Raw genomic sequence first — 61250 nt, forward strand, 5'->3', positions numbered from 1 at the left:
TTCCAATAGGGGTCTCAAACCTGCGGCCCGCGGGCCAATTGCGGCCCGTAAGACGTTATTGTGCGGCCCCCACCTTAATATGAATGTTTAATGTTTGTGCGGCCCGCAAGTTTTATATGAATGGTGCTTGACAGCGCTGTGTGCGGAGCTGAAGCCAACCCTCCCCATTTTGTCTACAATATTGAGGAATTTTAAAGAATTTATTTGTAAATTATGGTGGAAAATAAGTATTTGGTCAATAACAAAAAATCAACTCAATACTTTGTAATACAACCTTTGTTGTCAATAACAGAGGTCAAACGATTACTATAGGTCTTTACCAGTTTTGCACACACAGTAGCTGGTATTTTGGCCCATTCCTCCATGCAGATCTTCTCGAGACTATATATATATATATATATATATATATATATATATATATATATATATATATATATATATATATATATATATATATATATATGTATGTATGTATGTATGTATATATATATAATATATATATATATATATATATATATATATATATATATATATATATATATATATATATATATATATATATATATATACATACATACATACATACATATATATATATATATACATACATACATACATATATATATATATATATATATATATATATATATATATATATATATATATATATATATATATATATATATACATACATATATATATATATATATATATATATATATATATATATATATATATATATATATATATATATATATATATATATATGTATGTATGTATGTATGTATATATATATATATATATATATATATATATATATGTATGTATGTATGTATGTATGTATATATATATATATATATATATATATATATATATATATATATATATATATATATATATATATATATATATATATATATATATATATATATATATATATATATGTTCTGCCTTTGAACAGTCAGAGGCCAGGACTTCCTTAAAAAAATTGACAAAATTAATTTAGCCAAGGTCACAGGCAAAGTCAGGCCTTGTCTACATTAAGCCGGATAACTCCTTAAAGGCCTACTGAAATGCGATTTTCTTATTTAAACACGGATAGCAGGTCCATTCTATGTGTCATACTTGATCATTTTGCGATATTGCCATAATTTTGCTGAAAGGATTTAGTAGAAAACATCGACGATAAAGTTTGCAACTTTTGGTTGCTGATAAAAAAAGCCATGCCTGTACCGGAAGTAGCAGACGATATGCGCGTGACGTCACAAGTTGTGGAGCTCCTCACATCCGCACATTGTTTACAATCATGGCCACCAGCAGCAAGAGCGATTCGGACCGAGAAAGCGACGATTTCCCCATTAATTTGAGCGAGGATGAAAGATTTGTGGATGAGGAAAGTGAAAGTGAAGGACTGGAGGGCAGTGGAAGCGATTCAGATAGGGAAGATGCTGTGAGAGGTGGGTGGGACCTGATATTCAGCTGGGAATGACTAAAACAGTAAATAAACACAAGACATATATATACTCTATTAGCCACAACACAACCAGGCTTATATTTAATATGCCACATAACAAACACCTCCCCCCTCCCGTCCATATAACCCACCAATACAACTCCAACACCCGCACAACACACTCAATCCCACAGCCCAAAGTAGCGTTCACCTCCCCAAAGTTCATACAGCACATATATTTCCCCAAAGTTACGTACGTGACATGCACATAGCGGCACGCACGTACGGGCAAGCGATCAAATGTTTGGAAGCCGCAGTTGCGTACTCACGGTAGCGTGTATCCAACTCAAAGTCCTCCTGGTAAGAGTCCCTTTTGTCCCATCTCCACAAGCATGCGTATCCAACTCAAAGTCCTCCTTGTAAGAGTCTGTTGTCCCAGTTCTCCACAGGCCAATGGTAAAGCTTGACTGTCATCTTTCGGGAATGTAAACAATGAAACACCGGCTACGTGTTTGTGTTGCTGCAGCCGGCCGCTAATACACCGCTTCCCACCTACAGCTTTCTTCTTTGCTGTCTAGGGGGCAGTATAGCTCGGTTGGTAGAGCAGCCGTGCCAGCAACTTGAGGGTTGCAGGTTCGATCCCCGCTTCCGCCATCCTAGTCACTGCCGTTGTGTCCTTGGGCAAGACACTTTACCTACCTGCTCCCAGTGCCATCCACACTGGTTTAAATGTAACTTAGATATTGGGTTTCACTATGTAAAGCGCTTTGAGTCACTTGAGAAAAAGCGCTATATAAATGTAATTCACTTCACTAATTCACTGCTGTCTCCATTGTTCATTAAACAAATTGCAAAAGATTCACCAACACAGATGTCCAGAATACTGTGGCATTTTGCCATGAAAACAGACAACTTAATAGCTGGCCACAATGCTGTCCCAATATGTCCGCTACAATCTGTGAAGTCACGCGCAAACATCATCATACCGAGACTTTTTTCAGCAGAATATTTCGCGGGAAATTTAAAATTGCACTTTAGTAATCTAACCCGGCCGTATTGGCATGTGTTGCAATGTTAAGATGTCATCATTGATATATAAACTATCAGACTGTGTGGTCGCTAGTAGTGGCTTTCAGTAGGCCTTTAAACAAACAATTATTCAGCTTAAGCCCAGTGTCAGCCACACTAACCCATCGTTTAAGGTTCCCCTCCTTGGATAATTTTTTACACGGGTAAGTGCGTCGTGTATTTCTTGAATATCCACAACCTCACCCTGTCATATATTCATATCTTTGAAACTTTAAAAGTATTTGAAAACATGACGTCTTAGAAGGACATACTCTTTAATACTTTTTGAGGAGTTGCTGGTAGATGTGGAACATGTATAAGTAAGACCTATGCTGACCCACAGCATGTAGCAAATAAAGTAAAGGAATTGAATACAGTTATTTCTGTCAGGAGGTGGCATGCAGCTTAGTGACGTGACCCCAAGGATGCAGAGACGGGAGGCAGACGCTGAGTAAAATAATATTATTTAATACAAACAAAAGGTGCACTCACATGGAGGGAAGAAAAGAACAGAAAACTCAACCACAAAAGGAGTGGGGGAAAACAAAAGAAGGCGAGTGCAGAAGTAAATGCGCAAGAGACGGAACTCATTTTGTACCGGGAACAAGATGCGTACGCGAAGCAATGATCCGACGCTGTCTGGTTGACAATCTGGACTGAAATAGGAGATTGATTGGCAACATGGTACAGGTGTGTCCCGTTTGCATATCAGGCAGCTGGTGAACATCACAAGGAAGTGAAACATACCAAATATGGGCACAGGACAGGAACTTATATACCACATACAGATAACAAGCAAACTTAAAAGCCTACTGAAAGCCACTACTAGCGACCACGCAGTCTGATAGTTTATATATCAATGATGAAATCTTAACATTGCAACACATTAGGGATGTCCCGATCCGATATTTGGATCGGATCGGCCGCCGATATTTGCCCAAAAATGTGTATCGGCAAGGCATGGTAAAATGCCGATCCAGATCCAGTTTTTAAAAAAACTCCGGTCCGATTTAAATAATACATTCCACTTTTCTGCTGCTCCCTACATTCCATTCCGCATTTTCCAGCACACCTTCAACACATGCACAGGTCTGTGTCCTAACTGTTAAGAGTAGACGGCCATGTGAATTAAAAGTTACCGGTAAAAATGTCAACTGTCTCTGTGCGATATAGAAAATGACTGTATCGTGATATTGGAGTATACGTTCTCACGCAGTTGCTTTTAGCTGCTGGCATTACACGACAGGCTCTTCCCACTCCTTCTTGTGTCTGCTTCTCACAGACAGCAAGCGCACCTATAACATACATCACATACTGTAGCCGTGTGAGCGGTAATAATGAAGGAAGAATGAATTAATTCCCAAGAAAAACAGCAGGGGGTCCATCATCTGGCGGTGGTTTGGCTTCAAGTGGGAAGATGTCAAACAGACAACCGTAATTTGTCAAGTGTGGGGCAAAAGGGTTGCTATAAAAAGTAGCATTACTGCTAATATGTAGCATCATTTGAAAAGTCCCCTGCTAGAAAATGAAGAGTGTTTGAAACTCCGCATGTCAACATCTCCATTGTGTATTATTCAAACTCACCTAATTCAGCTGGCTAGTTGTTATCAAGAGTACTAAAACCCTTTTCAACATGAATCTGACAACTAAGTAGGCTAAATAACTTTAAACTTTAATACATGCTCGGCCAGTATTGGTATCGGATCCGAAGTGCAAAAACAACATCGGTATCGGATCGGAAGAGCAAAAACCTGGATAGGGACATCCCTACAACACATGCCAATACGGCCGGGTTAACTTATAAAGTGCAATTTTAAATTTCCGGCAAACTTCCGGCTGAAAACGTTTCGATATGATAACGTTTGCGCGTGACGTCAACAGTGGAAGTGGAAGTATTCGGAGCCCATTGAATTCAATACAAAAAGCTCTGTTTTCATTTCAAAATTCCACAGTATTCTGGACATCTGTGTTGGTGAATATTTTGCAATTTGTTTAATGAACAATGAAGACCTCAAAGAAGAAAGCTGTAGGTGCGATCGGTGTATTAGTGGCAGACTACAGCAACACAACCAGGAGCACTTTGAGGATAGCAGACGCGCTAGCCGAACGACCTCACCTTGACTTCCTCCGTCTCCGGGCCGCCAACCGCATTGGTGATCAGGTGAAGTCCTTCGTCGTACCGTCGATCGCTGGAACGCAGGTGAGCACGGGTCGTGATGAGCAGATGAGAGCTGGCGTAGGTGCAGAGCTAATGTTTTTAGCATAGCTCTGTCGAGGTTCCGTAGCTAAGTTAGCTTCAATGGCGTCGTTAGCAACAGCATTATTAAGCTTCGCCAAGCTGGAAAGCATTAACTGTTTATTTACATGTCCAGAGTTTGGTAGTATTGTTGATCTTCTGTCTATCCTTCCAGTCAGGGACTTATTTGTTTTGTTTCTATATGCAGTAAAGCCTGATGCTATCACGTTAGCTCAGTAGCTAAAGAGCTTCATCGATGTATTGTCGTGGAGATAAAAGTCACTGTGAATGTCCATTTCGCGTTCTCGACTCTCATTTTCAGGAGGATATAGTATCCCAGGTGGTTTAAAATACAAATCCGTAATCCACAATAGAAAAAGGAGAGAGTGTGGAATCCAATGAACCCTTGTACCTAAGTTACGGTCAGAGCGAAAAAAGATACGTTCTGCACTGCACTCTAGTCCTTCAGTTTCACGTTCCTCATCCACGAATCTTTCATCCTCGCTCAAATTAATGGGGTTATCGTTGCTTTCTCGGTCTGAATCTCTCTCGCTGCTGGTGTAAACAATGTGCAGATGTGAGGAGCCTTTCTTTTTTTTTTTTTTAATAATGTCCTGCCCAGCTTCTCGGGCAAATCATATAGTAGATGTAGATGCCCATATCGGCTGTTCAGATTGACTTTACAAAAGAGAAGTGTAGGATACTTCTCTTGTTGCCTTACTTGTATTTTGACTTTATTAAATGTATTTATATTATCATTTGGTGCAGCCGGGCCGGAGCAGGAGGGGATAGAAAGAGAGAAAAAGGAAGACAGAGGGGGGAATTGTGGGGACAAGAGGGGGATTAGACAGAGAGACAAAAACAACAACAACAACAACAACAACAACAACAGAGCAACATCAGCAAATAGGACATGTACAAATATGATGGTAAAAGTAATAGCAAATAAGCAGTTAGCGAAAATTAAAAAAAAAAAATACAGAAATGACAATGAGCATTATTACACTAAAAATGGAGCAATATGAATACCAATAGAAATAGTGCTATTGATAATAAACAATACCAGTACTTTACCTTTATTATCAACAATACAATTGTTCAAATGCAACAATACATATACGTAATGATAACTTGAGATACGAAAGAATGCAGAAAAATGGAGGGGAAGAAAGAGAAGCAACCTTAAGCTTGTAGATTGTTATAGTAACAATAGGTTAAGCTTTGTCAGTGTGCCATGTGTTATACCCAGTTTACCCTAGGGCAACAACGTTAATATATGTTTGATGAAACGTGATTATGTGCATGAGTGTATGTGTGCATATGTACTTGTATATGTACAGTATGTGTATGTGTGCTTGTACAGTGAATGTATATGTACAGTATGTGTATATGTGTGTACAGTGAATGTATATGTACAGAATGTGTATATGTGTGTTTGTACAGTGAATGTATATGTACAGTATGTGTATATGTGTGTTTGAACAGTGAATGTATATGTATAGAATGTGTATACAGTATGTGTGTTTGAACAGTGAATGTATATGTACAGTATGTGTATGTGTGTGTTTGTACAGTGAATGTATGTGTAGTATGTGTATGTGTGTGTTTGTACAGTGAATGTATATGTACAGTATGTGTATATGTGTGTTTGTACAGTGAATGTATATGTACAGTATGTGTATATGTGTGCTTGTACAGTGAATGTATATGTACAGTATGTGTATATGTGTGTACAGTGAATGTATATGTACAGTATGTGTATATGTGTGTTTGTACAGTGAATGTATGTGTAGTATGTGTAGTATGTGTGTGTTTGTACAGTGAATGTATATGTACAGTATGTGTATATGTATGTTTTTACAGTGAATGTATATGTACAGTATGTGTATACAGTATGTTTGTATAATGAATGTGCGTGTGGATGTACGAACTTTGAGTGTGTAAATATGTACTGTATTTATTTGTATATGTATGTGGGAGCGTAGGTACCTATGTATGTGTGTATGTATGTGTGTGAGTATATGTGAATTTGCATGTACAATACATTTGACTCCCAGTGTGTGCGGGAGCCAGAGTACGGCCCCAGCCTCCCCGAGAACCCATCCCACAAACAGTAGGTGTGGTGCCCAGGGAACCAGGGGCCACCGCCCCCACGCAGCCAAGCCGGACAGCGACAGGAACCCCAGAGCCTGGCCCACCGTGCCGCCCACAAAGGCCAGCAGCAGGCCGCAGACAGACGCACCCGGCAGAGGACAAGGCACGAGAAAAACAGGGGGAAGCCAGACCCCAAGCCAGCGAGAGACCACACCCCACACGGACAGAAAGGCGGGACGCCCCGCCCGAGGGGCCCGGAGACCCCCCGCAACCGGACGGGAAGACCGCCCCCGTCCCACCGGCAACAGGGCCCCAACGAGCCCCCCCCCCCCACCCCCGGAGAGCGCGGCGAGGCCAGCCCACGGCCACCTCACCCAAGCCGGCCGCCACAAGACCACCTAGCACGGGGCCACAGGAACCACCCACCCCACCCGCAGGGACCCCAACGATGGAGATGGAACAACCAGCAACCGCCCCGCCGAGTCCCCCCCCTGAGGTAGGGGAATAAATAAATAAAATAAATAAATACATAATAATAATAATAATAATATTAATAAAATATATTTTTTTTAAAAAGGGGGAAAAAATAAATAAATAAATAATTAAATCTATTTATTAAAAAATAAAAAATAAATAAATAAATAAATAAATAATTAAAAGAAGATCACAGACATGCTGACAAATACAAGGTCGCTACCCCAACAACTGGCCGACTCGCAGCACCTCGGAATACCCTGCAGCACCAAGCCACCACAGTAGACGCAGGGACCAGACCCAGCAGGCCCCAACCAAGACGGCCACCCGGAAGGGATGGACGGCGGGACCCAGGAGCTCCAGACACGCAGTCCGGATGCAGTAGCCTGAGGCGCCGACCCCCACCCGACAGGCAGGCCCAGAACGTACCCCCAGAAATATACATACATATATATATACATACACATAAACATACACATGTACACATACACACACATACACATGCATACACATACACATATATATACATACATACATACATACATACATACACACACACACATACATATACACAGTTTTTCAGCCCCGACAACCACCACGCGCGCGCGCTGCCACCAGTCACAACATCAGCCACCCCCTTGCACCAGACCCAGCAGCCACGGGCGCCCACACCACAAACAAACGGCAGCAGAAACAGCAGCCACAACACCCCCAGACAGCCAGCACCACCCAATCAGATCAAAGCGATCAAAAAAAAAACGCGACCGGCAACCACACGCCAACAGGATCACAGAGCCCAGCCAGCGCCAACAAGCCCAAACACCAACACCCCCCCCCCCCCCCCCCCCCGCCAAAAGACCCCACCACCCCAACCCAAACCCGCACAAACACACCACCGCCCAAACAACCGAGACACAGTATCCAGACCAGACACGGGCGCCGCGCCGCCACCACATCAAGTCGCCAACAGAGACCCCACAGCGCAAGGTCGGGCCACACGGGCACGGACCCCACCCAACAGGAAGCGAGACCCGCGCGACGCCACACACAAATAAATAATAAGATTAAACAAAAATAACAATAATTTTAAAAAATAAAATAAAAAATAATAATAAAATGAAATACAAATTAAATTAAAAATAACAAATACAAATAATTAAATTAAATAAAGTAAGTAAATAATAAAAATAATTTTTAAAAAAATAAAATAAAATAAAAATAAATAAATATATATATATACATATATACATACACATACATACATATACACATACACATACATACATACACACATACACACATATATATATATATATATATATATATATATATATATATATATATATATATATATATATATACATACATATATATACACATAAAAAAAAAATAAAAATAAAAAAAAAAAAATTAATAAAAGCCTGGCAGGCCACCAGAACGCAGTCCCCGGAATCCGCGCCGGCCGACGAGGCAATGAGGGGTGCGCCGAACCCCAACCCCCCCACATGCATGTGTACAAGGCCCCCAGAGTGTCTACTGTGTAGTTAAAATTAGGAGGTCAGCCATTACAGCCGACCTCCAGTCCCTATTGATGCGTGTACTGTAGCGTGAGTGAGATATGTATGCTTGTGGGAACTAATAATGCGATTAAAATTGGGGGACATCAAGGTCTTGGTGGGTCCCAACCAAGCCGAGCCCTCCAAATCCTAAATGTCTAATATGCAGCTAAGATTGAGGGATGGCCGAGCAGGGGACAAGACAGGAGGACCGGAGCCCCATAGGAGGCATCCTCAACCCCCCGCCATGCCTCCCCGCAGGACAATCCCCCAAAGTCCTGTATTTGTGTGACTGTGTGTGCTATAAGTAGGAGGAGTAGAGGGCCCGGACATCCCCCCCCCAGTCCATGCGGCCGACAACCAGGAACTACGGCCAGGAAGCCGCCCCCCCCCCCCACGGCCCGTGACCCACACCAGACCACTTTAGCGTGACGTCACGCGAGCCCACCCCCCCGCCAAACAAAGCCAGCCCCCGCCCGCCCCAACCCAACCCCGCAGAGCCCATACCAGCAACCAAACGCAGAAAAACTGCACAGCCCCATGCCCAATGCAAACACCGCATCCCGGCCATCCACACAGCAACGCACCCATACGAGTTCCGGCCAGGGGATGGTGCCCCCCAACCGGGGAAGAAGTCAATGCACCCCCGTCCGCACGCCAGCCCCCAAACCAGCCGTCAAGCCAACGCCAGCCAGCCCCCACAACCCCACAAGCGCACAGATACCAGCCACAGTCCCCCAACCACTCCAACCCAACACAGCGACGCCAACCGCCGGCAGTACCACAGCAACCATCACCACCACCGCCCGTCCGCAGTACAAACACCCGCGGCCGCCGAAACCTGAAACAAAAAAAAGCGACCTACCCCGTAAACCACAACAACGCACACCCCCAGCTACCACAGAGGCCGCCAACCCACCTACCCCAACTCATCCACATACAGGCCAATCGATCCACCGGACATCCACACCCATACACACACCTACACATACATACACACATACATACACACATACACATATACATACATATATGTATATACACATACATACACATACACACATGCATGCATATACACATACACACACATATATACACCTACATGCATATACATATGCACACATATACACACACATACATACACCAAAACAAAACATGTGAGGAGCCTTTCAACTGTGACGTCACGCTACTTCCGCTACAGGCAAGGCTTTTTTTATCAGCGACCAAAAGTTGCAAACTTTATCGTCGATGTTCTCTACTAAATCCTTTCAGCAAAAATATGGCAATATCGCGAAATGATCAAGTATGACACATAGAATGATCTGCTATTCCCGTTTAAATTAAAAAAAACATTTCAGTAGGCCTTTAAGTCCAAAACAGTTAGAAAGACGTAACAATTTCCTCACTTTGGACGAAGATATCAACCGCTATTCTCTCTGGTCGGTGGAACCAATCAGATGTTAGGACCCGCCCACTGACTTTAATGGCTGAGTTTGAAAGATAAAATACATTTATGTATTTAACTGACTGATTCTGAGTCAACATGCAAAACTTCACATGCACACACATGCACACACGCGCACACACACACACACACACACACCTGCACACACACACACGCACACACACTCACACCAATCAGAGGTACACAGTGTTCTCAGGTGCAGCCCACACCTATCAGAGTTTATGGTTTGTGGCTCAATTTGCCTTCATTTATTTTATTTTAATGTATTATTATTTAATATATTATTGTTTTAGTTGCTTAAGAGATATTCCTGACTCTGAATTTATTCATTGCTATTTTTATGTTTTTGTGCATTATTTGTTGCCGTCATCATTAAAGGAACATGTTACTCATCAGTTACTCAGTACTTGAGTAGTTTTTTCACAACATACTTTTTACTTTTATTCAAGTAAATATTTGGGTGACTACTCCTTACTTTTACTTGAGTAATAAAACTCTAAAGTAACGGAACTCTTACTTGAGTACAATTTCTGGCTACTCTGCCCACCTCTGCATAGGAGTTAGTAGGTGTCATGACATGCAGTTCAAGTGACTGTGGTACACAATGTGACCAGCAGATGGTGCTGGATAATGATGTTCAAGTAAACGTAAGGAAGAAGACACAAGCGCTGTTTCAACCATTGGCGTTGTTAGGCCTATTTTAGGGGGGCTCAAGCGGGGGGCAAGGTTTTTTTATCAGAGACCAAAAGTTGCGAACTTTATCGTCGATTTTCTCTACTAAATCCTTTCAGCAAAAATATGGCAATATCGCAAAATGATCAAGTATGACACATAGAATGGATCTGCTATCCCCGTTTAAATAAAAAAAAATCATTTCAGTAGGCCTTTAAGTTCGGTCTTGTTAACGCAAGATCCTTGACAAACAAAACATTTATCCTGAAGGATTTATCCGTCTCCCGCGGACTGGACTTCCTCTGTGTGACGGAGACATGGCTGAGAACTGGTGAGTTCGCTCCTCTAAATGTCACCGGAGTGCTCGTATTTTAATTCTCTGCGGTCGTCTGGCCGAAAAGGAGGAGGATTAGCAGTCGTTTTTAAAAATGACTTTAAATGCTGTCAGATCCGCCTGCAATCCTCCTTTTCAAGCTTGGAACTATGCATGTTTGAGCTGGCCGGTCTTTCTGATGTCGTCATGTGTGCCGACACCCAAGTACCACAAAGACTTCATAAATGACTTTTCTGAATTTCTGGCCGACATTCTGCCCAAATATGATCGTGTTCTTATTGTTGGTGACTTTAATATTTACACCTGCTGCCCAGATGAACCTCTATCCAGGAGCTTCCTGAATGTCATTGACTCTTTTAATTTGATACAGTCAGTATCTGGTTCCACACATGAACGTGGGCATACACTAGACCTCGTATTGTCTTATGGTTTTAATGTTGACAATGTCGTTGTTGGTGATGCTGTATTTTCTGATCATAGTCCTGTTATGTTTAATTTAAGTTTGGACCCTGATATGAAACCACTTGCCATGCGTCATGGCCGTGTAATTAGGTCTGACACCTTCTCCCCTTTATTCACTGTGTCCATGCAGAGTATATCACACTCTGCAGACACTCAACAATTGATGTGCTCTTTTCTTTCTATATGTTCTGAGGTTCTGGATAGTATAGCGCCCCTCAGAGCTTTATGCCCAAAGCCAAAACAGGAGCCTTGGCTCAATGAAACCACACGCACAGCTCGGCGAAGGGCGGAGCGCAAGTGGAAAGGGGATCACTTGGAGGTTTCTTATCAAATTTTAAAAGAAAACTGTCAGAACTATCAAAGTGTGGTTAAAGCTGAGAAAACAAAATATCTGTCAGACTTAATTTTAAATAGTATCAGCAAGCCACATGTTCTTTTTAATACTATTAGTTATGTTCTTAATCCCAATCCAGCCACTTTACTGGAGACGACAAGTGAAACTTGTGAAAAATTTCTCTCCTTTTTTAACGACAAAGTTGCTTCTATTCGGGCAAATCTTTCTCCTTCTCCATTGAGTTTGAATGTGGTCCCTCAGTGCTCGGCTGTGTTTAGTCACTTTGAGCCTGTGTCCATGCCTGAGCTTACAGGAATAGTCCACAAACTAAAACCCTCGTCCTGTCCCACAGACCCAGTCCCCCCTCGCTTTTTTAAAGAAGTCTGGGACACTATTGACTTGTCTGTTAGGGACATCATCAACAGCAGCTTGATTTCTGGCTGGGTCCCCTCTTTTTGTAAAAGAGCTGTTGTTGAGCCTTTGATTAAAAAAACAGGTCTAGATCCTACAAGTTTGTCAAATTATCGGCCCATTTCCAAATGACCTTTTGTGTCAAAAATTCTGGAGAAATGTGTTTTAGCGCAACTGCAGCCTTTTTTAGATGAAAATAGCACTTTAGATCCATTTCAGTCTGGATACAAAGCTTTGCACAGTACTGAATCTGCACTTTTAAAGGTTTTTAATGACTTGCTTTTAATGTCTGATTCTGGTAGCTCTGCCATTTTAGTGCTTTTAGATCTTACAGCTGCCTTTGACACAGTCCACCACACAATTCTTTTAGAGGGCCTGAGAGACTGTGTGGGTGTCAGGGGGACTGCATTAGAGTGGTTCAGATCCTAGAGAGGTCCTTCTCTGTCAGGCTGGGGGACGCCACCTCTTCTTCTGCTCCGCTTTACTGTGGTGTCCCCCAGGGATCCATTCTAGGCCCCATCCTGTTTTCCTTGTACATTCTCCCTCTTGGAGAGATTTTTAAGAAACATGGAGTGTCTAATCACTTTTATGCAGATGACTGCCAAATTTATATGCCAATTTGAAAAGGCCACGGCCCCCTGACACCCCTTCTCAACTGTCTATGCCACGTCAAGGCTTGGTTAGCCCAGAATTTTTTAATAATGAATGAGGGAAAAACGGAAATTTCAGTTTTTGGTCCGGCCCTCACTGACTTGGGACCATTGCAAAATGATGTGCGTCCCAAAGTCACCAGCCTTGGCGTCACTATAGGCAGCCATTTTAAATTTGACAAATAAGTCAATGGCGTTTTAAAATTGTGTTTTTATCATCTTCGTCTTTTAGTAAAGGTAAAACCATTTTTATCTTTTAACCTTTTTGAACAAGTCGTGCATGCTTTTATTTCAAGTGGCCTGGACTACTGCAATGCACTTTATGCTTTAGCCAAAAAGCTCTCTCCAGGTTGCAGTTAGTCCAGAACGCAGCAGCACGACTTTTAACAGGGGCCAGGAGACGTGAGCATATAACCCCAATTCTTCAGAGTTTGCACTGGCTCCCTGTTCATTTTACAATTGATTTTAAAACTTTGCTGTTTGTTTTTAAAGCTTTACATGGACTGGCACCTCAGTATATCTCGGACCTCATCCAAATGTACACTCCTGCGCGCGCTCTGAGGTCCGAGAGCCAGCTCCAGCTCCTGGTGCCCAGGACCAGACTTAAAACCAGGGGAGACAGGGAGGGCCTTCTCTGTGGTCGGCCCTAAGCTCTGGAACACTCTGCCCCTCCATGTTCAAACTGCTCCCACAGTGGACTGTTTTAAGTCTCATCTTAAGACCCACTTTTATTCTTTGGCTTTTAACACTACGTGAGTTGTGTGGTCTTCTGTCTTCTGTTGTCCTTTGTGTTTTTTTATACATTTTGATTTCTATTTTACTGTTTTAATTGGTTTTACCCTTTAAAATCGTTTTTAATCATATTTATTTTTTACATTGGTTTTCTATTCATTTATTTTTTGTTTTTATTCAGTCATTGGTGGAGCATAATATTGTTTTTAACATGGCTGTGCAGCACTTTGGAAACATTCTTGTTGTGTAAATGTGCTATATAAATAAAGTGGATTGGATTGGATTGGATTATTTTGTGTCTGTCAAAGTCCAGAAAGAGAGCGAGGTCGAAAAGCATTCAGGAGGACACGACAGTAGTGGAATGTCTGCTCGTTTCTCTTTTTTCTATTCTGAACCATTGGAAGAGCATATGTGGGTTAGAGTTGAACGAGTGGTCGGCCTGACCATTGTACAAAATGTTTTGATTGTTTATTATGACTAAGGGATTCAAGGATGTTGCAAAACAAACAGGTCCAAAACAACGGGACCTTGACACACAAGGGAAACACATAAATGGCCAAGTAGACCAAGTCTATGTGTGATTCGCATGATTCTCCATTCATCCAACGTCTGCGGAGACGTTGTCTGTTTGCATTGCAATTCAATCCAACCGTGTATTATGGGTAAATAAAACTTTTGTACTAAATTCACTTTTGTTGCTGTTTAAGATTGGGACATTCCACCACAGATGTGCAGACGCGGTACCGTGAGTACGCAGCTGCGGCTTCCAAACATTTGATGGCTTGCCCGTACGTGCATGCCGCTATGTGCATGTCACGTACGTAACTTTGGGGAAATATATGTGCTTTATTAACTTTGGGGAGGTGAACTGCACTTTGGGCTGTGGGATTTATGCAGTGTTTGAGTTATATTGGCGGGTTATATGGACGGGAGGGGGGACATGTTTGTTATGCAGGATTCATTTGTGGCATATTAAATATAAGCCTGGTTGTGTTGTGGCTAATAGTTACACATGTTTTGTGTTTATTTACTGTATTAATAATTCCCAGCTGAATATCAGGTCCCACCCATGACTCCTTAATTTGCAGCGACACCCGGAGAACTTGGGTGTGTTTGTTACCAAGTAAGTACAAAACAGCGCCAGGGGGTTGTAAATTCAAACCCTAACACTAACCCTACCGTTCACCCCAGAGTCATATAATGGTAAATGGGTTGTACTTATATAGCGCTTTTCTACCCCTTTTTAAGGAGCCCAAAGCGCTTTGACACTATTTCCACATTCACACACACATTCACACACTGATGGCGGGAGCTGCCATGCAAGGCGCTAACCAGAACCCATCAGGAGCAAGGGTGAAATGTCTTGCTCAAGGACACAACGGACGTGACTAGGATGGTAGAAGGTGGGGATTGAACCAGTAACCCTCAGATTACTGGCACGGCCACTCTCCCAACTTCGCCACGCCGTCCCCAAACGTATATAACTTGATACTTGACATATGCTAAGTGTTATTTTGCACTTTGCTGCTTCCTGTCCAGGATGTCTTTGAACAATACCTTTTTAATTGCATTAGGATTTTGTTCCACGTTAAATAAAAGTTACATTTAAAGAAAAAATCCAGTAAACCCCCAAAATATTCAACAATGTACTACAATTGTTTTGTTTTTTACTTCAGTAGCTTTTTTTTTTGCATCATCATCATCTCACTTTACTGATTGGCTGGGATAAACTAATTTTTTTTGTCTCTTAAAAGGAGTGAACGTTTAGGAATAATGTCCATCCTGTGATATAAATCCTAAAAAAACTAATAACCAACAGTTCAAAGATCAAAATAAACAAATTAAACACACACAAATTGCTTTTTTTGGTTGTATTTGTTTGTGCAACAGTAAATAAATGAAGATGCTGTCAGACTGTACAGTGCTGCCATTTAGCGACAGAACATAAACGACATTGTGCAAATAGCAACAAAGTCCATCATTAATAATTATTGAAGCTAAAATACAGTACATCTAAAATTATAATTATACAACACAATTATTTTAGAAATAATCAGTCGAATTGAAGGAAAACAACACTATTATACATGTAAATAGTTTTCGTTTTTTTACTGTACAGTGTCTACTGGATGATGACCACTAGATGGAGACATTGCTCTTTCTTCCTCTCCAAGAAAAAGGACGTTTGTTTGTTTATTTTTAATTTAACACTGAAACACGTGACTAAATCCAGTACATGTCACTCTTGAGGAGGAATTTGATGACAAGAAGATGATTGTATAAAAAGTGTGAAGGACGTGAGGGTTGTTTCATCTGAGACATTCAAAACAACACGGGATGTTTTTGAACAGCCTGTAATACTCCTCTTGAATCTGCAATACAAAACATATTATTCATATTATTACTATTTATCATTGTTAGAGCATGACAACAATACAAAATACATTGGTTAATACAAGGTTTTGCTAGTTGTGTCCGAATATTAATAATAATAATAATAATGCCAATGATGATGATGATAATGCTTGACCTTCCTGGAGAGCACGCAGAGGAAGATGAAGATGAACATGCCCTGGAAGGCGTTGGCGATGGTGAACAGGTACGCAGTCAGCGTCTTCTCATACAGGATGTGCAACACTCCAAAGGCCCAGGTGGCACCCAACACGAAGAGCAGCGCCATGGCACCGCGGGCGCACGACCTGCCATGCCAACCAATAATCAAGTCTTTAATATCTTCAAAAAAAACATGACTTCCATTCAAATAATGTACTCTCCAACAATATAATGACCTCATGAAATATTACTCTTCAAACTGTGGCCACAAATATGAAATATACTATACACTGAAACTCTCTGCCTTGTGTTTAATGAATACTTAGGTCTACTACACCACTGAATACATGTTGTCATTATGGTGGTACTTAATGAATACTTAGGTCTACTACACCACTGAATACATGTTGTCATTATGGTGGTACTTAATGAATACTTAGGTCTACTACACCACTGAATACATGTTGTCATTATGGTGGTACTTCTGTGCATAGGTGGATTAATGACCGGGCCTACCGGGCCCAGGCCCAGGGGGCCAGAGGCCCCAAGGGGCCAGGCCAACTTGGCCCCGCGGCCGCGACCCAAGCAAAACTACTTTTGCAAAAATAATAATCTTAAGCCCCAAGGGGCCAGGCCAACTTGGCCCCGCGGCCATGATCCACAGAGGGTAAGAGGCCCCAAGGGGCCAGGTCAACTTGGCCCCGCGGCCGCGACCCACAGAGGGCCAGAGGCCCCAAGGGGCCAGGCCAACATGGCCCCGCGGCCATGATCCATAGACGGTCAGAGGCCCCAAGGGGCCAGGCCAACTTGGCCCCGCGGCCACGATCCATAGAGGGTCAGAGGCCCCAGGGGGCCAGGTCAACTTGGCCCCGCGGCCACGATCCATAGACGGTCAGAGGCCCCAAGGGGCCAGGCCAACTTGGCCCCGCGGCCACGACCCACAGAAGGCCAGAGGCCCCAAAGGGCCAGGCCAACTTGGCCCCGCGGCCGCGAGCCACAGAAGGCCAGAGGCCCCAAGGGGCCAGGTCAACTTGGCCCCGCGGCCACGATCCATAGAGGGTAAGAGGCCCCAAGGGGCCAGGTCAACTTGGCCCCGCGGCCGCGACCCACAGAGGGCCTGAGGTCCTAAGGGGTCAGGCCAACTTGGCCCCGCGGCCATGATCCATAGAGGGCCAGAGGCCCCGAGGGGTCAGGCCAACTTGGCCCCGATCCATAGAGGGTCAGAGGCCCCAAGGGGCCAGGCCAACTTGGCCCCGCGGCCACGACCCACAGAGGCCCCAAGGGGCCAGGCAAAATTGGCCCCGCGGCCATGATCCACAGAGGGCCAGAGGCTCTCAATCATTATTATCAAAGCTAATTCTCAAATTGGATGGATCACACAACCTCACTCACATATTCTTTATCAATTATTAAAGGTTGTTTCTGAATTTTGATCACAGAACTTAATGCAAATATTCTTGATTGATTGACAAAGCTCATTCTCAAATTTTGATTACACAACCTTACTCTGACAAATTATCATTATCAAAAAGCTCTATCTCGAATTTGGATCACAGAATCTCACTCAAGTATTCTTAGCTGTGCCCCTCCCCCATCAAGTCTTTCATAAACCGGTCTGTTCTTTTAGAATCTCCTCATTTGGTATTTTGAACTCGTGAGAGACTGCTCAAAATTTGGTTTCCTTTCCCTCAGTTCAGACTCAGAGATAATTTGAAATCATTCAACAAGAAGTTTAACGCGCGCACACACACACACACACACACTTGAGTTGAGCATTACTTGGAAATTCTTATATTTTCCATTTTGCTGTTATTATCAGCATCTTCCCATTTTGTCCTTTTCTTTCGAGAAAGTTTACAGTCTGACATTTGTCACTGCTGTCAGTTAATAACTTTTTGGTCTTTGACCCATTTTGTCATTTTCTCGATTCGATCGTCACTGACCACTCTCTCCTGTCTGGCAGACATCGTTGCTGCCATCATAGCTAGCAAGCTGCCTGCAGCGGGTCATCCCTATGTTCCCCGTCCCTATGTTACCCGGGTCCTATGTTCCCCTCTACCGGGGAACTAAGGACCCTTTTTAAAAAAAAGGGTTCTATGTTCCCCGCTGCGGGGAACGTACAACACTTTTTCCAGAAAAGGGTTCTATGTTCCCCGCTGCTTCCAATGCGCGACTAAGTAAGACGCACGCAGACACGCATGACAGAGACGCGTTTAAGTTGTCGAAGGAAGGAAGTTCGCGTTTGAGTTGCTCTATCTGCTGCCGCACGCCCTGTGACAGGTTAGGTTTAGGGATGGTTTTGGTCAGGGCACAATTTCGCCAAAAAAGTGCTCCACAACGCCCTGTGACAGGTTAGGTTTAGGGATAGTTTTGGTCAGGGCACAATTTCGCCAAAAAAAAGTGCTCCACAACGCCCTGTGACAGGTTAGGTTTAGGGATGGTTTTGGTCAGGGCACAATTTCGCAATTTCGCCAGATACAATGCAGGGAACATAGGACCCTTTTTTAGAAAAAGGGTCCTAAGTTCCCCGGTCGCATACAAAGACCCAGGAACAACCGGGGAACATAGGACCCGGGGAACATAGGACCCGGGGAACATAGGCACGCTCCCGCCTGCAGATAGCAACATTTTGGTGTCCTTTGGGAAAATATTTAGAAAGAAGACAAAAGTACACACAGTTGTACAACTATTATCTTTATGATCTTTTTTTTGTTAGTTTCTCTGTTACTGTGTGTGGCCAATTAAGCGACTTTTGGCCATACCTGGCTGGTGACATTTAGCGACTTTCTGGTTGATGTTAAGATTAATAATAGCAACAGTTCTCTTCATCTTAATGCAATTTATTGTGTCTGTCTCTCCACATTTTGCCATTAGGTACTTTGAGCTCTTGTTGGTCAGTCACTCTAAGGTACATTGTTGCTGCCATCATAGCTAGCAAGCTGCCTGCAGATAGCGACATTTTGGTGTCCTTTGAGAAATATTAAGAAAGAAGACAAAAGTACAAGACATTGTACGATTACTATCTTTTTAAAATTATTTGTTTCACTGTGTGATTGACCGACTTTGCCGCTAGATTTCGCGTCTTTTGGCCATACCTGGCTAGCGACTAAAAACATCATTTAGCGACTTTTTGGTTGTGAAGATAAGTGGTAAAAGCAGATCTTCCTGTTGGTCTTCCCACATTTTGCCATTTGGTACTTTGCACTCTTCTTGGTCACTCCAAGGCATTTGTCCCTGCCTTCAGCTAGTCACTTGGCTCTTTTGGAATATATTTCACTGTAATTGGCTCTCTCTCTCTCTTTCTCCTCAGTACAAATCAGCCTGTTCCCTTGCCATTCATCACTGACCACTCTGCTCTCCTGTCTGTCAGACATTATTGCTGCTTGCAGATAGCTTGGAGTCCTTAGAGAAAATATCAGAAGAGAAAAGTACACAATTATCTTAATTATCTTTTTTATTCAGTCAGTCCTTCAGTGAGTCCCAGTGTGTTGGCGATTAAGCAACGTTGGCATTCAATTAGCGACTTTTGGCCATACATGGCTGGCGACTCAAAAAACTAGAAAAAAAGTACAAAAAGTTGTACAATTAATATCTTTATTATCCTTAATTCCCCTGAATCCTAGAGTGTGTTGCAATTAAGCAACTTTGCTGCTAGGTTTAGCGACTCTTGTTTTGGGCATACCTGGCTAGCGACTACAAACATTATTCAGCAACTTTTTGGCTGTTAAGATTAACGTTAATAAATTAAATCCTAATACAATTTATTGTGTTGGTCTCGCCATCTTGCTATTAGGTACTTTGAATTCTTGTTGGTCTCTGCTAAGGTATCTGGCTGTTGTCTTTGCCTTCAGTTAGTCACTTGGCTCTGGAATATATTTAACTGTACTTGGCTCTCTCTTTCTCCTCAGTACAAATCAGTCTGTTCCCTTGCCATTTAGACATTTTCTTGATTGGATCATCACTGACCACTCTGCTCTCCTGCTGTCTATCAGACATTGTTGCTCCCATCATAGCTAGCAAGCTGCCTTGGTGTCCTTTGTGAAAATATTTAGATAGAAGACTAAAGTGCACAAAGGTGTACAATTATTATCTTTTCAAAATATTTGTTTCACTGTCAGTGTGATTGACCGACTTTGCCGCTAGATTTCGCGTCTTTTGGCCATACCTGGCTAGCGACTGAAAACATCATTTAGCAACTTTTTGGTTGTGAAGATAAGAGGTAAAAGCAGATCTGCCTGTTGGTCTTTCCACATTTTGCCATTTGGTACTTTGCACTCTTGTTGGTCACTCCAAGGCATTTGTCCCTGCCTTCAGCTAGTCACTTGGCTCTTTTGGAATATATTTCACTGTAATTGGCTCTCTCTCTCTTTCTCCTCAGTACAAATCAGTCTGTTCCCTTGCCATTTAGACATTTTCTTGATTCGATCATCACTGACCACTCTGCTCTCCTGCTGTCTATCAGACGAATCAGTTGATTCTCTGCTCTCAATTGTCTATGCTAGTAAGCTGTTATTCTCTGCTTTGGAGTGTTGATGCTGGGTTGCTAGTTTTCTAAATCACCTCACACACTTGAAGGAAGCAGCACCGATCATAAACACACAAACAAACTCACACACACACACACACACACACACACACACACACACACACACACACACACACACACACACACACACACACATAGTTGGTTTATCTGTTGTGATAGGCAAAGAGCCAATGTGCAAAGAAAGAAGGGAAATATGGATCATAAACGTTTAAGTGGAGGAGCTAGAAAAAAAATTCAGCAAGAAAAGAAAAAAAAGGAATCAGTTTTACTTGAGAGTGTTCCAAATATCTCCAGCTTCTTCAGTACAAAGACATCTGCTGAAAGCAATTCTATAAATGCTACTGCAAATTCAGCTAAGGTTAGCAATGCACCTGAGCTAGCATGTAGCTCCCAAGATCCTGAGACCACTACAAGTGTAGACACTGAACCAAATGCTTCTGATGCTTATGATTCAACCAATTCAGCAGTAGCCAGTTGCTCGGATGAATGTGAGGTCACTGCACCTCTGGACAGCATAGAAAATGAGCTGAATCTTTCTTCAACACCATCTACAGTGACAACTCTACCTAGTGATCCCGCTAAATGGGCTGAGACCCTCACTGAGTCAATGAAGGAAGTTCTTATTCAAAGAGGTGCAAAATCATTTCACAACCGTCACAGCCATTATCCAGCTTCTGTGAGGAACAGTGGGCTAGGAGGCAAAACCCGATGCCTAAACAATGAACATTTTACTTCACACTTGCCCAATGGACAACGAGTACAAAGAGAGTGGCTGATGTACTCTCCCTCTACTGGTAATGTTTACTGCTTTGCATGCAAACTGTTTTCCCCAAAAACGCATTCTTTTGTGACAGGCTATTGTGATTGGAAACACTCAGAAAGATTTGGTGAACATGAGCGAAGTGCTGAGCACATAACCTGCATGCAAGCAGTCTTGAACCGCGCCAAAGGTGCCACAGTTGATGCAGACCTGTTCAAACAGTTTCAGGCAGAGAGCAGCTATTGGAGGCAGGTGTTACAAAGAGTTGTTGCAGTCATTAAATTCCTTGCAGAAAGGGGCCTTGCATTTAGGGGTAAAAATGAATCGTTAGGGTCTCCTCTCAATGGGAACTACCTTGGTATTCTGGAGGTCCTGGCTGAATTTGATCCCTTTCTAAAGGATCACATCAGAAAGTTTGGGCAGATGGGTCGAGGTAATACCTCATATCTGTCCTCCACCATTTGTGAGGAATTCATTGAATTGATGGGTGCAAAAACCAAACAGGCTATAGCAGATGAACTGCAAGCAAGCAAATACTACTCTATCATTGTGGATTCAACCCCAGATTTATCTCATGTGGACCAATTGACATTCATATTCCGTTTTGTTAGCAAAGAGGGCAGTGTTGTTGAACGCTTTGTGGGTTTTGAGCCCATTACTAGCCATACAGGTGAAAGTTTGGCTAACTGTGTCATGTCTGTGTTGGAAAATCTAGGGTTAGAGCTGTCAAATTGCAGGGGGCAGGCTTATGATAATGCCAGCAACATGTCAGGGAGGTATAATGGGTTGCAGGCTCACTTAAAGAAAAGCAACCCATTAATACACTATATTCCATGTGCAGCTCACTCTTTGAATTTGGTGGGAGTCAACAGCATTGACAGATGTGGAAATGAAGTCTCTAAGTATTTTGACTTGATTCAGTCTATTTACAACTTCACAACTGCATCCACACACCGATGGGACAGGGTATTTGGCAATTCCAACATAGATCTCACACTTAAAGCTTTATCCAACACGCGTTGGAGTTGCCGTGCAGAATCTACCAAAGCACTGTGGCAGAACTACAGTAAAATAAAAGCAGCACTACAGGTTATTTCCACTGATGACACAGAGAAACGAGACACACGAACTGAAGCTGACAGTCTAGTGCGGAAGCTGGATTCACTTGAGATGGCCTTCATGGCAGGCTTTTGGGACACTGTTCTGTCCAGATTTCAGGCCACAAGTCTGCAACTTCAAAAAGCAGACATGGACCTTGGTACAGCAGTTAGATTGCTGGAATCTCTGCGCACCTTTGTTCTCTCCCAAAGAGATCTATTTGATCATTTTGAGCAGAAAGCCTTAAACATGTTGGGTGGCACCCCATCTTACAGGGCTGAACGGACGAGGAAACGTAAAAAGTTTGCTGATGAATCAGCATCCCCAGATGTTGTGCTTGAGGGAAGGCAACTGTTTCAAATAGAGACATTTATTGCCTCTATTGATCAACTGAGTTCAAGCCTTAATCACCGTCTGGAGGCCTACAAACATCTGAACAATTTGTTCAGTGTCCTTTTCTCTTTGGATACAGAGTCCAATGCTTCAGTCCTTCACAAGGCCAAGATTCTCACTGAATCATACCCATCTGACCTCAATGAAAGTCTTGGACAGGAGCTTATACAGTTCAAATCTTTTATACAGCTCAACAACACTGATGAGGAGAGGACCCCTTCAGGACTGCTCAAAACAATAATACATTTTGGACTACAGCCTACGTTTCCTAATACATACATTGCGCTACAGATTTTTCTCACTCTACCGGTCAGTAACTGTGAGGGAGAACGCTCATTCTCTCTTTTGTCAAGAGTAAAAAATGAGCTGCGCACAAGAATGACTCAGAAAAGATTAAATGCGTTATCTCTAATGGCAATTGAGAGTGAGCTGACAAGAGAGTTGGACTTCAATGATGTGGTGGATGATTTTGCAAAATTGAAAGCACGAAAGAAACCCCTTGCTTAAAGGTGCACTGTGTAAGATTTTTAGGTTATTTCCAGAATTCACCCATTCACTAATGTTAGGCTACCTGTTTTCATGAATACTTACCACCACCATAAAATTCTAAGTATCCATTATGACTTGGAGAATTGCACTTTTGCCATTTCTGGGAAGTGTCACCTGGATTGTGAAGATAGGATTGACTTTAGGCAGAAGCTTGGTGCTTTCTCTGGCAAACTGAACCTCAAGCTTCATTCTCTGCAGCTTTGCATTCTTGTGCAGACTTTCATCCACAAGGAACTTTTCAACTTCCCCACTATCGTGAAGGGGCCATCAAAAGATTTCAGTGTGTCCAGCATGTCTAGTCTCTTACTCTCCTTTCTTTGAGCCATCTCTTGTTTCTCATCTGCCCTACTCTCGAATTTTGCCTTCATGAATTTACTCCAGTTGAGTTCAACCTCCCTTTTTGCTTGTGCTGCTGCCTTGAAACCTCTGAAGCTCCTGGCTCTTCTGTAAAATTATTGACCTATTGACTGCGTTCAGTGTGCCCAACTTCTTCAGTTTGTAGTCCACCTTGCCACATTGTCTCTCCATCCCAATGTTGTGCACAGGGGTGCCATCAATGTTACTAGCCTGTTCACTGACAGGGTCCATTGGGAAGGTCTCCTCATCCATCCTCTGCCTGGCCAGGACAGTCTTCAGATGGGGCAGCATGAGATCTGTCAGCTGCTTCACTTCATCCAAGTATTCGGCAGCCACGTCTGACACTGAGTTCAGGACATGTCCAGTGCCTGTCCAGCCACTATAGCATTCTTGGAAATGGGCTATCTTGACCTGCATGCAGCCCTTGTACCATGAACTGGCCTACACCTTTCTTTGTGGTGCTCTCCGATGCATGTTATCATTTTACCTTTCTCCTTCTCCTCAAGCTTAACCACAAATAGATACAGACTTTGAGCCTCAATTTGCTGCACAGCTGCCATTATGCCAATGTGTTTTCCTAAGATATTATTTTATTTTTAATGATAGAAGGGAGGAAAAGGGGGCAAAAATCATGTCCGATTTAGTTTTTTGGGTGGGTTGGGGGGTTTATTTCATGATAGCTACCAACTTCCAATACATAATATCTCTCAAATGACCCAATGCACCATCACTGAAGTGGGCGTAATCATTTTCAAAAATGTTTATTTTTAGGCCATTTATCCCCTCCCCCTGTGTCTGTGTGAAACCTGTGCTTGTCAGTGTCTGTGTGGTATACCTAATAGTGTGTGTGCAGTATGTGCACTCTTCTGTACAGTACAGTGTGCATGTCTGTTCACAGTATACAGTATTTCTTGCATAGTGCGTGCGTGTGTGTGCGCCCACACGCGCGGGGGGTTGAGGGGCCAAGACCATGTCAGGCCCAGGGGGCCAAAATTTCTTAATCCGCCCCTGCTTCTGTGTTTTCTGAGGGGAGAACTTGGTGAAAAGAGTTTGAGAACCACCGATCCAAAACAACAATACTATCATAATAAAACTAGGATATGACCAAATACAGCTACTGTACAAGCTATACACTGACTTCTCTAATAGAATTTTTCTTTTATGTAAAAAAAAAGATGAAATAATAGATATTTATTTATTTATGTATTGTTAAAGATTGAACAAGTGAAAAAAATGGTGTTTTCTAGTAAATACAAGGACATGATTAAATAAGTTCTGCTTCTTCCTACTCCCTTTCAAAGGAGTAAGAATGTTCAACTGTAAACATTGTAACTTTTCCCCCAAAATGGCCATGATTACCCAAAATTCCAGGGTTTCCGTTACATTTTGGGTCATCTTTCAAACTTGCATGATTCTCACTCGATTCTAAAATTCCAGGATCTCCCAGAATTCCCGGTGTTCCAAAGCCCTATTTTCACCTCTCTGGAAAGTTTTCACAGTACACATTTTTCAAACAACTCCAACCATTCCACTTTCAAAACCTTCCTCTTGGTAGGTACAACAAAACATTTTTTTTTTTTTTTGACACAAATTCCCAATTTTCCCGAAATTCCAGGAAATCCGAAATACCATTTCTTAATTCAAACTGTTACTACGTCAATGGTTTTCAACCGGAAAAAAAAAAATTCCAACGGCAATCCATACATATCATCTAGGACAATTGTGCTAATATCAATATGTTCAAACATTTTTGGTTTTTCTGAAACCTCCAAATTTCCAGGAAATTCCCACTCAAATGAACGGACATATCCATAGTTCTACAATGCCCTAAATGGTCAACATGTTGCAGCTTTTTTTTTTACCCGATTCCGACCTTTCAACCATTCACACACACTACTCTTCTGATATATCAAAGGCAAAACATGTTTTCCATTTCCCCAAATTCCCCGTTTTCCCAGAATTTCCATGAATTTCCCCCACTCACAATGAATTGGCAATATACAAACATCTGCATATTTCAAGTTTCTCATCTGATTTGAACCGTTCCACTTTCAACACCTTCCACTCACCTTGAACAATCAAACTACCTTCAGTTCAAAAATATTTCAGGAATTTCCAGAATTACTGGTTTTCCATAGCCCTATTTTCACCTCTTGTCCCAACATTTTCACAGTCCATATTTTTTCAACAAATTCCAATCATTCCACCATCAAAACATTCCTTGTTGTTGGGACAACACAATGTCCCAATGTTTCCTTCGTACAAATACTTTGCTTTCTCGAAATTCCAGGAATTCCAAAATACCCAGTCTCATATCAAAGTGTTAGTATGTCCACATTTTTTAACCGATTCAAAATATTCCAACACCAACCCATTTTTATCATCTAGGACAATTGTGCTAGTATCCATATTTTCAAAAGTTCCTGAAATACCAAAGTTTTCCATGAAATCCCCCCTTCCAGGAATTCCAAAATACTATAAGTGTTACTACGTCAACATTTCTCAACTGATTAAAAAAATTCAGATACCAACCCATTCATATCATCTAGGAAAATTGTGCTAGTTTCAATCATTTAAAAAAAATCCTAGTTCTCCCAAAATTCCAGCAATTAGGGTTAGGGTTAACCTACCCATTCTCAATTCAAATTGATTAAAACAATTCCAACACCAACCAATTTATATTATCAAGGACATTTGTGATAATATCAATATTTTCCTGAAATTCCCAAATTTCCAGGAAATGTCAATTCAAATGAATGGACATCTTCAAAGTGCAACAATGACCACATTTCTTAAATGTTTGCATCATTTTTTTGTTGCCCCATTCAGACCTTTCAACCATCCACACACACTACTCACCCTGGATAGAAAATGTAAAAGATGTTTTCCATTTACCCAAATTCCCGGTTTCCCCAGAATTTTCAGGTATTGTATCGCCATTGACAATCACTATCCCACATTTCTTACCCGATTTGAACCATACCACTTTCAACACTTTCCACTCACTTTGAACAATCAAATTACAATTTTCCAAGTTCAAAAATATTCCAAGAATTTCCAGAATTCCCGGTTTTCCAAATCCCTATGTTCAACTCTTGTCCCAACGTTTTCACAGTCCATATTGTTCAACAAATTCCAACCATTCCATCATCAAAACATTCCTCTTAGTTGGGACAACAAAACATCCCAATTTTTCTTTGTACAAATACATTTCCTAACCCTAAATTCCAGGAATTCCAAAATACCAATTCTTAATTCAAAGTGTTACTAAGTCAACATTTCTCAACCGATTCAAAAAATTCCAACACCAACCCAATCATATCATCTCGGAAGATTGTGCCAATTTCAATCATTTAAAAAAAAAATCCTGGTTTTCCTAAAATTCCAGGAATTCTGAAATACCCATTTTCACTTCAAACAGTTACTACGTCCACAGATTTCAAATGATTAAAACAATTCCAACACCAACCAATTCATATCATTGCGGACAATTGTGCTAGTATCAATATTTTTAAAAAATTCCTGAAATTCCCAAATTTCCAGGAAATTCCCATTCAAATGAATGGACAAATTCTAAGTTAGGCTATCGAAGGCAAAACATGTTTTCCACTTCCCCAAATTCCCGGTTTTCCCGGAATTTTCAGGAATACACCCATCGTTCGCACGCCATTCCTACTGGATATCGTAGTTGTTGTTGTTGCTGTTTCTGCATTTTTATGCAAACATGTCCGAAATAAACATTTACAATACAATACAATAATGCAAAATAATCCACCATGGATGGGCCAAAGTAAGTTGTGAGTGCCAGCACTTTGATAAAGAAGGTGAGATACATGACTGAATTCCAAAAAGAACAGAATCAATGATGTGTAAAAGTTTCATTTTGATGTATTTTGCATTGTTTTCTACAAAAAGCTCAAATTACTCTGGGTGTCTGTATGTATTTTTTATGGGGGAGAAAAATGCTTTAGTTTGAATGATTTGGTCTTGGTCAGATTTTGAAGTCTTGTTGTGTATCAACATTTATTTTCTGTATTATTTCACATGGCTGTGATTAAAATACAGAAATGGGCGGAGTCAAGTGTTTCTTCTGCATAAAATGGCATCCTCTGCAGTACACATTTATTTGTTTTTAATCTTTTGTCACAGTTACACATTCTAGAAAAAAAAGAAAGATATGCATATATCTGTTATGCATGTTCACAAATGTCCACTGCAGAGGACGCTGCTGGTAATGATGATGTCATCTTCATAATCCTACCTGATGTTCTCATAGTGGCTGATTTCAGGCTTTTTCACCTGCGTGTGTCGATACACCTTGTAGATGATCACTGCAAAGGCCAGGAGATTTACCTGAGGGAGAACAGTCTCATCACACTTCAACACATCAATCTGATGCTTGTGTTGCTTACCAGGATGATCAAACAGGCGGGACCGATGAAACTCCAAATAAAATGATTTTCCGTGCTCAGCCAACACCTGAAAAAAAAAATCAAACTTCATTTGCTGGTTTCGTTTCTCTTTTATTGCTGAAACTCAAAAACTAATTCAAAACATGAGAATAATTCATACAAACTCATCATGCAGACATCCTACACTATATTGAATACTTTACTATACTATACTAAAGTATACTATACTATCTGAATCTGCTGAAAAATGACTTTTGGACTAGAAAATAATAAGGGTGTCCCAATATGTTATTGATATTATATATCATTAAAACAAAAAAATGGAAAAGGTGTGATATCATGTGTGATACAAGCAGTCCTGCAGTGTTTACTTGTGTGTGATATCATGTGCGATACAAGCCGTCCTGCAGCGTGTTTACTTGTGTGTGATATCATGTGCAATACAAGCAGTGCTGCAGTTTACTTGTGTGTGATATCATAGTTTTTCGTTTTCAAGTCACATGTGTTTTCAGCACCCTGTTTTGTTTCTGTTGCCATGACGGCAGATTATGCTCAGCTGCCTCTGGTTAGTGTTCGAGATGCTCACCTGTTGTCCGGGCACTAATCAGAGGGCTATTTAGTCTTCGCCCGGGCAGCACTCTGCCTGGCTTCCTAATTTGCTCGTATGCAACAAGTATCGACCTCTTTGTTTCCTGCTAGCTTTCAGGCTATGCTATTTTTTTGCTTGCTAGCTCCCATGCTAGTCGTTTTTGTTTTTTTCCTGTCTGAGTTAGTTCCAGAATAAATCATTTTTCTACCTGCAAGCTGTGTCCGAGCCCGTCTGCATCCTTGGGAGAACACCACCGCACCTCGATGCGACCAGAGCGCTACAATATCAAGTGTGATACAAGCCGCCCTGTATCGTGTTTACTTGTGTGTGATATCATGTGCAATACAAGCAGTCCTGCAGCGTGTTAACTTGTGTGTCATATCATGTGCGATACAAGCAGTCCTGCAGAGTGTGGACTTGTGTGTCATATCATGTGCGATACAAGCAGTCCTGCAGAGTGTTTACTTGTGTGTGATATCATGTGTGATACAAGCAGTCTTGCATCGTGTTTACTTGTGTCATATCATGTGCGATACCAGCAGTCATGCAGCATGTTTAATTGTGTGTGATATCATGTGCGATACAAGCCGCCCTGTATTGTGTTTACTTGTGTATGATATCATGTGCGATACAAGCAGTCCTGCAGCGTGTTTACTTGTGTGTGATATCTTGTGCGATACAAGCAGTCTTGCAGCGTGTTTACTTGTGTGTGATATCATGTGCGATACGAGCAGTCCTGCAGCTTGTTTACTTGTGCAAAGCTGGAGAGGCAGTTAACTAGGGGTGCATGAAAAAAAACTATTCACTTCCGAATCGCAATAATTTTTAAAATTTTTCATTATATATAAATTAATAATCCAGAATTTTTATGTATCGATTTAACCCCCCCCAAAAAAAAATTAAATAAACAAAAAAACAACAACACATTTTTTCTATTTTTGTAAGATAATTAATTATTATTGTACGTTACGAGAATCGGTTTGAATCAATTCTAAAACGACTCGTAACCCATGCTTGATGTTCTCCAAAAAATATTTACAATTTCTTATTTTTTACTAAAGTCATTTACAAAAGGTAAACATGCTTGGCTATAGGCTACTATGAGCTAGCAGCTATTCAATTTAAAGACCGCATAAGTCCATTTCAAATGGTAAATAATAAATAGGTTTTCCCACCAACCATTGCTCTCTGTTTGACTCATTTCAAGTATGAACGATTCCAAGCGCTGTGAATCTTTGGGCTCACATTCAAACACATTCAGATTCCTGAGTGACGATTCAATTCAGAATGGATTCTTGATTCAAACAGATTCTTGCAATGTATTATTTGGAATAATAACTATAATCAACATTTTTCAAAAAAGGTGAGAAACTTTTTTAGGTTGCATGGAGATGTCCTAAAAACGTTTTTAAACAAATGTATTGTAGTTAAAAAAAAAAAAAAGAAAGTCAATCAATCTTTTTTTAAATGTATTTATCCATCCATCCATCTTCCTCCGCTTATCCGAGGTCGGGTTGCGGGGGCAGCAGCCTAAGCAGGGAAACCCAGACTTCCCTCTCCCCAGCCACTTGGTCCAGCTCCTCCCGGGGGATCCCGAGGCGTTCCCAGGCCAGCCGGGAGACATAGTCTTCCCAACGTGTCCTGGGTCTTCCCCGTGGCCTCCTACCGGATGTATTTATTGTTTTGCAAAATTATGAATCCATTTAGAATCGGAATGAATAAGAATGCTGAATCGGATTTGAATAGATTTTTTGTGCACCCCTAATGATTCACGCTGAGATCGTATCCGATCAATATCCTTATCGGAAAAAAACTCAAAGCTTCAATGCTGGTATCGTATCAGAAGTGAAAACTAGGGATGTCCGATAATGGCTTTTTGCCGATATCCGATATGCCAATATTGTCCAACTCTTTAATTACCGATACCGATATCAACCGATACCGATATCAACCGATATACACAGTGGTGGAATTAACACATTATTATGCCTAATTTGGACAACCAGGTATGGTGAAGATAAGGTACTTTTTAAAAAAATGAATAAAAAAAAATAAGATAAATAAATTAAAAACATTTTCTTGAATAAAAAAGAAAGTAAAACAATATAAAAACAGTTACATAGAAACTAGTAATTCATGAAAATTTGTAAAATGAAGTGTTAAAGGTTAGTACTATTAGTGGAGCAGCAGCACGCACAATCATGTGTGCTTACGGACTGTATCCCTTGCAGACTGTATTGATATATATTGATATATAATGTAGGAAGCAGAATATTAATAACAGAAAGAAACAACCCTTTAGTGTGAATGAGTGTAAATGGGGGAGGGAGGTTTTTTGGCTTGGTGCACTAATTGTAAGTGTATCTTGTGTTTTTTATGTGGATTTAATAAAAAAACAAAAAAAAACAAACAAAAAAAAACAAAATGATACTGATAGTAAAAAAAACGATACCGATAATTTCCGATATTACATTTTAACGCATTTATCGGCCGATATTGTCGGACATCTCTAGTGAAAACGTTGTATAATCAACATTATCTTTGGGAATTTCGGAATCAACCTGAAGTAGAAGTGCCATTCTATATTCATCGTTTGTTCATTTGAAGTCTGTTCTTCCACTTCCAAATTGCTTGGTCTTATTTTGAAATGTTCTCACATGACTTCCTCTTCTCCTTGCACACAACTGCTACTGCACTTGTTATTGAAGCTAAGCTGTGTGCGTCATGTCATGAAGAAACAAATATATGTATAGGAGCGCTCACATTTTATCAGTGCCGTAATACTTGGAGCCCAGCGTGGCGGAGATGGCGACCACCACGGCCGGGCTTCCGTAGCCGAAGACGTAGAAGTTACGGTGCAAGAAGCCCTTGTTGTAGATGACGCCCACCACGATTAAGTAGAGATGGATGCCCTCGATGCACATCCAGGCAAAGGCTGCCAAGAAGAAATAGTGCAGGAGACCCGCAATAACGGAGCAGAAGAGCTGCCGGGGAACAAAGAACAAATGATTGACCTGCAAAAACTCAAAAACCTAAATGTTGGTTTTCACGTTTGTCCCCCACGTTCCCTGCAGCCGTAAAACTCGGGCGATATCTTTATAACGAGGACATACAAGTGATAGAAAAAAAACAACCAGTTGAAGCATTTTGAACAATACAAATAATAATATAAACAATGTGTCCCTAAATATACTTGGGATTTTGTCATAAGGTTAACGTTCCTAAAACAAAAATAAGAAAACAATCTTTAATGTCGTCCAAAATAATGCAACATTTTACAGATCCTTTTACAACTCGTATACATCTAATGTGCAAAGACAAAGACTAATAAAAGTCCTGAATCCAGGCGATGATCCGAATCAGCCCCAATTCTGACCTTTCCTGAACGTTTCATCATAATGTGTCCATAACCTTTTAAGGCATTTAGCTAACACACTAACTAACTGACTAACTAACTGCAACAGTTACCGTAAATTCCAGACTATAGGCTGCTACTTTTTTTCTTGTGGCTTATAAAACGATGCGATTATTATATATGGATTTTTCTTTGCTGCCAGCCATAATGCAAATAGTTACAAAAAACCAAAAACAAATACACTGAATATGTGTGTTATTGCACCATCTTTTGGACGACTTCGCTCACTGCAGGTGCCTTTTTGCATAGACTGAGCTTTCAGCCGGAAGTAGAAGTGCAATTGTGTCTACTAGCCAGCTATAGCGTTCCTACTAAGTTTTACAATATAACTAAAACAAGTCTTACTTATTAAAAAATCCCATGTGTGATGTATGTAGGAGTGTTTTCATGCATATTTGTACGTGTTATCGTAATGTAATCAAGCTAGCATTGTTAGCATTACCTAATAGGCTAACACGTTTATGAGTGTCTGTTAGTATTATTAACTTACAATGACATTCTTTTTGTATTGTTTCACTTTCACAAATTCCTCAGTAAATTCACCAAAACGTCACCGTGGAGTTATTGAGTATGAACATGACTTATGTTTTGTTTGATCAGCCGTTTTACTGCCGTGTTACAGACACCGTTTGGAAACAATTAAGGTATGTAAATAAACACTTTGTGTAAATAACTTGTTTCACAACTTATAGTGCAGTGCGACTAATATATGGGGAAAAAGTCCTTCTAAAATTTAGTAAGTGCGGCTTATAGTCCAGAAAATACGGTACTCCTGTTTGTAGAGTAAATTGTTCAACTTCAATTCTAGTCACCTGTCATCATTTAGACCAAAAGGATCTGGGTGGACTGTTTCCTTCTAAAGGTAGAGTTCTAATAAGAGTCCAGGGTTACCTTGTGTGTGTTCATGTTGATCCCCACCAAGAAGATGAACTCGGCCATGAAAAGACTGCAGCACAGGTTCTTGTGAATGGTGGTTCTGGTGCTCTGGATCCCGCTGAAGAACCAGAAGGTGAAGATGCACATTGACAGGCAGATGATGGAGATGATCATCCCCAGCTGGCTGATGCGGGTCAGGACTGTCTGGTGGGCCGCCAACTGAGTGTCGGAGAGTATATATTCAGTCATGGTTTCTAGTGGACGTGTTGCATTAACAGCTGTCACGCGTCGATGCGTTATCAAAGATACTTGGTGTTCAACATCAAAGCGAGGAACTCTCACGTTGGCTCGCCCGGACGACATGAGGACAGCAAAGTGTGTGAGGTGGCTGCAGGTGCAGGTGGTGGCGTTGCTGCTGACGTGCACCGTCCTGCAGCCGCGTGTCGCCCAGCGACCCCGCAGACTCTCAGTCTCGTAGTCCCAGAAGACGCACTTGGTCACGTCAGCGTCGGTGTCGATGGGCTTTACAGGACAACAAAAGGCATGGACTGATGTTGTCAAATGGAACGGGCAGAAACTGATCAAAGTGACTCCGGAAAATAATCATAAACTGATTATTATGATTGATTATTTCTTAACTTCTTCAATAATGCCATTAATCGATTAGTGGGTTTTGATATGGGCCACGCAGACAGGACCTGGATAACTTGAGGCCACAAGCAGGATTTTATTTTGAACACTTTTAGAACTTTTTGAAGTCATGTGAAACCATTTTTGTACTTTCTCAATCAAATTTGATTTTAATTTAATGCAAGTTTTGTACCAAAAGAAATTAATGGGAACAAAATTGTTCAATAACGAAAATTTAAATATTCCTGCGGAAATGTTGATGGGCCTGCTATCTGTGCCATGGACTTCTGGCCAGTGGTCGTCGGAAGCCGCCGTACTTTTAAGATGGTTCGGAGTGTCCGAAGCTGTGTGTTTTAGGTGTAACTATACAAAATGAGCTACAGAGCTAGCCTGAAACATTAATATGCTAACACGTAGCATATGTGCTAAAGATGGCATGCTAACAGTTAACATGTCTCACACGTCAAGTAACGTGGCTGTAATGTGTATGGCTGCTGAAATAGAGAAAAAAGTGAAAAATAAGCAAAAAAGTTAGCATGCTAATATTAACTTGCTAGCATGCTAAAAGTTAACAAGTGTCACGTACCAAGTTATATGACTCTGGAGTAAACAATTGCAAGTGTTGCTCAAAAATTTTCATGCTAATGTTAGCCTGTTAGCAAGCTAACGTTAGCATTCTATCAGTTACCATATGTCACATACCAAGTTTTACGACTGTAAGGTAAATTGCTGTGTAATTAGAGAAAAAAAATAAAGTTAGCTAAAAAGTTATCATGTTAATGTTAGTATGCTAACATTTGCATGCTAGCAGTTAACAAGTGTCACATACCAAGTTATAGACTTAGACTTAGACTGTAACTTCCTTTTTTATTGTCATTCAAATTTGAACTTTACAGTACAGATAAGAACAAAATGTTGTTACATTAGCTCATGGTAGTGCAGGATAAATAAGCAATAAGGTGCATATATAAATAAATAAATAGATTACTGTACAGATAAATATATTGCACATTTCCACATGCGTCCACGTTTATGGATGTATGTTATATTGTCTTTTTTATTCCAGCGAGTTAATCCATTTTGGGGGGAGTTGAGGGGATAATTTAATTATGATGCGTTCAAGAGTCTTACGGCTTGAGGGAAAAAGCTGTTACAAAACCTGGAGGTTCTGCTTCGGAGGCTGCGGAACCTCTTTCTAGAGTCCAGCAGTGAAAACAGTCCTTGGTGGGGGTGGGAGGAGTCTCTGCAGATTTTCTGAGCCCTGGTCAGGCAGCGGCTTTTTGCCATCTCCTGTATAGGAGGAAGAGGAGTCCTGATGATCTTTTCCTCTCTGGAGAGACTTCCAGTCCGAGGCATTGCAGGCTCCAGTCCAGACAGAAATGTTGTTGGTCAGCAGGCTCTCTATAGTGCCTCTGTAGAATGTGCTGATAATGGGGGGTGGTCTCTATAGTGCCTCTGTAGAATGTGCTGAGAATGGGGGGTGGTCTCTATAGTGCCTCTGTAGAATGTGCTGAGAATGGGGGGTGGTCTCTATAGTGCCTCTGTAGAATGTGCTGAGAATGGGGGGAGGTCTCTATAGTGCCTCTGTAGAATGTGCTGAGAATGGGGGGTGGTCTCTATAGTGCCTCTGTAGAATGTGCTGATAATGGGGGGAGGTCTCTATAGTGCCTCTGTAGAATGTGCTGAGAATGGGGGGTGGTCTCTATAGTGCCTCTGTAGAATGTGCTGAGAATGGGGGGTGGTCTCTATAGTGCCTCTGTAGAATGTGCTGAGAATGGGGGGAGGTCTCTATAGTGCCTCTGTAGAATGTGCTGAGAATGGGGGGTGGTCTCTATAGTGCCACTGTAGAATGTGCTGAGAATGGGGGGTGGTCTCTATAGTGCCTCTGTAGAATGTGCTGAGAATATGGGGAGGTCTCTATAGTGCCTCTGTAGAATGTGCTGAGAATGGGGGGTGGTCTCTATAGTGCCTCTGTAGAATGTGCTGAGAATGGGGGGTGGTCTCTATAGTGCCTCTGTAGAATGTGCTGAGAATGGGGGAAGGTCTCTATAGTGCCTCTGTAGAATGTGCTGAGAATGGGGGGTGGTCTCTATAGTGCCTCTGTAGAATGTGCTGAGAATGGGGGGTGGTCTCTATAGTGCCTCTGTAGAATGTGCTGAGAATGGGGGGTGGTCTCTATAGTGCCTCTGTAGAATGTGCTGAGAATGGGGGGTGGTCTCTATAGTGCCTCTGTAGAATGTGCTGAGAATGGGGGGTGGTCTCTATAGTGCCTCTGTAGAATGTGCTGAGAATGGGGGGTGGTCTCTATAGTGCCTCTGTAGAATGTGCTGAGAATGGGGGGTGGTCTCTATAGTGCCTCTGTAGAATGTGCTGAGAATGGGGGGTGGTCTCTGTAGTGCCTCTGTAGAATGTGCTGAGAATGGGGGGGTGGTCTCTATAGTGCCTCTGTAGAATGTGCTGAGAATGGGGGGTGGTCTCTATAGTGCCTCTGTAGAATGTGCTGAGAATGGGGGGTGGTCTCTGTAGTGCCTCTGTAGAATGTGCTGAGAATGGGGGGTGGTCTCTGTAGTGCCTCTGTAGAATGTATTGAGAATGGGGGGTGGTCTCTGTAGTGCCTCTGTAGAATGTGCTGAGAATGGGGGGAGGTCTCTGTAGTGCCTCTGTAGAATGTGCTGAGAATGGGGGGTGGTCTCTATAGTGCCTCTGTAGAATGTGCTGAGAATGGGGGGTGGTCTCTATAGTGCCTCTGTAGAATGTGCTGAGAATGGGGGGTGGTCTCTATAGTGCCTCTGTAGAATGTGCTGAGAATGGGGGGTGGTCTCTATAGTGCCTCTGTAGAATGTGCTGAGAATGGGGGGTGGTCTCTATAGTGCCTCTGTAGAATGTGCTGAGAATGGGGGGTGGTCTCTATAGTGCCTCTGTAGAATGTGCTGAGAATGGGGGATGGTCTCTATAGTGCCTCTGTAGAATGTGCTGAGAATGGGGGGTGGTCTCTATAGTGCCTCTGTAGAATGTGCTGAGAATGGGGGAAGGTCTCTATAGTGCCTCTGTAGAATGTGCTGAGAATGGGGGGTGGTCTCTATAGTGCCTCTGTAGAATGTGCTGAGAATGGGGGGTGGTCTCTATAGTGCCTCTGTAGAATGTGCTGAGAATGGGGGGGAGGTCTCTATAGTGCCTCTGTAGAATGTGCTGAGAATGGGGGGTGGTCTCTATAGTGCCTCTGTAGAATGTGCTGAGAATGGGGGGTGGTCTCTATAGTGCCTCTGTAGAATGTGCTGAGAATGGGGGGTGGTCTCTATAGTGCCTCTGTAGAATGTGCTGAGAATGGGGGGTGGTCTTTATAGTGCCTCTGTAGAATGTGCTGAGAATGGGGGGTGGTCTCTATAGTGCCTCTGTAGAATGTGCTGAGAATGGGGGGTGGTCTCTGTAGTGCCTCTGTAGAATGTGCTGAGAATGGGGGGAGGTCTCTATAGTGCCTCTGTAGAATGTGCTGAGATTGGGGGGAGGTCTCTATAGTGCCTCTGTAGAATGTGCTGAGAATGGGGGGTGGTCTCTATAGTGCCTCTGTAGAATGTGCTGAGAATGGGGGGTGGTCTCTATAGTGCCTCTGTAGAATGTGCTGAGAATGGGGGGTGGTCTCTGTAGTGCCTCTGTAGAATGTGCTGAGAATGGGGGGTGGTCTCTATAGTGCCTCTGTAGAATGTGCTGAGAATGGGGGGTGGTCTCTATAGTGCCTCTGTAGAATGTGCTGAGAATGGGGGGTGGTCTCTATAGTGCCTCTGTAGAATGTGCTGAGAATGGGGGGTGGTCTCTATAGTGCCTCTGTAGAATGTGCTGAGAATGGGGGGTGGTCTCTATAGTGCCTCTGTAGAATGTGCTGAGAATGGGGGTTGGTCTCTGTAGTGCCTCTGTAGAATGTGCTGAGAATGGGGGGTGGTCTCTATAGTGCCTCTGTAGAATGTGCTGAGAATGGGGGGTGGTCTCTATAGTGCCTCTGTAGAATGTGCTGAGAATGGGGGGTGGTCTCTGTAGTGCCTCTGTAGAATGTGCTGAGAATGGGGGGTGGTCTCTGTAGTGCCTCTGTAGAATGTGCTGAGAATGGGGGGTGGTCTCTATAGTGCCTCTGTAGAATGTGCTGAGAATGGGGGGTGGTCTCTATAGTGCCTCTGTAGAATGTGCTGAGAATGGGGGGTGGTCTCTATAGTGCCTCTGTAGAATGTGCTGAGAATGGGGGGTGGTCTCTATAGTGCCTCTGTAGAATGTGCTGAGAATGGGGGGTGGTCTCTATAGTGCCTCTGTAGAATGTGCTGAGAATGGGGGGTGGTCTCTGTAGTGCCTCTGTAGAATGTGCTGAGAATGGGGGGAGGTCTCTATAGTGCCTCTGTAGAATGTGCTGAGAATGGGGGGAGGTCTCTATAGTGCCTCTGTAGAATGTGCTGAGAATGGGGCGTGGTCTCTATAGTGCCTCTGTAGAATGTGCCGAGAATGGGGGGTGGTCTCTATAGTGCCTCTGTAGAATGTGCTGAGAATGGGGGGTGGTCTCTATAGTGCCTCTGTAGAATGTGCTGAGAATGGGGGGTGGTCTCTGTAGTGCCTCTGTAGAATGTGCTGAGAATGGGGGGTGGTCTCTATAGTGCCTCTGTAGAATGTGCTGAGAATGGGGGGTGGTCGCTATAGTGCCTCTGTAGAATGTGCTGAGAATGGGGGGTGGTCTCTATAGTGCCTCTGTAGAATGTGCTGAGAATGGGGGGTGGTCTCTATAGTGCCTCTGTAGAATGTGCTGAGAATGGGGGGTGGTCTCTATAGTGCCTCTGTAGAATGTGCTGAGAATGGGGGGTGGTCTCTATAGTGCCTCTGTAGAATGTGCTGAGAATGGGGGGTGGTCTCTATAGTGCCTCTGTAGAATGTGCTGAGAATGGGGGGTGGTCTCTGTAGTGCCTCTGTAGAATGAGAATGGGGGGTGGTCTCTATAGTGCCTCTGTAGAATGTGCTGAGAATGGGGGGTGGTCTCTATAGTGCCTCTGTAGAATGTGCTGAGAATGGGGGGTGGTCTCTGTAGTGCCTCTGTAGAATGTGCTGAGAATGGGGGGTGGTCTCTGTAGTGCCTCTGTAGAATGTGCTGAGAATGGGGGGTGGTCTCTATAGTGCCTCTGTAGAATGTGCTGAGAATGGGGGGTGGTCTCTGTAGTGCCTCTGTAGAATGTGCTGAGAATGGGGGGTGGTCTCTATAGTGCCTCTGTAGAATGTGCTGAGAATGGGGGGTGGTCTCTATAGTGCCCCTGTAGAATGTGCTGAGAATGGGGGGTGGTCTCTATAGTGCCTCTGTAGAATGTGCTGAGAATGGGGGGTGGTCTCTATAGTGCCTCTGTAGAATGTGCTGAGAATGGGGGGTGGTCTCTATAGTGCCTCTGTAGAATGTGCTGAGAATGGGGGGTGGTCTCTATAGTGCCTCTGTAGAATGTGCTGAGAATGGGGGAAGGTCTCTATAGTGCCTCTGTACAATGTGCTGAGAATGGGGGGTGGTCTCTATAGTGCCTCTGTAGAATGTGCTGAGAATGGGGGGTGGTCTCTATAGTGCCTCTGTAGAATGTGCTGAGAATGGGGGGTGGTCTCTATAGTGCCTCTGTAGAATGTGCTGAGAATGGGGGGTGGTCTCTATAGTGCCTCTGTAGAATGTGCTGAGAATGGGGGGTGGTCTCTATAGTGCCTCTGTAGAATGTGCTGAGAATGGGGGGTGGTCTCTATAGTGCCTCTGTAGAATGTGCTGAGAATGGGGGGTGGTCTCTATAGTGCCTCTGTAGAATGTGCTGAGAATGGGGGAAGGTCTCTATAGTGCCTCTGTACAATGTGCTGAGAATGGGGGGTGGTCTCTATAGTGCCTCTGTAGAATGTGCTGAGAATGGGGGGGGAGGTCTCTATAGTGCCTCTGTAGAATGTGCTGAGAATGGGGGGTGGTCTCTATAGTGCCTCTGTAGAATGTGCTGAGAATGGGGGGTGGTCTTTATAGTGCCTCTGTAGAATGTGCTGAGAATGGGGGGTGGTCTCTATAGTGCCTCTGTATAATGTGCTGAGAATGGGGGGTGGTCTCTGTAGTGCCTCTGTAGAATGTGCTGAGAATGGGGGGAGGTCTCTATAGTGCCTCTGTAGAATGTGCTGAGAATGGGGGGTGGTCTCTGTAGTGCCTCTGTAGAATGTGCTGAGAATGGGGGGTGGTCTCTATAGTGCCTCTGTAGAATGTGCTGATAATGGGGGGAGGTCTCTATAGTGCCTCTGTAGAATGTGCTGAGAATGGGGGGTGGTCTCTATAGTGCCTCTGTAGAATATGCTGATAATGGGGGGAGGTCTCTATAGTGCCTCTGTAGAATGTGCTGAGAATGGGGGGTGGTCTCTATAGTGCCTCTGTAGAATGTGCTGAGAATGGGGGGTGGTCTCTATAGTGCCTCTGTAGAATGTGCTGAGAATGGGGGGAGGTCTCTATAGTGCCTCTGTAGAATGTGCTGAGAATGGGGGGTGGTCTCTATAGTGCCTCTGTAGAATGTGCTGATAATGGGGGGAGGTCTCTATAGTGCCTCTGTAGAATGTGCTGAGAATGGGGGGTGGTCTCTATAGTGCCTCTGTAGAATGTGCTGAGAATGGGGGGTGGTCTCTATAGTGCCTCTGTAGAATGTGCTGAGAATGGGGGGAGGTCTCTATAGTGCCTCTGTAGAATGTGCTGAGAATGGGGGGTGGTCTCTATAGTGCCACTGTAGAATGTGCTGAGAATGGGGGGTGGTCTCTATAGTGCCTCTGTAGAATGTGCTGAGAATGGGGGGAGGTCTCTATAGTGCCTCTGTAGAATGTGCTGAGAATGGGGGGTGGTCTCTATAGTGCCTCTGTAGAATGTGCTGAGAATGGGGGGTGGTCTCTATAGTGCCTCTGTAGAATGTGCTGAGAATGGGGGGTGGTCTCTATAGTGCCTCTGTAGAATGTGCTGAGAATGGGGGGTGGTCTCTATAGTGCCTCTGTAGAATGTGCTGAGAATGGGGGGTGGTCTCTATAGTGCCTCTGTAGAATGTGCTGAGAATGGGGGGTGGTCTCTATAGTGCCTCTGTAGAATGTGCTGAGAATGGGGGGTGGTCTCTATAGTGCCTCTGTAGAATGTGTTGAGAATGGGGGGTGGTCTCTATAGTGCCTCTGTAGAATGTGCTGAGAATGGGGGGTGGTCTCTATAGTGCCTCTGTAGAATGTGCTGAGAATGGGGGGTGGTCTCTATAGTGCCTCTGTAGAATGTGCTGAGAATGGGGGGTGGTCTCTGTAGTGCCTCTGTAGAATGTGCTGAGAATGGGGGGTGGTCTCTATAGTGCCTCTGTAGAATGTGCTGAGAATGGGGGGTGGTCTCTATAGTGCCTCTGTAGAATGTGCTGAGAATGGGGGGTGGTCTCTGTAGTGCCTCTGTAGAATGTGCTGAGAATGGGGGGTGGTCTCTGTAGTGCCTCTGTAGAATGTATTGAGAATGGGGGGTGGTCTCTGTAGTGCCTCTGTAGAATGTGCTGAGAATGGGGGGAGGTCTCTGTAGTGCCTCTGTAGAATGTGCTGAGAATGGGGGGTGGTCTCTATAGTGCCTCTGTAGAATGTGCTGAGAATGGGGGGTGGTCTCTATAGTGCCTCTGTAGAATGTGCTGAGAATGGGGGGTGGTCTCTATAGTGCCTCTGTAGAATGTGCTGAGAATGGGGGGTGGTCTCTATAGTGCCTCTGTAGAATGTGCTGAGAATGGGGGGTGGTCTCTATAGTGCCTCTGTAGAATGTGCTGAGAATGGGGGGTGGTCTCTATAGTGCCTCTGTAGAATGTGCTGAGAATGGGGGATGGTCTCTATAGTGCCTCTGTAGAATGTGCTGAGAATGGGGGGTGGTCTCTATAGTGCCTCTGTAGAATGTGCTGAGAATGGGGGAAGGTCTCTATAGTGCCTCTGTAGAATGTGCTGAGAATGGGGGGTGGTCTCTATAGTGCCTCTGTAGAATGTGCTGAGAATGGGGGGTGGTCTCTATAGTGCCTCTGTAGAATGTGCTGAGAATGGGGGGGAGGTCTCTATAGTGCCTCTGTAGAATGTGCTGAGAATGGGGGGTGGTCTCTATAGTGCCTCTGTAGAATGTGCTGAGAATGGGGGGTGGTCTCTATAGTGCCTCTGTAGAATGTGCTGAGAATGGGGGGTGGTCTCTATAGTGCCTCTGTAGAATGTGCTGAGAATGGGGGGTGGTCTTTATAGTGCCTCTGTAGAATGTGCTGAGAATGGGGGGTGGTCTCTATAGTGCCTCTGTAGAATGTGCTGAGAATGGGGGGTGGTCTCTGTAGTGCCTCTGTAGAATGTGCTGAGAATGGGGGGAGGTCTCTATAGTGCCTCTGTAGAATGTGCTGAGATTGGGGGGAGGTCTCTATAGTGCCTCTGTAGAATGTGCTGAGAATGGGGGGTGGTCTCTATAGTGCCTCTGTAGAATGTGCTGAGAATGGGGGGTGGTCTCTATAGTGCCTCTGTAGAATGTGCTGAGAATGGGGGGTGGTCTCTGTAGTGCCTCTGTAGAATGTGCTGAGAATGGGGGGTGGTCTCTATAGTGCCTCTGTAGAATGTGCTGAGAATGGGGGAAGGTCTCTATAGTGCCTCTGTAGAATGTGCTGAGAATGGGGGGTGGTCTCTATAGTGCCTCTGTAGAATGTGCTGAGAATGGGGGGTGGTCTCTATAGTGCCTCTGTAGAATGTGCTGAGAATGGGGGGGAGGTCTCTATAGTGCCTCTGTAGAATGTGCTGAGAATGGGGGGTGGTCTCTATAGTGCCTCTGTAGAATGTGCTGAGAATGGGGGGTGGTCTCTATAGTGCCTCTGTAGAATGTGCTGAGAATGGGGGGTGGTCTCTATAGTGCCTCTGTAGAATGTGCTGAGAATGGGGGGTGGTCTTTATAGTGCCTCTGTAGAATGTGCTGAGAATGGGGGGTGGTCTCTATAGTGCCTCTGTAGAATGTGCTGAGAATGGGGGGTGGTCTCTGTAGTGCCTCTGTAGAATGTGCTGAGAATGGGGGGAGGTCTCTATAGTGCCTCTGTAGAATGTGCTGAGATTGGGGGGAGGTCTCTATAGTGCCTCTGTAGAATGTGCTGAGAATGGGGGGTGGTCTCTATAGTGCCTCTGTAGAATGTGCTGAGAATGGGGGGTGGTCTCTATAGTGCCTCTGTAGAATGTGCTGAGAATGGGGGGTGGTCTCTGTAGTGCCTCTGTAGAATGTGCTGAGAATGGGGGGTGGTCTCTATAGTGCCTCTGTAGAATGTGCTGAGAATGGGGGGTGGTCTCTATAGTGCCTCTGTAGAATGTGCTGAGAATGGGGGGTGGTCTCTATAGTGCCTCTGTAGAATGTGCTGAGAATGGGGGGTGGTCTCTATAGTGCCTCTGTAGAATGTGCTGAGAATGGGGGGTGGTCTCTATAGTGCCTCTGTAGAATGTGCTGAGAATGGGGGTTGGTCTCTGTAGTGCCTCTGTAGAATGTGCTGAGAATGGGGGGTGGTCTCTATAGTGCCTCTGTAGAATGTGCTGAGAATGGGGGGTGGTCTCTATAGTGCCTCTGTAGAATGTGCTGAGAATGGGGGGTGGTCTCTGTAGTGCCTCTGTAGAATGTGCTGAGAATGGGGGGTGGTCTCTGTAGTGCCTCTGTAGAATGTGCTGAGAATGGGGGGTGGTCTCTATAGTGCCTCTGTAGAATGTGCTGAGAATGGGGGGTGGTCTCTATAGTGCCTCTGTAGAATGTGCTGAGAATGGGGGGTGGTCTCTATAGTGCCTCTGTAGAATGTGCTGAGAATGGGGGGTGGTCTCTATAGTGCCTCTGTAGAATGTGCTGAGAATGGGGGGTGGTCTCTATAGTGCCTCTGTAGAATGTGCTGAGAATGGGGGGTGGTCTCTGTAGTGCCTCTGTAGAATGTGCTGAGAATGGGGGGAGGTCTCTATAGTGCCTCTGTAGAATGTGCTGAGAATGGGGGGAGGTCTCTATAGTGCCTCTGTAGAATGTGCTGAGAATGGGGCGTGGTCTCTATAGTGCCTCTGTAGAATGTGCCGAGAATGGGGGGTGGTCTCTATAGTGCCTCTGTAGAATGTGCTGAGAATGGGGGGTGGTCTCTATAGTGCCTCTGTAGAATGTGCTGAGAATGGGGGGTGGTCTCTGTAGTGCCTCTGTAGAATGTGCTGAGAATGGGGGGTGGTCTCTATAGTGCCTCTGTAGAATGTGCTGAGAATGGGGGGTGGTCGCTATAGTGCCTCTGTAGAATGTGCTGAGAATGGGGGGTGGTCTCTATAGTGCCTCTGTAGAATGTGCTGAGAATGGGGGGTGGTCTCTATAGTGCCTCTGTAGAATGTGCTGAGAATGGGGGGTGGTCTCTATAGTGCCTCTGTAGAATGTGCTGAGAATGGGGGGTGGTCTCTATAGTGCCTCTGTAGAATGTGCTGAGAATGGGGGGTGGTCTCTATAGTGCCTCTGTAGAATGTGCTGAGAATGGGGGGTGGTCTCTGTAGTGCCTCTGTAGAATGAGAATGGGGGGTGGTCTCTATAGTGCCTCTGTAGAATGTGCTGAGAATGGGGGGTGGTCTCTATAGTGCCTCTGTAGAATGTGCTGAGAATGGGGGGTGGTCTCTGTAGTGCCTCTGTAGAATGTGCTGAGAATGGGGGGTGGTCTCTGTAGTGCCTCTGTAGAATGTGCTGAGAATGGGGGGTGGTCTCTATAGTGCCTCTGTAGAATGTGCTGAGAATGGGGGGTGGTCTCTGTAGTGCCTCTGTAGAATGTGCTGAGAATGGGGGGTGGTCTCTATAGTGCCTCTGTAGAATGTGCTGAGAATGGGGGGTGGTCTCTATAGTGCCCCTGTAGAATGTGCTGAGAATGGGGGGTGGTCTCTATAGTGCCTCTGTAGAATGTGCTGAGAATGGGGGGTGGTCTCTATAGTGCCTCTGTAGAATGTGCTGAGAATGGGGGGTGGTCTCTATAGTGCCTCTGTAGAATGTGCTGAGAATGGGGGGTGGTCTCTATAGTGCCTCTGTAGAATGTGCTGAGAATGGGGGAAGGTCTCTATAGTGCCTCTGTACAATGTGCTGAGAATGGGGGGTGGTCTCTATAGTGCCTCTGTAGAATGTGCTGAGAATGGGGGGTGGTCTCTATAGTGCCTCTGTAGAATGTGCTGAGAATGGGGGGTGGTCTCTATAGTGCCTCTGTAGAATGTGCTGAGAATGGGGGGTGGTCTCTATAGTGCCTCTGTAGAATGTGCTGAGAATGGGGGGTGGTCTCTATAGTGCCTCTGTAGAATGTGCTGAGAATGGGGGGTGGTCTCTATAGTGCCTCTGTAGAATGTGCTGAGAATGGGGGGTGGTCTCTATAGTGCCTCTGTAGAATGTGCTGAGAATGGGGGAAGGTCTCTATAGTGCCTCTGTACAATGTGCTGAGAATGGGGGGTGGTCTCTATAGTGCCTCTGTAGAATGTGCTGAGAATGGGGGGGAGGTCTCTATAGTGCCTCTGTAGAATGTGCTGAGAATGGGGGGTGGTCTCTATAGTGCCTCTGTAGAATGTGCTGAGAATGGGGGGTGGTCTTTATAGTGCCTCTGTAGAATGTGCTGAGAATGGGGGGTGGTCTCTATAGTGCCTCTGTATAATGTGCTGAGAATGGGGGTGGTCTCTGTAGTGCCTCTGTAGAATGTGCTGAGAATGGGGGGAGGTCTCTATAGTGCCTCTGTAGAATGTGCTGAGAATGGGGGGTGGTCTCTGTAGTGCCTCTGTAGAATGTGCTGAGAATGGGGGGTGGTCTCTATAGTGCCTCTGTAGAATGTGCTGATAATGGGGGGAGGTCTCTATAGTGCCTCTGTAGAATGTGCTGAGAATGGGGGGTGGTCTCTATAGTGCCTCTGTAGAATATGCTGATAATGGGGGGAGGTCTCTATAGTGCCTCTGTAGAATGTGCTGAGAATGGGGGGTGGTCTCTATAGTGCCTCTGTATAATGTGCTGAGAATGGGGGGTGGTCTCTGTAGTGCCTCTGTAGAATGTGCTGAGAATGGGGGGAGGTCTCTATAGTGCCTCTGTAGAATGTGCTGAGAATGGGGCGTGGTCTCTATAGTGCCTCTGTAGAATGTGCCGAGAATGGGGGGTGGTCTCTATAGTGCCTCTGTAGAATGTGCTGAGAATGGGGGGTGGTCTCTATAGTGCCTCTGTAGAATGTGCTGAGAATGGGGGGTGGTCTCTGTAGTGCCTCTGTAGAATGTGCTGAGAATGGGGGGTGGTCTCTATAGTGCCTCTGTAGAATGTGCTGAGAATGGGGGGTGGTCGCTATAGTGCCTCTGTAGAATGTGCTGAGAATGGGGGGTGGTCTCTATAGTGCCTCTGTAGAATGTGCTGAGAATGGGGGGTGGTCTCTATAGTGCCTCTGTAGAATGTGCTGAGAATGGGGGGTGGTCTCTATAGTGCCTCTGTAGAATGTGCTGAGAATGGGGGGTGGTCTCTATAGTGCCTCTGTAGAATGTGCTGAGAATGGGGGGTGGTCTCTATAGTGCCTCTGTAGAATGTGCTGAGAATGGGGGGTGGTCTCTGTAGTGCCTCTGTAGAATGAGAATGGGGGGTGGTCTCTATAGTGCCTCTGTAGAATGTGCTGAGAATGGGGGGTGGTCTCTATAGTGCCTCTGTAGAATGTGCTGAGAATGGGGGGTGGTCTCTGTAGTGCCTCTGTAGAATGTGCTGAGAATGGGGGGTGGTCTCTGTAGTGCCTCTGTAGAATGTGCTGAGAATGGGGGGTGGTCTCTATAGTGCCTCTGTAGAATGTGCTGAGAATGGGGGGTGGTCTCTGTAGTGCCTCTGTAGAATGTGCTGAGAATGGGGGGTGGTCTCTATAGTGCCTCTGTAGAATGTGCTGAGAATGGGGGGTGGTCTCTATAGTGCCCCTGTAGAATGTGCTGAGAATGGGGGGTGGTCTCTATAGTGCCTCTGTAGAATGTGCTGAGAATGGGGGGTGGTCTCTATAGTGCCTCTGTAGAATGTGCTGAGAATGGGGGGTGGTCTCTATAGTGCCTCTGTAGAATGTGCTGAGAATGGGGGGTGGTCTCTATAGTGCCTCTGTAGAATGTGCTGAGAATGGGGGAAGGTCTCTATAGTGCCTCTGTACAATGTGCTGAGAATGGGGGGTGGTCTCTATAGTGCCTCTGTAGAATGTGCTGAGAATGGGGGGTGGTCTCTATAGTGCCTCTGTAGAATGTGCTGAGAATGGGGGGTGGTCTCTATAGTGCCTCTGTAGAATGTGCTGAGAATGGGGGGTGGTCTCTATAGTGCCTCTGTAGAATGTGCTGAGAATGGGGGGTGGTCTCTATAGTGCCTCTGTAGAATGTGCTGAGAATGGGGGGTGGTCTCTATAGTGCCTCTGTAGAATGTGCTGAGAATGGGGGGTGGTCTCTATAGTGCCTCTGTAGAATGTGCTGAGAATGGGGGAAGGTCTCTATAGTGCCTCTGTACAATGTGCTGAGAATGGGGGGTGGTCTCTATAGTGCCTCTGTAGAATGTGCTGAGAATGGGGGGGGAGGTCTCTATAGTGCCTCTGTAGAATGTGCTGAGAATGGGGGGTGGTCTCTATAGTGCCTCTGTAGAATGTGCTGAGAATGGGGGGTGGTCTTTATAGTGCCTCTGTAGAATGTGCTGAGAATGGGGGGTGGTCTCTATAGTGCCTCTGTATAATGTGCTGAGAATGGGGGGTGGTCTCTGTAGTGCCTCTGTAGAATGTGCTGAGAATGGGGGGAGGTCTCTATAGTGCCTCTGTAGAATGTGCTGAGAATGGGGGGTGGTCTCTGTAGTGCCTCTGTAGAATGTGCTGAGAATGGGGGGTGGTCTCTATAGTGCCTCTGTAGAATGTGCTGATAATGGGGGGAGGTCTCTATAGTGCCTCTGTAGAATGTGCTGAGAATGGGGGGTGGTCTCTATAGTGCCTCTGTAGAATGTGCTGAGAATGGGGGGTGGTCTCTATAGTGCCTCTGTAGAATGTGCTGAGAATGGGGGGTGGTCTCTATAGTGCCTCTGTAGAATGTGCTGAGAATGGGGGAAGGTCTCTATAGTGCCTCTGTAGAATGTGCTGAGAATGGGGGGTGGTCTCTATAGTGCCTCTGTAGAATGTGCTGAGAATGGGGGGTGGTCTCTATAGTGCCTCTGTAGAATGTGCTGAGAATGGGGGGTGGTCTCTATAGTGCCTCTGTAGAATGTGCTGAGAATGGGGGGTGGTCTCTATAGTGCCTCTGTAGAATGTGCTGAGAATGGGGGGTGGTCTCTATAGTGCCTCTGTAGAATGTGCTGAGAATGGGGGGTGGTCTCTATAGTGCCTCTGTAGAATGTGCTGAGAATGGGGGGTGGTCTCTATAGTGCCTCTGTAGAATGTGCTGAGAATGGGGGGTGGTCTCTGTAGTGCCTCTGTAGAATGTGCTGAGAATGGGGGGGTGGTCTCTATAGTGCCTCTGTAGAATGTGCTGAGAATGGGGGGTGGTCTCTATAGTGCCTCTGTAGAATGTGCTGAGAATGGGGGGTGGTCTCTGTAGTGCCTCTGTAGAATGTGCTGAGAATGGGGGGTGGTCTCTGTAGTGCCTCTGTAGAATGTATTGAGAATGGGGGGTGGTCTCTGTAGTGCCTCTGTAGAATGTGCTGAGAATGGGGGGAGGTCTCTGTAGTGCCTCTGTAGAATGTGCTGAGAATGGGGGGTGGTCTCTATAGTGCCTCTGTAGAATGTGCTGAGAATGGGGGGTGGTCTCTATAGTGCCTCTGTAGAATGTGCTGAGAATGGGGGGTGGTCTCTATAGTGCCTCTGTAGAATGTGCTGAGAATGGGGGGTGGTCTCTATAGTGCCTCTGTAGAATGTGCTGAGAATGGGGGGTGGTCTCTATAGTGCCTCTGTAGAATGTGCTGAGAATGGGGGGTGGTCTCTATAGTGCCTCTGTAGAATGTGCTGAGAATGGGGGATGGTCTCTATAGTGCCTCTGTAGAATGTGCTGAGAATGGGGGGTGGTCTCTATAGTGCCTCTGTAGAATGTGCTGAGAATGGGGGAAGGTCTCTATAGTGCCTCTGTAGAATGTGCTGAGAATGGGGGGTGGTCTCTATAGTGCCTCTGTAGAATGTGCTGAGAATGGGGGGTGGTCTCTATAGTGCCTCTGTAGAATGTGCTGAGAATGGGGGGGAGGTCTCTATAGTGCCTCTGTAGAATGTGCTGAGAATGGGGGGTGGTCTCTATAGTGCCTCTGTAGAATGTGCTGAGAATGGGGGGTGGTCTCTATAGTGCCTCTGTAGAATGTGCTGAGAATGGGGGGTGGTCTCTATAGTGCCTCTGTAGAATGTGCTGAGAATGGGGGGTGGTCTTTATAGTGCCTCTGTAGAATGTGCTGAGAATGGGGGGTGGTCTCTATAGTGCCTCTGTAGAATGTGCTGAGAATGGGGGGTGGTCTCTGTAGTGCCTCTGTAGAATGTGCTGAGAATGGGGGGAGGTCTCTATAGTGCCTCTGTAGAATGTGCTGAGATTGGGGGGAGGTCTCTATAGTGCCTCTGTAGAATGTGCTGAGAATGGGGGGTGGTCTCTATAGTGCCTCTGTAGAATGTGCTGAGAATGGGGGGTGGTCTCTATAGTGCCTCTGTAGAATGTGCTGAGAATGGGGGGTGGTCTCTGTAGTGCCTCTGTAGAATGTGCTGAGAATGGGGGGTGGTCTCTATAGTGCCTCTGTAGAATGTGCTGAGAATGGGGGGTGGTCTCTATAGTGCCTCTGTAGAATGTGCTGAGAATGGGGGGTGGTCTCTGTAGTGCCTCTGTAGAATGTGCTGAGAATGGGGGGTGGTCTCTATAGTGCCTCTGTAGAATGTGCTGAGAATGGGGGGTGGTCTCTATAGTGCCTCTGTAGAATGTGCTGAGAATGGGGGGTGGTCTCTATAGTGCCTCTGTAGAATGTGCTGAGAATGGGGGGTGGTCTCTATAGTGCCTCTGTAGAATGTGCTGAGAATGGGGGGTGGTCTCTATAGTGCCTCTGTAGAATGTGCTGAGAATGGGGGGTGGTCTCTGTAGTGCCTCTGTAGAATGTGCTGAGAATGGGGGGTGGTCTCTATAGTGCCTCTGTAGAATGTGCTGAGAATGGGGGGTGGTCTCTATAGTGCCTCTGTAGAATGTGCTGAGAATGGGGGGTGGTCTCTATAGTGCCTCTGTAGAATGTGCTGAGAATGGGGGGTGGTCTCTATAGTGCCTCTGTAGAATGTGCTGAGAATGGGGGGTGGTCTCTGTAGTGCCTCTGTAGAATGTGCTGAGAATGGGGGGTGGTCTCTATAGTGCCTCTGTAGAATGTGCTGAGAATGGGGGGTGGTCTCTATAGTGCCTCTGTAGAATGTGCTGAGAATGGGGGGTGGTCTCTGTAGTGCCTCTGTAGAATGTGCTGAGAATGGGGGGTGGTCTCTGTAGTGCCTCTGTAGAATGTGCTGAGAATGGGGGAAGGTCTCTATAGTGCCTCTGTAGAATGTGCTGAGAATGGGGGGTGGTTTCTGTAGTGCCTCTGTAGAATGTGCTGAGAATGGGGGGTGGTCTCTATAGTGCCTCTGTAGAATGTGCTGAGAATGGGGGGTGGTCTCTATAGTGCCTCTGTAGAATGTGCTGAGAATGGGGGGTGGTCTCTATAGTGCCTCTGTAGAATGTGCTGAAAATGGGGGGTGGTCTCTATAGTGCCTCTGTAGAATGTGCTGAGAATGGGGGGTGGTCTCTATAGTGCCTCTGTAGAATGTGCTGAGAATGGGGGGTGGTCTCTATAGTGCCTCTGTAGAATGTGCTGAGAATGGGGGATGGTCTCTATAGTGCCTCTGTAGAATGTGCTGAGAATGGGGGGTGGTCTCTATAGTGCCTCTGTAGAATGTGCTGAGAATGGGGGAAGGTCTCTATAGTGCCTCTGTAGAATGTGCTGATAATGGGGGGAGGTCTCTATAGTGCCTCTGTAGAATGTGCTGAGAATGGGGGGTGGTCTCTGTAGTGCCTCTGTAGAATGTGCTGAGAATGGGGGGAGGGAGCTGTGCTCTTTTCATCCAACGCAAAAATTGCATGCGCTGCTGAGCTCTTTATACAAGAGCTCCGGTGTGTAGGGACTAGGGATGGGCGATACCACACTTTTAGGATTCGATACGATACCGATACTTTTTCTTGCATTTTCATCGATACCAATACCGATACCAATAATTTCTTATTGGCAATTTTTTGTCAGTCAAAAATATTATTACTATTGTTATTATTTAAGACAAATCACAAGACAAATACAGACCATTTATACCACATTTATTATGGTCAATATATAATAAAAGTAAATTTAAAATAAATAACATAAATATGAAAAATAAATTAAATATTATATATAATAATAACTATATATTATATATAATAATAATAATTAAATATTAGGGCTTTCCAATTAACAGTCAAATCCGAATTGCAAGAAGCTGCAGTTATTTTTTAAAGTTTGTGATATAATTAGCAATTAATGAAATATGAAATAGGCTAATGTTTTCGAAATGTAAGAAATCATGTCACAGATTAAAACCAAAATCACATTCAATCATATATTCAAGATTTTCTTGGAAAAAAATAAAACTGTAATGCAAAGATGAAGAATCTCCAAATTGTATCTCTTTCTTATCTTGTTTTAAATACTCAAGCAATTTTCAACTAACAGTGAATTCCCCTGTGGGGAAATTATTTGAATTTAGGATAATCATTTAAACATCCATCCATTTTCTACCGCTTATTCCCTTCGGGTCGCGGGGGGCACTGGAGCCTATCTCAGCTACAATCGGGCGGAAGGCGGGGTACACCCTGGACAAGTCGCCACCTCATCGCAGGGCCAACACAGATAGACAGACAACATTCACACACTAGGGACCATTTAGTGTTGCCAATCTACCTATCCCCAGGTGCATGTCTTTGGAGGTGGGAGGAAGCGGGAGTACCCGGAGGGAACCCACGCAGTCACGGGGAGAACATGCAAACTCCACACAGAAATATTCAGTAAACATTACTAAAAAAAAAAACAACAATGCCTGTTTTAAGTCAACAATTGGACAACACTGGATATGCCTGGCTGCATCGCTGTCGGCTGGCTGTGTGTGTGTTGCACGTTGACCACGCTCATTGGCTGTCTCCTGTCACGTGACTGGGCCAGCTCTATACTCTGCCAGCTACAGGGCTGTCCCAGCTCTATACTCTGCCAGGTACAGGGCTGTCCCAGCTCTATACTCTGCCAGGTACAGGGGTGTCCCAGCTCTATACTCTGCCAGGTACAGGGCTGTCCCAGCTCTATACTCTGCCAGGTACAGGGGTGTCCCAGCTCTATACTCTGCCAGGTACAGGGGTGTCCCAGCTCTATACTCTGCCAGGTACAGGGCTGTCCCAGCTCTATACTCTGCCAGGTACAGGGGTGTCCCAGCTCTATACTCTGCCAGGTACAGGTGTGTCCCAGCTCTATACTCTGCCAGGTACAGGGCTGTCCCAGCACATAGTAAGTTAAGTAAGTCATCAAAAACATCTGAAAGTGATGCTTGCACCCCCCACACGCCGTTTTTTGGTTTATATCGATACTTTTTTCAGAAAAGTGATGCCAAATGAGTAGCGTGTGAGTATCGATATATCGATACCACAGGATCGATACGCACATCCCTAGTAGGGACCAGGTTATATTGTCAGTTACAGTATCTGCACTCCCTGGAACTTGGTGCTGCTTACTATCTCCACCGCTGTGCCGTTGATGTAGAGTGGAGCGTGGCTGGACTGGTGCTTCCTGAAGTCAACAATGATCTCCTTGGTCTTGTCGACATTCAGGTCCAGGTTGTTGGTTCTGCACCAGTCAACCAGATGTTTCACCTCTTCCCTGTATTCCATGTCGTTGTTGTCACGGATGAGGCCCACTACTGTCGTGTACTTCACAATGTGGTTAGTAGTGGACCTGGCGCAGCAGTCATGAGTCATCAACGTGAACAGGACGCAGCCCTGGGGGGAGCCGGTGCTCAGGGAGATGGCACTGGAAGTGTTGTTGCCCACTCTCACAGATTGGGGTCTGTCTGTGAGGAAGTCAAGCAGCCAGTTGCAAAGGGGGGTACTGAATCCAAGGGGGGACAGTTTGCTCACCAAGTGCTGCGGGATGATGGTGTTGAATGCTGAGCTGAAGTCCAGAAACAACGTCCGCACGTGTGTGTCCTTTCCTTCCAGATGTTCTAAGCTCAAGTGGAGTGCAGAGGAGATGGCGTCCTCTGTGGAGCGGTTAGGGCGATAAGCAAACTGGTATGGGTCGAATGTGGGGGGAAGTCTGGAGACAATATATTCCTTTACCAGCCTCTCGAAGCACTTCATTATGATGGGGGTGAGTGCAACGGGGCGGTAATCATTGAGGGAGGAGATTGTGGGTTTTTTAGGCACTGGAATGATTGTGGCCGTCTTAAAACATGATGGTACCACAGCCTGGGTCAGCGAGATGTTGAAGATGTCTGTGAGAACCCCAGCCAGCTGATCTGCACATCCCTTAAGCACCTTGCCCGGGATGTCATCAGGTCCTGGTGCTTTCCGGGGATTCACTCTCCTCAGGGTTTTCCGGATATCCGCTATATCCAGGTTGAGCGGCTGCTCGTCAGGGCGAGGGATGGATTTTCTCGCCGGAGTGGTGTTAAGTGCCTCAAACCTCGCAAAGTAGTTGTTAAGGTAATTTACGAAGCTGATACAGTTGTCACAGGGATGGGGGGCAGCTTTATAGTCTCTGATGACATGTATGCCCTGCCACATTCGTCTAGTGTTTGTAGGGTTCTCCAAGAAGTCCTGCACTTTCTGACTGTGAGCACGCTTTTCAACCTTAATGGCACGGTTCAGGTTAGCTCTGGCTGATTTTAATGCCACCATGTCACCAGACCTGAAAGCCTTGTTCCGAGCCTTCAGCATTGCACGTACCTCACTGTTCATCCAGGGTTTGTCGTTGGCCCGTGTGGGGATGTTCTTGATCACACTGACATCCTCCATGCACTTCTGAATGTATGCGGACACAGACTCTGCATACTCCTCCACACATGTGTGGTGATTTTCGGTGGCGGCTGCCTTGAACATGTCCCAGTCTGTGGTTTCGAAGCAGTCTTGTAATGCTTCCTTTTCTCCCTCTGGCCAGGTCCTCACCTGCTTCACTGTAGCTTGCTTCCTGATCAGCAGGGGCTTGTATGCCGAAACATAGTTAGCCCCGCGATACTAACTGCCTCTTTCGGAACGGATGGTTTCAGTCACGTTTCTGTGAGAAATATGGCGCAGCAGTCTCTCATCTCGCATCTTGCATATAAATCCAGCTTAAGGTAGTCCAATTTGTTCTCCAGGGAGCGGACATTTGAAAGCAGGATGGAAGGAAGCGGCGTGCTGTGAGGATTAGCCTTTAGCTTTGTTGTTAGCCCCGCTAACTGCTTCCGATCACACTGCTTACGTCTCCTCTGTCGACGGTCCCCGCTGGTACTAGGCTCCATTGCTTCACAGGCCGCTGGATATAGCCGGCGTAGAATTATGATGCTAGTGAGGAGGTCCAATGTATATGCATCTTTTGGTCCAAAACGGCCCAATCTATCCACATCCAGAATTGTCTGGTGGTCGTATGTTACCACGGAGTGTCCACGCTGGAAGCCAGCCATGAAATTCACAGAATTTAGCGGTATATTTGCCAAAATGTTCCATTACTACCATGAGCCTCTGGAGCCGCAGCCGAGCAGGGCGCCGCTATATGACTTTATGTTAAACAATTGCAAAATTAGCTAAAAAAGCTAGCACTTTGCTGTTAGCATGCTAATGTAAACATGCTTACCATTCAATGGGCCCATAACCGTGAGTTTTTCGGAATAACGTTGCCATGGTAACACAAAATGTACCCCACTAGAAGTGCCGCTGTCTCCTTTATCGATACCTTTCTGTTATGTATGCGAGGGGTGGAAGGAGACGACACTACAAAGAAGCTAAGGTTACCGGGTTTATTGTAACCTTTGATGAGTGTGTGGGAGGTGTATGCTACTCTATGTGTTTGTTGCGGGACTATGTGTGATTTTAACCATGTGCTCTATGTGTTTGTTGCGGGACTATGTGTGATTTTAACCATGTGAATAATACCAGACGATGTTGTAGGTGCGTGATGGATGAATCCTTCGTCAGTCCAGAGGGGCGAGGCAAAGAGGGTTAGGGTTTTCCATAATAAACATTTAGGATTCATACTTTGATGAGTGACTTTATTTGTAAATACTTTAAAGACGAGCACAGTTTAGACAGTAAAAATGCAGAAAAGTATTTGAAAAAAAGGTCAAATATATAAACAAATCAGATAAAAAAGACCTTAAAAACAATTATGCAGATAACAATGCAGGTTACAAGTGTGTTTTAAAGGCCTACTGAAATGAATTTTTTAAATTTAAACGGGGATAGCAGATCTATTCTATGTGTCATACTTGATCATTTCGCGATATTGCCATATTTTTGCTGAAAGGATTTAGTATAGAACAACGACGATAAAGATTGCAACTTTTGGTATCTGATAAAAAAAAGGCTTGCACCTACCGGAAGTAGCGTGACGTAGTCAGTTGAACATATACGCAAAGTTCCCTATTGTTTACAATGATGGCCGCATGAAGTGAGAGAGATTCGGACCGAGAAAGCGACAATTTCCCCATTAATTTGAGCGAGGATGAAAGATTTGTGGATGAGTAAAGTGCAAGTGAAGGACTAGTGGGGAGTTGAAGCTATTCAGATAGGGAAGATGCTGTGAGAGGCGGGGGTGACCTGATATTCAGCTGGGAATGACTACAACAGTAAATAAACACAAGACATATATATACTCTATTAGCCACAACACAACCAGGCTTATATTTAATATGACACAAATTAATCCTGCATAATAACACCTGCGTGTTTGTTATGCTAGCTCCTAGCTCCTCTGCTAGCTCCTAGCTCCATAGAACACGCCAATACAATTCAAACACATGATCAACACACACAATCACTCAGCCCAAAAGACCGTTTACCTAACCCAAGGTTCATAAAGCTTATATATTTTTAAAAAGTTACGTACGTGACGCGCACATACGGTCAAGTTATCGAATGTTTAGCAGCCAAGGCTGCATACTCACGGTACCTGATATTCAGCTGGGAATGACTACAACAGTAAATAAACACAAGACATATATATACTCTATTAGCCACAACACAACCAGGCTTATATTTAATATGCCACAAATTAATCCTGCATAATAACACCTGCGTGTTTGTTATGCTAGCTCCTAGCTCCTCTGCTAGCTCCTAGCTCCATAGAACACGCCAATACAATTCAAACACCTGATCAACACACACAATCACTCAGCCCAAAAGACCGTTCACCTAACCCAAGGTTCATAAAGCTTATATATTTTAAAAAAGTTACGTACATACGCAAAAAAAAGCCAAAGCTGCATACTCACAGTAGCACGTCTGCGTCTTTGTCATCCAAATCAAAGTAATCCTGGTAAGAGTCTGTGTTGTCCCAGTTCTCTACAGGCGTCTGTGTATCCAAGTCAAAATTCCTCCTGGTTAGAGTCTCTGTTATCCGAGTTCTTCCATCTTGACTGCATCTTTGGGGAATGTAAACAAAGAAGCGCCGGCTGTGTACTGTTGTGGCTGACTACATTCGAAAAATACGTCCATTTCGCACCGACAACTTTCTTCTTTGCTTGCTCAGCTTCCTTCTTCATAATGCAATGAACATGATTGAAACAGATTCACGAACACAGATGTCCAGAATACTGTGGAATTATGAAATGAAAACAGAGCTTTTTCGTATTGGCTTCAATGTGGAAGGCATACCCGTGTTCGCCGGGCTACGTCACGCGCATACGTCATCCTCAGAGGCGTTTCGAACCGGAAGTTTAGCGGCAAATTTAAAATGTCACTTTATAAGTAAACCCGGCCGTATTGGCATGTGTTATAATGTTAAGATTTCATCATTGATATATAAACTATCAGACTGCGTGGTCGCTAGTAGTGGCTTTCAGTAGGCCTTTAAGATGAAGTTGATGAGGTGTCACAAAGAAAAGAGGTAGGTAAAGGTGCGATGCCAGCTTCCTCGTCACACACGCATCACCTTCACTCACTGACCTTTTTTTCATTTATGACTTTTATACATTCTAAATCTTAATGTGGTGCATGTTGTATTTGTGTTAGGGTTGTACGGTATACCGGTAGTAGTATAGTATTGCGGTACTAATGAATCAAAAACGGTACTATTCTTTGAAAAGTACCGGTTCCCCATTTTTTTTACAAGCATGACGGTGCGTCATCACGTGGTGATATTGCTGGGTTTACCAGCAGAGGAGCATGTTGGGCAGCGCACACACACAGAGTACTTACAAGCAGACACAGTGTGTAGACAGAAAAGGGAGAATGGACGCATTTTGGTGTAAAAAGTAAAGATAAAGGTGAAGTTATAACACTGAAACACCCTCAGGAAGAGCTGCTTTAACACATGCAGCTAACATCCATCCACAGTGTTTTAGCTACTTCTAAATCACTAATCCTGGCCTGCATGGTGACAAATAAAGTAAGTTTCTTACATGTAACATTATCACTGGAGGAGGAGGAATAGCCAAACATGCTTCACTACACACCGTAGGAAGATACAATAGCTCACTGCTAACAAAAGCTAGCGCTTCTGAATGTAAACAAATGCCATGGGTGGATCTACACCTGACATCCCCTGTAATGATACCAAGTAAAAGAGCGTATCTAGTCGATACTGCTATTATTACACCGATATTTTTTATCGTCACAAAATCTTTTTTCCTTCTTTTAAAATGTATATTATGTTTATAAAGTCAGTAAATATGTCCCTGGACACATGAGGACTTTGAATATGACCAATGTATGATCCTGTAACTACTTGGTATCACATCCATACCTAAATGTGTGGTATCATCCAAAACTAATGTCAAGTATCAAAGAAGAGAAGAATAAGTGATTATTACATTTGAACAGAAGTGTAGATATAACATGTTAAAACAGAAAATAAGCAGATATTAACAGTAAATGAACAAGTAGATTAATAATACATTTTTACAGTTTGTCCCTCATAATGTGTACAAAATAATAGGTGTATAAATGACACAATACGTTACTGCATACGACTAATTAGGAGTCTTTGTTTGTTTACTTACTACTAAAAGACAAGTTGTCTAGTATGTTCAACATTTTATACAAAGACTAAAGTGCAATAATAAACATATGTTTCATGTACTCTAAGATTGTTTTGTTCCAATAAAGACAATAATGACCCCTTTATCTAGAAAAGTATCGAAAAGTATTGAAAATTATTCAAATACATACCAAAATATTGGTATCGAGACAGCGCTAATTTGTGTGTGTGCAAAATTAACAACTTTGACGGCTAGTCTAATTTTTTTATTAAAATAATGTTATTTTTTCCAAGTTATTTCATAAACCATGATGTTATTTATTTTTTGTCTTTCTTATCTGTCATTTTTTTTTTCTTCTTCTTTTTATGTGGGCTCTGTACCGAGGATGTGGTTGTGGCTTGTGCAGCCCTTTGAGACACTTGTGATTTAGGGCTGTATAAATAAACATTGATTGATTGATTGATTGATTGATTAATCCATCCATGATTTTTGGTTAGTTGATCTGTCCTGTCTGTAATTTTTTAATGTTTTATTTCAACCTGTTTTTAGGGGTAGGGTTTGGGTCTTTTTTTATTCATATTTTTTAATTTTTTAACCTGTCTATTTTTATTTTAGTGGAACAAGTCCCGCAGGGGCAATGTAGAGCGCCGCAAGGGGCCCTATGGAAATTGCTGTGTTTTTTCTTCAATACATTCGGATGCCTCTTTGAGGCCCTTAACAAAGTCCCCATATTTTGCAGGTGTTTCAGGTAATGCAAAAGTTGTATATTTTGGGGGTTCTGAAATGGGTCAGGGCACGAGGAGGACCAACTTGCGTGAACCCCACGGTGCAAAGGAGGTGAAAATCATCCATATTAGGATTCTGACCTCATTTGGATAAGGAAACAAGTGATCAGATTGCGGGACCTATCCGGATCAGGCTAGTAGAACCGCCTCCACCCACAGGGACAAAGAGTGTGGATGATCGACAAAAGTGTTCGCTCTGTTTCTTTCAGCTGCGAGGCTCATAAAGTTTATTTCAGCAAATGTCCAAACCCTCAACCCTCACCCAGCCAACTTTACTCCTTTGAGGCGCGAAAAGAGCTGCAGCTCCAGAGCTCCCCCCCCCCCCCCCCCAACATCTTTTCCGTAACATGTGTACATGTTCTTATCAGCTATCAAGTTATTTTTCTAGGCCCCAGTCTGCCCCCATAGAAGCCCAGTCTGACCTTGACTTTTTTTTTTTATGCATCCCTGCTCTGTTTGTGCTGAAAATTATATTTTGCCGTTCAAGCGCAATGACAATAATTCTCTTAAAAGGGATAATGAACAACGGATTAGATTTTGGGGCTGATCCGGATGACTGTCGACGGGAAACCCCAGGAGATTTGCAATTGGAGTGAAAGAAATCTTTACCTGGACGTGTCTCAGCGTGAAGGTGACGTGGTCTAGCTGGTCGGCAGGTTTGATGGCGGCGGCCACCACTTGGGAGTTGACGGTGATTTCTCCCGATTTGGCGTAGCGCGAGTAGTCGGTGACGCCCGGGTCGATGGCGGGCTTCAAGATGTCCGCCATGCTGTCGTATCGTACAAACACCACTGACACGCTTGCTGTGGACAACACCAGTGAAACAAACGTCAGAAGAGGGTCGGAAGAAGTCTGAGTACACGGGTGACTTTTTCTATGGTTGCTGCTCCCAGACGCTACCTGGTAGAAGTTTTTGTATGGTTGCTGCTCCCAGACGCTACCTGGTAGAAGTTTTTGTATGGTTGCTGCTCCCAGACGCTACCTGGTAGAAGTTTTTGTATGGTTGCTGCTCCCAGACGCTACCTGGTAGAAGTTTTTGTATGGTTGCTGCTCCCAGACGCTACCTGCTAGAAGTTTTTGTATGGTTGCTGCTCCCAGACGCTACCTGGTAGAAGTTTTTGTATGGTTGCTGCTCCCAGACGCTACCTGGTAGAAGTGTTTGTATGGTTGCTGCTCCCAGACGCTACCTGGTAGAAGTGTTTGTATGGTTGCTGCTCCCAGACGCTACCTGGTAGAAGTGTTTGTATAGTTGCTGTTCCCAGACGCTACCTGGTAGAAGTGTTTGTATGGTTGCTGCTCCCAGACGCTACCTGCTAGAAGTTTTTGTATGGTTGCTGCTCCCAGACGCTACCTGGTAGAAGTTTTTGTATGGTTGCTGCTCCCAGACGCTACCTGGTAGACGTTTTTGTATGGTTGCTGCTCCCAGACGCTACCTGGTAGAAGTTTTTGTATGGTTGCTGCTCCCAGACGCTACCTGCTAGAAGTTTTTGTATGGTTGCTGCTCCCAGACGCTACCTGGTAGAAGTTTTTGTATGGTTGCTGCTCCCAGACGCTACCTGGTAGAAGTGTTTGTATGGTTGCTGCTCCCAGACGCTACCTGGTAGAAGTGTTTGTATGGTTGCTGCTCCCAGACGCTACCTGGTAGAAGTGTTTGTATGGTTGCTGCTCCCAGACGCTACCTGGTAGAAGTGTTTGTATGGTTGCTGCTCCCAGACGCTACCTGTAGAAGTGTTTGTATGGTTGCTGCTCCCAGACGCTACCTGGTAGAAGTGTTTGTATGGTTGCTGCTCCCAGACGCTACCTGGTAGAAGTTTTTGTATGGTTGCTGCTCCCAGACGCTACCTGCTAGAAGTTTTTGTATGGTTGCTGCTCCCAGACGCTACCTGGTAGAAGTTTTTGTATGGTTGCTGCTCCCAGACGCTACCTGGTAGAAGTTTTTGTATGGTTGCTGCTCCCAGACGCTACCTGGTAGAAGTGTTTGTATGGTTGCTGCTCCCAGACGCTACCCTGTAGAAGTTTTTGTATGGTTGCTGCTCCCAGACGCTACCTGCTAGAAGTTTTTGTATGGTTGCTGCTCCCAGACGCTACCTGCTAGAAGTTTTTGTATGGTTGCTGCTCCCAGACGCTACCTGGTAGAAGTTTTTGTATGGTTGCT

The 61250-nt window shown here is 44.2% G+C and overlaps 1 protein-coding gene across 1 annotated transcript; it reads right to left on the reverse strand.

Annotated features, from left to right (window-relative positions):
* Positions 1 to 15803: 15803 nt before the first annotated feature.
* Positions 15804 to 60060, reverse strand: LOC133634981 (adhesion G protein-coupled receptor L4-like; the record flags this gene model as incomplete). Its single annotated transcript, XM_062027641.1, has 8 exons — positions 15804 to 16313; positions 16472 to 16640; positions 28459 to 28550; positions 28610 to 28676; positions 31962 to 32182; positions 33505 to 33708; positions 33832 to 34011; positions 59705 to 60060. Coding segments are annotated over 8 exons (1352 nt in total), but the record flags the coding sequence as incomplete, so codon positions are not given.
* Between the last annotated feature and the right edge of the window lie 1190 nt (positions 60061 to 61250).

The sequence above is a fragment of the Entelurus aequoreus genome, linkage group LG19 (assembly GCF_033978785.1).
Source record: "Entelurus aequoreus isolate RoL-2023_Sb linkage group LG19, RoL_Eaeq_v1.1, whole genome shotgun sequence".
In the NCBI taxonomy this organism is placed as follows: Eukaryota; Metazoa; Chordata; class Actinopteri; order Syngnathiformes; family Syngnathidae; genus Entelurus; species Entelurus aequoreus.